The sequence below is a fragment of the Pogoniulus pusillus genome, chromosome 21, assembly GCF_015220805.1.
Source record: "Pogoniulus pusillus isolate bPogPus1 chromosome 21, bPogPus1.pri, whole genome shotgun sequence".
In the NCBI taxonomy this organism is placed as follows: Eukaryota; Metazoa; Chordata; class Aves; order Piciformes; family Lybiidae; genus Pogoniulus; species Pogoniulus pusillus.
In genome coordinates, this window is record NC_087284.1 from 21,278,002 (window position 1) to 21,349,495 (window position 71,494).

Consider the following 71,494-nt stretch of genomic DNA (forward strand, 5'->3'; position numbering starts at 1 on the left):
TGTCTCCAGAGAGGGAGTCTCCACAACCCCCCTGGGTAGCCTCTTCCAGGGTTCTGTCACCCTCGCAGGGGATAAATATTTTCATCATGGTTCCATGGAACTTCCTATGCCTCAGCTTCCACCCATTGCCCCTTGTCCTATCACTGGGCATCACCCAGCAGAGCCTGGCTCCAGCCTCCTGGCACTTGCCCTTTATGCATTTGTAAACACTAATGAGGTCACCTCCCAATCCCCTCTTCCCCAAGCTCTGTACAGCTTTGCAAAATTAAGTTGACTTTGTGAATACCTGTGACCCACTTGGAAGAATCAGGAAGGGTGTATGAGGAACGAATTCTGCTATCTGGTCAATTCTCATATTAAAATGAATGGTATTACACCCCTTAGGTGCTAAAGACTGGCTCCATGTTTTAAAGAGTGACTGTTCTAGATTTTACTTTGCCCAAAAAAAAAAAAAGCCAAATATTGAGTCAGAAGTCTTGAGGGAGCAACGGAAGAGAAGACAGAGAGAAAAAACCTGTAGGCAAGCTTTTGACAGAGGTGATTCCCTACAGACCCAGAAAAGGTTAAAGAAACCACTGGATTATATATTGAGTGGCAGCTTGCAGAATGCAATACACCATTAGAAGAAATAATATGGAAGGAAAGAGAGAGATGTTAAATGTTTCTGTGTATGATAATTTTTGTCTAATTTGTTGTCTTCATCAGAAAGAAGTTTAGTTATTTTTTTAGTCTGTGTCTTCTAGCAAAAAAAGACTAATTTCTGGAAGGGAAATGCATGAATAGCAGAACTATTACACTTCTTGTCATACAGAATATTGCTGGGTGTCCTCTTTAGGATGATCCATCTGATGTCATGAGATAGGAGGGGGAAGTTGTTCATCGTGAGAGTGGTGAGAGCCTGGAATGGGTTGCCCAGGAGATGGTTGAGTCCCCATCCCTGGAGGTGTTTAAGGCCAGGCTGGATGAGGCTGTGGCCAGGCTAATCTAGGGTAGGGTGTCCCTGCCCATGGCAGGAGGGTTGGAACTAGACAATCCTTGTGGTCCCTTCCAACCTTGACTGATTCTATGATTAGGTTCTTTACCTTGTTGGTAACCCAAAATCAAATCATACTACCTTCTGCTTGCCTGCCTGTGTTTCAGTGTTCACTCATGACATTTGTTCTGTGGTTCCTTGGGTTCTTCTTTTGTTTCTCTTTGCTGAAGAATGTGCAATATGTTTATTGGCAGTCATACATTAGCATCAGTCACTGCAGATAGACTGTAAACCTCAGATGAGCATCTGTCACCCTTGCATGGGCCAGTTCTATTTTGGAACATGGAAAGAGACATGACTCAGACTTTCTAATTTAAGTACATTAAACTTTGAGTGGTGTGACTGTTCTGGTCTTTGGGTCTTAATAATAATGTGACAGAATGGAGAAAGTTATGCAGGAGGCTGAAGAACATGGAGAAACAAACAAGCAAACCCCCCAAACAATGCATACCCCATGCAGGTTTCAGAAACAAACTGGGCTCCTCAATTCAAGAGAGATGTTGAGGTGTGTTGAGGTACTGGAACATGTCCAGAGAAGGGCGGCAAAGCTGCTGAGGGGCCTGGAGCAGAGCCCTGTGAGGAGAGGCTGAGGGAGCTGGGGGTGTGCAGCCTGGAGAAGAGGAGGCTCAGGGCAGAGCTCATTGCTGTCTACAACTACCTGAAGGGAGGCTGTAGCCAGGTGGGAGTTGGTCTCTTCTGCCAGACAAGCAGCAACAAAACCAGCAAAAAAGGGCACACAGTCTCAAGCTGTGCCAGGGCAGGTCTAGGCTGGATGTTAGGAGGAAGTTCTTGCCAGAGAGAGTGACTGGCATTGGAATGGGCTGCCCAGGGAGGTGGTGGAGTTGTCATCCCTGGAGGTGCACAAATAAAGCCTGGATGAGGCACTTAGTGCCATGGTCTGGTTGATTAGACAGGGCTGGGTGCTAAGTTGGAGTGGGTGATCTTGGAGGCCTCTTCCAACCTGGTTGATTCTATGACTCCATGAAATGAAGATGTTGCATGTCTTCAATGTGTGAGGTGTGAAGGAGCAAGTATCTAAAGTATGCTGTGAAGAGAATATTTTGCTCAGATGTTCATAATGTCACTGTAGAGGTACACCAACAGGAGTCTTCCATCAGTGAAAAGATTGAAATGAGTCAAGTTTACTGGTTAAACTTTCCAGAAGCTGCCTAAACAGGCTACAGGTCTCTGCTTCAGGTTCATTTTTCTGTTTTATGCCTTCTGCTAGATAGCAGATGGCACTTCTGAGAAATAAACCTTTGATCCCATTGTTAAACAAGTCTAACTTGCTCCAGTTAAGCAAACTGAAAATTCTGAAGGATTAAGTAGAGGTGTGGCTGTGTTCTTCAGTAAAAGAGCAGTGTTATTCCTCTGGGACACAAGATGATTAGTTTTCCAGACAGAAAGACTGGTAAATTCCTTTAGTTCCATATATCTGCAAAGCTTCCTTTTTCCCATAAAGCTCTTTGTCTGCCTATAAAGTACAAAAGAAGCAAGGTTTTGACTTCCCTTGAGAGGCTCCTTTAACTCTTACATTTCATAAGACCTCTGACACTCTCTTCAGTCAATAGCAGTGGCAAGCCAGTAGCAGGCACAAGCGATCGAGTGAATCCTGCCAGCCTCAACAAATGAAGATACATCAGACCAAATACTGAAAAACCTGCTGAAGGTTTGTGCAGCAGTGACTAAGAAGTCACTATTAAGTCAGGCCAAATCGATAACCAGGCAAGCACTAATTTTGCAGAAGAAAGATCAGTCTTAATTACCTTTGCCTATGGAGCACTAACACTGGTAAGCAAAGATCTATCCTTACAGAACAGTTAACTGCTGAATTGGAGCATGATTCAGGATAGCCACACTGGATTCAGAATCAGGAACAGCATGGCCAGTAGGACAAGGGAGGTTATTCTGCCCCTGTACTCAGCACTGCTCAGGCCACACCTTGAGTGCTGTGTCCAGTTCTGGGCCCCTCAATTCAAGAGAGATGTTGAGGTGCTGGAAGGTGTCCAGAGAAGGGCAACAAAGCTGGTGAGGAGCCTGGAACACAAACCCTATGAGGAGAGGCTGAGGGAGCTGGGGGTGTTTAGCCTGGAGAAGAGGAGGCTCAGGGCAGAGTTCATTGCTGTCTACAACTACCTGAAGGGACATTGTAGCCAGGTGAGGGTTGGCCTCTTCTGCCAGGCAACCAGCAACAGAACAAGGGACCCAGTCTCAAGTTATGCCAGGGTAGGTGTAGGCTGGATGTTAGGAGGAAGTTGTTGCCAGAGAGTGATTGGCATTGGAATGGGCTGCCCAGGGAGCTGGTGAAGGCACTGTCCCTGGAGGTGTTCAAGCAAAGCCTGCCTGAGGCACTTGGTGCCATGGTCTAATTGACTGGATAGGGCTGGGTGCCAGGTTGGACTGGATGATCTTGGAGGTCTCTTCCAACCTGGCTGATTCTATGAATATAAGCCTACATAGCCATGAGGCATTGATCCCACAGATTTTAGGAGCTAGCTTTCTAGCACCTGAATCTTGTGAAATGGAGAGGTATAGTTAAAAATAACACAAACCTCAGCCAAATAATACCTCCTTTACTCCCAAGTAAACAGCACCTTACTCTGTTAATAAGAGGTGAATAAGGTATTACTTTTATATTCAAGTGTCCATTTAAAGTAGTTACATTTGTATCTCAAAGTGTACTTATGGTCTAGGTACAATACAAGACATGAAACTCTTCTTCCTCTCTTCCAAAAAGAAGAAAAAAAATACAGGTACTGTGTGTCAGCCTGCACTGCTATCAGCAGATTGACAGCACAGGTATTTCCTGCATCTCTGCTAGGAATTCCAGCCACTGGAAAGCAGCATTTCTACTAAAATGTTCACATATGTCAGCATTCACTTCAAGGGAAGTTATTTAGTTGATCTGTGATTCAAAATTCTTTGAATCCAGTAGCCTGTCTTTTTTCCCTCCCAGTTTTGTTACCAGACCAACACCATCCATTGCACTGCCACGAGACTGCCTGTGCAAGAGCTGATCCCATGATTTCTGATTATTTCTCTTCTGTACCATCACAGGGGAAAATAATGCCCAGTGACAGGCAGACACGTGCTTACAATAGAGATGAGAGGTGAGAACTGAGAGCCACTGAAGTCACAGTCAAAAGTCCCATGGTCTTCAGAAGTGCCAGAAAAATCTTACTTCGTATGGATGCAAACCTGGCAAGCAGGTTATGACACTGGGGTAAGCAGTGAATGGTAGGTGTGAATTTTATCAAAATCTAAAGTCACAAGACAATTGCTTACATTGTCTTCCCTCTAGCAAAAGCTTAAAGGTAAGCTTATGTTTAAGTGTTTTCTTGAGCCACTGCTTTAACAAGTATTCAAGCCAGGTGTAATGCAGTAGTTGGTGATATCCAAGCAAAATGAGCGTAAGCAAAGGCTGAACCTAGGAGATGTCATTTACCTCACATGTAGTCAAGGTCAGCTTCTATGCTGGAAATTTTTTGTTCAAAGAGTTGGTTCAAAACTTTTTTTTTTCCCTTGACACAGAACATTACAGACCCTCCAGACTACCAGAAAGAAGCAAAATCTCTAACCAGCATAAACAGAGCCTAGTGAATGGCACAGCTACTAACAGCTCTCCTACCCATAGATTAACAATGTAGAACTGCATCAGTGGAGCCTCATTTGGCTGCTCTAGCCCTTCCAAGCCACACCTCTCCACATCAGCTGTGCATCCCACAAACAATGCCATGCCTTTCCTTACCATCATTTCCACCAGCTGGGTGATGCCATATTGTTTATATTACAGCAAACAAGTTGTGATGTGCTATGTCTGAACTGAGCATCGGAAATTGATTTTGTCTGATTACATTTTTATAACAAAAGCTATGAGAAACCAATTTTGTGTTCCCCACTGCTCTAAAGTTATCTCATCTGTCAGCCACTAGATAAGCAGCAACCATGAGAAGGAGCTGACCCACCTCTACGCTAGAGAGATATTAGTGAGTGCATGTTCCCTGAAAGCATATTCTACTCCTTTTTTTTCCCCCCAAAAGCAAGAATGTCAAAGTTTTGTCCTATGCTGGATCTTCTCTGGCTCACTAAAGTGGAAGTAAACAAGCAAAACCAACAAGAGCCCCAAGAAAACCCTCACATGGTTAAACTAGAACAGAAATGTGATAGTTCAGCCACGATGCATGTAGATGAGAGGACAGACAACAACACAGTACTTTAATTTGTATTATCTATATAAAACATTTATTTTGAAGCTCTATAATAGTCTTATAGAAATACATATAGAATATTTTATAGAGTGAATTTTAGTGTACTCACTGTGAAAATAACACATTTATTAAGACAGGTATTCTTACGTCCAGATGTTTTAAATATATGCACTTCTTGGCCTTGCACTTCAATATTACCTCCAAAAAGAAAATGCCAGTATTTGATTCTTTGCTCCTCACCAGAATCTTCTCCTTCAGATATCCCTGGGTCATCTAGGCTGCTCACTGCTGTGAGATGTGTTATAAAAAGCACAAAGAGTACTTAGATTTGGGGGTTTCCTATATCTGTTTGCATTCATGTCTAGTGCACATCGCTTGCCGTTCAATTCTCCAGGTGCCTTCTTCGTAAGTACAGTGACATATAGTGCATTCGTCCGTTTTCACCTCCCGGCCTGCTGGAATGACAGTGGTTTCTGCAAAGCAGTTTGGGCCTGAAAAGAGGAAAGAGTTTATTATGGGACACTTGTAGCACACTGTAATCCAGCACAGTTCAGCTTTAGTCTCAAGCACAGAAAGCCTAACGCAGAGTAACGCTGGGCACATTAAACAACTGTGCGCATCGTGCGCTAGGCATAAAGGCAGCTGAGAGAGCAAGGACCCTGCCCTCCAACACGGCTGAATGCTTTCAGTATGGATTGTCCTGCCCTCCACAAAGGAAGGTGCAGGAAAGCTTCTCTGTGAAAGAGTGATTTCCCATTGGGATGGGCTGCCCGGGGAGGTGGCGGAGGCACCGTCCCTGGAGGTGTTGAAGCAAAGTCTGGATGAGGCACTCGGTGCCATGGTCTGGTTGACTGGCTAGGGCTGGGTGCTAGGTTGGACTGGATGAGCTTGGAGGTCTCTTCCAACCTGGTTGATTCTATGAAACATGCCACTGCAACAGAGACTCAGGCACAAACCGATGCAGATTAACACAGATTTCAGCTAGGAAATGTGCTGGTTTCAACCCAACTGGAACATTTTTACTGAGAGAAATTAAATTCTTAGCTGTGAGAAGAAAACAACATGTGCCCTATATCACCCATTCTTCTGAGAAACTCAACTAGGCAACATATGGATAAGACACTTCTCACACCCTGCTCAGCTCTCACTTCTTGGCTGTGCCTCCTTTCTGGCAGTCTGGTCTCTAGGGTTGTCTCTGCCTTAACTCTCTAATCACCCTAACCTTTTTCCTCTCCTTTCCTTCATAGTCTTTTTGACTTGTGCAAAACCTGCAAGACCACTTGAAATTTAAGCACTGTCTAAAAGTCACAAGGGAAACAAAATTGATGCCAATCCACTCTGTAGGACTTAATTCTGGTAAAGTAAATGTTGCAGGCTATACTTCTGTCTTTGTTTTAATTTCAATTTCCCAGAGACTCAAATTTAGTTGATAGAACCAATAACAATTTATAGGATGCCCTTCCCTCTTCCCCCTTCTTTCCCAAAAGGAATTAGATGGAGAGAGAGGAAAGGTAAAGCAGACCCAAATAAATCATCTCACTGCAATTTGGAAGTTAAAAGAAGAAAAGTTTAACAACAAATAAAAGGTTTACAAGGTAGGGAAGTTACAAAGGTATAGGGAAGGGGAAACAAGATACAAAACATGTAAATATACAACCAGATTTTGATGGCAATGTTTTGTCTGCCTCGTGGGTGATGGCCACGAGGTGAAACATTGAGCAGCAAGAAACAGAAACGGTGATTTCTGGTGAGCAGGAAGGCAGGGGAGAGAGAGCAAGCAGGAAGTCCCCCTGCTTTTATGGATCTGAGACAGGGAGGGGGAATGGGCTAACCACCATCACCTGGTGGTGTTCAGACCCATCCTTGGGAAGGGGTCAAGACCACCTGGGGTCAGGTTGAAGATCACCCTCCCCCCCTCCCCCCCCGAGGGTTAACCCTGTCCACCTTGGTTATAAAAAACAAAGGGAGGTGGTGGAGTCACCATCCCTGAAGGTGTTCAAGAAAAGACAGGATGAGGCACTTAGTGCCATGGTGTAGCTGACTGGCTAGGGCTGGGTGCTAGGTTGGACTGGATCATCTTGGAGGTCTCTTCCAACCTGGTTGATTCTATGAACATAGGCAATAGAATTCACTAGGACTCAGAATGCACAATTAGCAGCACCTTGATGCCATTATGACAAGTCCTCCTTCTATCAGTTATTAAATGTAAAGACACAGCAAGGTTGATTAATACAGGTGAATATTGGTAGATATAGAGAAGAGCAATAACCATCTACTTGAGACAGGGACTCTACAAAAGAAATGTCAGCAACAAATATTTTTTAGTATCATGCAACTCTTCTGCAAGAGAATTGCCTATTTCCTGTTGCTGCATTTGCACTCATCATTACTGTAGCTGCAAACCCTACAGAGTACTTAGGCTGGCAAGAATCAACTGGCATCTTTGCCTCATCTTTTTCCTTGCAATATTGCATGCCCACAATACTGTGGTTAATGTCACAGAAAAGGTCATAGATGAAAAGGCTGAACTGACTGTATTACTGCAACATCATGCACATAAATGTCAGTATAGTTCAGTGTCCAAACACAGGAAATTAATTCCACAGCTCTCCTTTTATCATTTCTCCAAACCTTCTAGCTTCACCTAAACCTCATTCAGCTTTGCAGCTGTGTGAGCTGGTGCTGCTGTTGGTGTCCTCTGGCTCCCTTCCCACCAAGCAGGCAATGCTCATCCCTTTCATAGAATCTGCCAGGTTGGAAGAGACCTCCAAGATCAGCCAGTCCAACCTAGCACCCAGCCCTAGCCAGGCAACCAGACCATGGCACTAAGTGCTTCATCCAGGCTTCTCTTGAACACCTCCAGGGATGGCGACTCCACCACCTCCCTGGGCAGCCCATTCCAATGCCAATCACTCTTTCTGACAACAACTTCCTAACAACATCCAGCCTAGACCTCTCCTGGCACAACTTGAGACTGTGTCCCCTTGTTTTGTTGCTGGTTGCCTGGCAGCAGAGACCAACTCTCACCGGGCTACAACCTCCCTTCAGGTAGTTGCAGACAGCAATGAAGCCTGCCCTGAGCCTTCTCTTCTCCAGGCTGCACACCCCCAGCTCCCTCAGCCTCTCCTCATAGGGCTCTGCTCCAGGCCCCTCACCAGATTCCTTCTCTTCTGAGAAGCAGACACAGAGAAACCAGACTTACATAGCTGGACTGGCCAGAGGCTGATGGGGTATGAGAGGTGGCAGCTGTGGGACCCTTGGTGCAGGGCTGCACCTCTAGCAGCACTTACTCAACTACTGACAATTAGACAGGCAGTGCTGATGAAGCAGTTAATGATCTGACTAGCCACCTGCCTTAAAGGACAGCAGGGAAACTGAGGAACTGAAGATCCTAAGCAGACAGTGAGGCAAGAATGGAGGACAGGCACAGAAATGCTGGTATTAGCCTCCAGCGTGCCACTTTCCTCACTCTCCCTTCACAGAGAGGGATGTACATTAGTGTCTCCTCCACAGTTAGAGTGGATAAGCTGCCCCAGGGGCATAGCATTTACTGAAACTACTGCTTTACTTAAAATGGGGCAGTTTGTACTGATTCAACAAGATTTCCAGCTTCCCCTCACAAAGGGTGAGCCATTTTCTTGCAAAATTATCTGCCTTAGCACGTGGAAGGAAAACACTTCCAAGTAAAGTGAGGCTGTCCAAGCTCCACAGCAGTGGTGGGTTCCTGCTGAAGGAGCAGTGACTTCCTTCTCTTTTGCCTACAATGCAGGCTGCCTGCTTTCCAAGCTCCTTCCTGCTTCTAACAGCATTACTTAGCCTGATGTTAGCACCTGATACTTGTACAGTGAAGCAGTGGCTTGTTTACACTTGTTTCATCTATAGCATGAACCTGCTGGACCCCAACCCCAACTGCATACACTTAAGAGAGCTCTAAGGCAGTCAGCAGTGCTGCAAAGGCTCACAGTAGATTAACTATATAGCCATAGCACTCTTAAACCCAGCAGAAAACTCTGTAGGACATAGCATCAATTCTAGGTCCAGCCTGAAATCTACCATGACATCATTTGCTTGCCTCAAGTATATGCTGGTGCTGTCAGACTCCTCCTGACCCATGCCATGTTGGCATCAGCAGAGGTTTCTTTCCTAGGGCTGAGGCACAGCTGCTGCCATCTTAGAGATGCCTTGAAGCAGCGAATTCAGTGCAAATCATAGTCAGGGTTGGAAGGGACCACAAGGATCACCTAGTTCCATCCCACCTGCCATGAGCAGGAACACCCTACCCAAGAGCAGGCTGCCCACAGCCTCAGTCAGCCTGGCCTTAAACACCTCCATGCCACCTTTGTGACCTCTGGACCTACTCCAGAGGCATCAGAACTGGACACAGTGCTGTAGGTGAGGTCTCAGCAGAGCAGAGGGGCAGAATCCCCTCCCTGTGCTGCTGCTGCTCTCCCTGCTTTTGATACACCCCAGGACACAGCTGCCTCCTGGGCTGCCAGAGACCAGTGGAATGACCATCAAACCTCTTCCTAGCTAACCGGGGGGCCACCAGGCCCCCCGGCCTTTGTCCCACTCCCAATCACCCAGTGTGCACCAGAGGGACTCACCAGTGATGACAGGAGAAGGATCCCTCTGCCCCATCAGGCATGGCTTGGGGCTGCTGCCTCTCCTGGTCTGATTAAAAAGGGACTGCAAAGTGCCCACACCTGGAGTGGGAGGAGGCTCCAGCAGAGCCCAGGTGCTCTGGGTTTAGAGGGGGAAAGGGGGCAAAATGGGTGGGTAGGGTGGAAAGGTGGCAGATATGGTGTCCCAGGGTGATCTGCTAGAGATGGTCCTGCTCTGGCAGGAGGGGCATGGACTGGATGATCTTCCAAGATCCTTTCCAGCCCTTACTATCTTGTGATTTATTCTCTGTGGTGGTTTAAAGCTAACCCTCTGGCCTGGTTTTAAACTGTAAACAAGAAATAGGAAAATCCCAGAGGAAAAACTAGTAAAAAGTAAATCAAAGAGGGGGTTGGCTGCAAGAGGAAAGCAATGAGAAGTCTCTGTCATTCCCTTCGCTTGCTAGACTGGGATAAAGTGCACTGCACAAACTCTTCCTCCTTCCTTTTCTTTCTTGCCCTGGCTCTGCTGACCATGGCTGAGCCTCTTGTTATGGCTAAGTGGAGAGCAGCAGTGAGGCCTTTCTGGTTTCTCTCTCCCTTATTGGGGGCTGAGAGAGGGGAGCAAGGGAGAGAGATATTTCACTTTTCCCTTGTCCAAGGAGGGTCAGAGAATCATAGGATCAGTCAGGGTTGGACACTAAGCACCAGACTGGCATGCAGCTCTCAGCTTCCCTTCTTCTGCAAACAGTAGATCTTAGCTTCCAAAAGCAACATTTATAGTGGGATGTTAGGAACATTTGTAGTTAATTCACTGAAAGTTTGTAACTGGTTTAAACCCACAATGTTTAACAATAGCACTGGGGTAAATGTTGCTATCCCAATGTTTCTCCAAGTGTTTATGCTGCTCCTGTGGAAAGTTTCAGATGACTCTCAAGTTCTGCTTCCATGTTGACAAATACAACAATCTAATTACAATGCAAATGTTGTTATCTCAGAAGAAAACAGCTGGTACTAATTATCAGCAGAGAATGCCCAAGCCACTCACCTCCAGAAGCAGTATCACCGGTAACCCTGACAACCTTGAGGAGGCTTTCTGAAGCTTCCGCTCCTCTTCCTCCTCCTGTGTGCTGCAGTTATGTCTACTTCCTCATCAGCCTGCCCCTGCTTTTGCATAGGTATGTGTTCCCCAAACCAACTAGATTAATTTGGTAAGCTGTATTTTAACCCACTGCTTTCATCGTGTGTTAAATCAAATTATGGACACAGAAATCCAGCCAACTGCACACAGATGTGCCTTCCTGAGGAGTAAGTCATCTCTTTCAAATCTCATCACCTGCTCCAGAGATGGCATTGGTATCTACTTTGTGCCCTTCCAATCTCTAATCTCTTCTGAAGAGCCTGTATCTCCCTGAATTTTGTTTCCCTCTCTTGTGGATATATATGTCTATCTCCTGTGAAGTGCTGGCTCAGAAGATAAAGCACAAAAAGCAGCTGGCAAAAGTAGTCTGTGACTTGGATTACAGCAGGCTCTCATTCTCTCAGAAAAATAAGTTCATTACTCCTGCTGCTGACACAATTCTGACTGCTCCCAATCCAGAGCAACCTTTTACTTGCTGTAGTACCTTTGGATGTTACTGAACCAAGTCCAAAAGAGAGTTTTCACTTACAGAAGAAGGATTCAGGTAGATTCAATTTTAAAAGCAATTTGGTACCACGAAGAACCAACCATGTGCTATTTCTCTGGTTTATCAACACCTGAAGATGCTGGCAGCCAGAGAACCATGGCAAATGTCCTGACATACTTCCAGTATTTGTGTGTGTGTATATACATACATACACATGAATGACAGGGGCAGGGAAAAAAAGCTATTTATCCACTTTGCAGTTTTACCTAGATGCCATGGAAGTGACAAGGCACAGTGCCTGCAATGCACTGCCTTTCATGAAAGCTGGATTTTGTCCATGCCAGACAGAGCCTTGGTGCTTTTAAGAACAAGAACCCCTCTTTCTCTGTTAAGATCAACTTTGGTTAGATGCACAGGGAGCTGACAGATTGGAAAAGAATCTGCCAAGGCCAAACCAAGTAAATGTAACATTTTACCACCTAATTTAGAAGGATGGGTGTAAGAGCATCTGCTACGAGTGAACAGACAGGAGAAAGCTCAGTCAAGTTGTCCTGTAACTGGGATGATCATGTTTGCAGTGGCATTGCTCTGACAGAAGTGGGTACCAAACTCCAGAATTTGCTGTAGTTTAAGTGTGCCCCCATATGTGTGCAGGTGCCTATACATGCTCTTTCATCTGGAAGATAAAGCAAGCTGTAATCTTAGGTTTTAATAGGCTGTTTAAGTGACTCATAAGCCCTGTTTACGATTAAGTTCTGTTGGTTTACTTTTTTACTTATCCTGTGTGCCAGCACTATTGATTCACATTTTGTTCCAGCCATTGGAGGAGTGGCCAAATCTCCACAGAACACAAAACAAAGCTGTGGAAGGATTTCTTGCTGACAGAGGACATGATTTGATAAACATGAGCAACCCATGCTGCAAAGAGTGTCCTTGAGCCCATCTTGGAGGCAGGAACTAAGGTGATGAAACAAAGCCCCACGTCCAGCTGCGAGGGGGCAGGATCTGCTGGCCGCAGGAGGCTGACCCTACAATGGTTTTCTTTAAGCATTAACCTACCTGTGCCTAACATGTAGCCTTGAACCTATCTGTGCCTTCCACAAGTACCAGTCTTACCTAAGCCAGCTGAATACGCCTCCCCTGGGGCTGGCAGGAAAGACGCTGTGTCACTGCAGCACTGCTGGGTGCACCCTGACTCTGGCCATGACTTTCACTGACACAAAGCCACCACAGACACTGGACTGATCCCTTTCACCACTGCTTCTTCCTGACTCCACTGTCTTATACACAACACTGGTCAGGCCACACCTTGAGCACTGTGTCCAGTTCTGGGGCCCTCAATTCCAGAGAGATGTTGAGGTGCTGGAACATGTCCAGAGAAAGGCAACAAAGCTGGTGAGGGGCCTGGAACACAAACCCTATGAGGAGAGGCTGAGGGAGCTGGGGGTGTGCAGCCTGCAGAAGATGAGGCTGAGGGGTGACCTCATTGCTGTCTACAACTACCTGAAAGGGAGGCTGTAGCCAGGTGGGGTTGGTCTCTTCTCCCAGACAACCAGCAACAGAAGATGGGGACACAGTCTCAAGTTGTTTCGAGGAAGTACAGGCTGGATGCTAGGAGGAAGTTGTTGCCAGAGAGAGTGATTGGCATTGGAATGGGCTGCCCAGAGAGGTGGTGGAGTCACATCCCTGGAGGTGTTAAAGCAAAGCCTGGATGAGGCACTTAGTGCCATGGTCTAGCTGACTGGATAAGGGCTGGGTGCTAGGTTGGACTGGATGATCTTGGAGGTCTCTTCCAACCCGGTTGATTCTATGATTCTGTGATGTGCAGTGATGTTAGCATCCCTGGAGTGACAATGCCAAATGCTACTGAAACCAGGGCTGCATGGTTACTTTCATGCAGGTAGAAACTGCTTGCACAGGAAGAGAACAGTCCATAATCCCCCCACAGACCCTGGGATTTTCCTGGGTGTTAAGAGAGCACAGTTTTATCTATCTGCTTTTTGTGTACTGAACAAAAAAACCCCGAAGGAACATCAGACACTACACAACCCAGTAGTACTTGGACCAAACAGAAAGCTTCAGAACATGAAAGGGTCCAATTAAATAGGAGGCTTCAGCACCATTAAAAATAAACTACATGGAATAACTTCCTTTATATGAGAAAACATAGAAAGGCTTAAATACTCTGCTTAAAAGTGATTTTCAGAAGCCCTACCAGTGACTTGTGAAGGGATCCTGTGTTCCATGCAGAAACAGCACCAATTACACACGAACTGAACAGTTTGTGTGTCTTACAGAAAATTACATAAACACTTAGAAGCCAGCAGGCTGTGCATCAGTTTTGCACTCATCTTGCTTGCAGCTGTCACCACCCCAGTGATTAGGAAATCAGAGACACGGGGCTTGAACGCTTCAGGGAGAGCTCACATCCGATGTCTTACACAAGAGAACCACTCAGGGGCTGGCACTTCTCACCTGCTGCCCAGCTGGCTGCCACCTCTGCCTGCTGGCACCAGGTTTCCACTGATACAGCAATCACAGAAAGCTGTCTGCCTGTGCTGCCCCAGCTCTCTGCTCCTCCCTGCACCAGCCAGGCTCGGGCTAAAGCCAGCCTACAAGAGGGGAGGGTGGTTTCAATCCAGGAATGCCCTGCAGCTCAGCATCCTGCAGAGAAGTTTGTGGTTGAGCAGAGCCCAGCAGCTGCATGGAGGCAGAGGCACTCAGCAAAAGCACTTGGAAACTATTTCTGCAGCCCAGAGAAGGCACACAAAACAAACCAACACATCCTTAAATCTTCCCTCAGTTGGAGAAACTGCAGCAGCATTGCCAGCTACTGCAGGGACATAGAGGCTGACACACTGGTGGGATGCTGTGCGGGTCACAGTGGGGCAAGCTGCTGCCTGCCCCAGCACTTGCAGCGTGGGGCCTTAAGAGCTCTGCTGCTGAGCTGAACAGGGCTAATCCTTCCCTTTCTTAAACCACCTCTGCATCCCAGTGACCCTGCAGGGCTCAGGGGAGTTACCAGGGGCCTGCTGAAAGGTCTGCTCAGCATAAAGTCATCTTCTTTGCACTGCAAAGCATGAGCTTACTCTTCAGACTAAGCAAACTGTGTGAAATGCCTCAAAGGGTTAACCTCCAAACTCTTGAGCAAATTTAACTAGACCCTGCACTTCCAAAAGCATGTGATACAGGGCAGTAATTTAATGCACCAGGGACCTGCTGCAAACACTGGAACTAAAAGCACATTTTAATTAGCTAAAACACTGCATCAGTGGTGGGCTGTAATGTTGATCAGGTAGGTTAGTAAGGTTGCTGGGAAGCATACAGTAACTCAGGCAGCAATGCACAGGATTGTGTATGTGATGAAAACCATACTAAATGCAGGATCCCAGTGAAGGAAAAGATCCTGAGAATTGTTATGAAAAAACCCTGAAGACTTCCAACTAAATTGAAAGCTAAAGTGTATTTGCCTTGTCACCATAAAACATGAGGTAGCTTTTTAGGATATGAGGGAGTGACAGGACTGGGGAAATGGAGCAAAGCTGGAGATGGGTAGGTTCAGAGTGGAGGTGAGGAGGAAGCTCTTCAGCATGGGAGTGGTGAGAGCCTGCAATGGGTTGCCCAGGGAGGTGGTTGAGCCCCATGGCTGGAGATGTTTAAGGCCAAGCTGGATGAGGCTCTGGCCAGGCTGATCCAGGGTAGGGTGTCCCTGCCCATGGCAGGGAGGTTAGAACTGTCTGATCCTTGTGGTCTCTTCCAACCTTGACATCCACTATGTAACATTTAGATTCAAACCCAGGTATTACATAAAAAGCTATAAAAAAAAGGACTGACAAACATTAGGAAGGGTAAAATGGACACGAGGAAACCAACCCTGACTGATTCTACTATTTGATGATTCTAAGAACATGGTATACAAGAACATGGCATTCAATCAAATCAACAAAGCATTATCAGCCAAGCATCAGCTGTTTTTTTTTTTTTCTTCCACTCAATTTTAGAATAAATACACTGAATACTGCCAAATCAGGAGTTATCTTTCTTACTGAGAATTATTTATATCAGCTCACTTAGCACAGCTTCATTCAATTCCAGACAGACTGTCCCATCAGGCAGTGACAGCTCTCCCAATTAAGCAGTCCCCTTGCAAAATTTGTCTCCCAGCTTGGTTTAGCTTTTCTGCTAGTTTGGATTTTGTTAGTGTGACTGAAGCTTTGGTGGTTTGTTTTTAGTTACAACCCTTCCTGCCCCTGGTACCCTGAGCAGCTCTGATCCCATGGTAGGTCAGGATGTGACTCAGGGCAAGTCTGGCATCAATCCCTGCCCCAGCACACTCCTCTCTTGGACAACCAAATGAGGTTCAATAAGGACAAGTGCAGAGTCCTGCACCTGGGAAGGAATAATCGACTGCAGCAGCACAGGCTGGGAGATGATCTGCTGGAGAGCAGCCCTGTGGAGAGGGACCTGGGAGTGGAGAACATCCATGGCACAGCAATGTGCCCTTGTGGCCAGGAAGGCCAATGGGATCCTGGGGTGTATTAAGAAGAGTGTGTCCAGCAGATCAAGGGAGGTTCTCCTGCCCCTCTACTCTGCCCTGCTGAGACCTCATCTTGAACACTGCACTCAGTTTCGGGCTCCCCAGTTGAAGAGGGACAGGGATCTGCTGGAGAGGGTCCAGCAGAGTGATTAGAAGACTGGAGCACTGCCTGATGAGGAGAGGCTGAGGGCCCTGGGGGCTGTTTAATGTGGAGAAGAGAAGACTGAGAGGGGATTTAATAAATGTTTATAAACAAACAGCTGAGGGCTGGGGGTCAGGAGTGGGGGGGACAAGGAGCAATGGGTGTAAGCTGCAGCACAGGAGGTTCCACCTCAACACAAGGGGAAACTTCTTTACTGTAAGGGTTCCAGAGCACTGGAGCAGGCTGCTTAGAGAGGCTGTGGAGTCTCCTTCTCTGGAGACTTTCAAGGCCTGTCTGGTTGTGTTCCTCTGTGATCTGTGCTAGATTGTGTGGTCCTGCTCTGGCAGGGGGATTGGCCTCGATGATGTCCTTGTGTCTCTTCCAACCCCTAATATCCTGTGATCCTGTGATACAACACATCAAATAATAGCTTTTATGCTGTTCATCAGAAACTGTCAACAAGTCAGCTGCAAATTTAAGACCTCATTCCTGAACAGACTTCATATATTCAGCTTAGGACCATGTCTAAAGATAGTAATTTAGAAATGCAACCAGGAACTAATTAAATCTAAATATAAGTGGAACATGGAAATTGCTGACTGTGAGAAGCTAATTCCCTCTTGCTTACATATGCATCACCCTTACACAACTCTTGAATCAACAACCAACTTACAGAGATGCTTTGGGATACCATAGGATGGAAGGGACATCCATTTTAAGGAATCATCATAGAATCATCATCACAGAATCAAGCAGGTTGGAAGAGACCTCCAAGATCATCCAGTCCAACCTAGCACCCAGCCCTAGCCAGTCATCTACACCATGGCACTAAGTGCCTCAGCCAATCTTTTCTTGAACACCTCCAGGGATGCTGACTCCACCACCTCCCTGGGCAGCCCATTCCAATGCCAATCACTCTCTCTGACAACAACTTCCTCCTAACATCCAGCCTAGACCTTTTCCAGCACAACTTGAGACTGTGTCCCCTTGTTCTGTTGCTGGTTGCCTGGCAGAAGAGCCCAACTCCCACCTGGCTACAGCCCCCCTTCAGGTAGTTGTAGACAGCAGTTCACCTCAGTAGGAACATCAGGATACAGAGACACCTTGAAAACAAGTCAGGGCTCATTTAGAGGCAACACGAGCTTGCAATGTAAGCAACCAAAATTCACACAAAGGTAGTTGCAAAGATGCCTGCTCCTCTAAGAAGACAGAGACAAGCTATTTGCAGTCAGCAACAAAACTATTTACATGTCCTACCTCCAAGCTAAAAGCACACAAGGTTGCAGACACTACCAACACTACCGAAGCTCCTGTTCACGTAAGTCACCAAGCTCCATCAGTAGTACTCTGGGAAAACTTATAAATCAGATCAGACCTTCCATGAAATTAACAGTACAGAAACCTGACTTGGCAAAAATCAAACTGGTTTCCAGGCAACAGACCCCAGGATGGCCAAGATGGAATTAAGAGGCTGGGCTTCTTCCTAGATCTCTTTTCCCCAACAGATCAGGCCCCTGTGAAGGAGTCACTGAGGCATGAAACGCAGTCTACATATTTACAGTAAGAGAATTATTGTAAATCTACTCATAAATATTTCCACACATTATATGCTGCTGCTTATAAACTACCTCCAAAGGCAAGTCTTATGGAAATAAAAATTCTGGGGGGAAAGCAGCTATGGCTTTTATGTTTATCTGAAAGCTTTATTTGTTTTCTCCTAGGCAAAACCAGAGGCTAACGAAATTGTAAATGATTCCCAAGACACTCTGAACTGATTTTTTTAACTCTCAGATCAGTGCAACAGAAAAAGGGTAGTAAATAAAGTGATAGAAGCAAAAAAAAGATTGTATTTCACTTTTCCAATGAAGTTATTACTACAAAATATCTTGCAACCAACCAGTAAGTGCTTGATTTACGATTACAATGTTAACTGCTTCATTTGTCTTTGGGATGTTCTTCCACTTTATGGCAAGAAAAGTGATCACTGCTCACCTGCCACAGAATTAGCACAAGGAAGCTTGTCTCTAGGCTTCCAGCACACCCCATGGCCCCATATCACTTCAACCTGGGGCTCCTTTCTGGGACCAAACACATTCTGCTGGGGTGGGCAGGAGCTTTCCTCTGCCAAGATGCAGCCCCTGGGCTTGCTGCAGTGAGATCAGCCTTGCTGGAACCCCATGGCTGGCTCCTGTGAAGCTCCCTAGCTGGGGAGAATTGGGGGAGGGGGAGCAAAGCTGTTCTTCCTTGCCCCATCCCAGCAGGTTTCTTTATCTCACAGCTAGGAATTTACTCTGCAGTTCTTTATTCTCTCCCTTGATGAGCACCAACCAACCAATCTGTCATGTGCAAAAAAACCACCTACATGACTTTGCTTGCTTCAAGGCTTCACCTAGTGTTTTCATTGATCTAAACTAGTTCTTTTAATGTGAGACACTGCAGAGTTGTTTTTCAGAGGATGAACAGCTTTAGTTCCTGATACTAAGGATTTTCTCCTTGACAATACCTTCCAGTCAAGGATTTCAAACCATATCATGGGACTTACATGTTGTAAGATTAGCCAGAGGTCTATAAATTTCTATTTTGAGGATCTGTTTACTTTCTTAAGCACAATAATAGCAGTAACTTTTAATACATTTTTCCTCTTTATATTTTGAAAAAGGGAAAATCACCTAAATAACTCACATCAAAGTGATATTTTTTCTTAAGAGTTGCAGTACAGAGACACTCACCAGTTTCTAACAACCATTAAACACACTTTTGCTTTCTAAAATGCACGTGGAAATAATGGTTCCAGCACTGCTATTTATGGCCTGTCAAGAGATGATTTTATTTCTCAAAAGAAATTAAAAACAAAACAAACCAAGCAACAAACAAAACCCCCAAACAGAATCATTTTAAAGGCAAATCTGCATCATAATTGCTGTGAATAAGATCACTAAAATGCATTAAAATGACTAAAGCACTCTGGAATGGAAATTTATATACAGACTTTGTATTATTCCAGGCAAATTACATCAAATAATGAAATAAATCAAGGCATCCCCTCCCTCAATATGAGTCTCAATTGATTCCTATCGTACTAGGAACAGTGCTCCAGGTAAAAAAATCATGATTAGGACTATACTGGTTTCTGGGAGGGCTGTTGTGTTTCTGTATTACCTTTAACTTGTATATTTCTGTCTCTAGCTGTATCTGTTGTAACTATCTGCTTGTATATTGTGCTAAGCTGTAAATATAAAGCTTCATTTCTTAATTTCCAGCTGGCTGAGTCTAGTCTGGGTGACAGGGCTGGGTGCTAGGTTGGACTGGATGATCTTGGAGGTCTCTTCCAACCTGGTTGATTCTATTCTATTCTGGTGGGGTGGGTAACACCCAAACTGTCACAATGGGTGCCACCATTAAGAATGTACTCATCACTCCTAGTCTACTACCATGAGGTGGTCATCAAGGGCAAACCAGAACCAACAAACAGGCAGAACCCAAAAAACAACCCAAAAGTTTGCCACCTCAGGCTGTAACAACTTGGTATTTCTGATTACAGCTCAATCATTTAAGCAGATTCAGGACATTTAGAAGCATGGACTGAAATATAAATGTATTATGGTAGCCTTTCAGTGGCATTTTGTGCTCAGGAAAGCTAGGAGCTAGAGCAATTAAAGCAATTACAGAACATGAATAAGGGAACATTACTAATGGGACTAAGCTGTGATCCTGCCATTACCTCGGTAAATGTAGATGATTTTATGGAGAAATTATATCCTGTCCTTGTCAATGAGCTACTGAAATTACTGGGACAGGCTGCCCAGGGAGGTGGTGGAGTTGCCATCCCAGGAGGTGTTTCAAAGGAGAGTGGATGTGGCACTTGAGGCTATGGTCTAGTGATGCAGGATGCTGGGATGAAGGTTGGACTGGATGATCCTGGTGGTTCTTTCCAACCACAGCAATTCCTTGTGATGAGATGTTGTGCTGAGGGGTTTGGCTTAGTCAAAGACTTGTCAGTGTGAAACCAATGATTGGACTCAAGGAGCTTGAAGGTCTTTTCCAATCTAAGCAACTCTGTGATTCTGTGTTTCTGTAATAGTTCTATTTTTCAAACACCACAATGCCTTCACTGACTACAGATTTTTTCTTCAATAAACATTTAGCTGTGCCAACCTCCTCCTTTGTTTCATACATTTGAAATACAATTCTCTTGCCAAAGCAACAGAACCATGCTGTGATGAAAGTCACTGTCAGATGCATAGAAAATCTCAATAAGCTCATCAATAAAATGGCTGCTTAACTCTTGTCCTAGGAGGAAAGATTTAAGATGCTGATGGATGACTTTGTTGAGGATGATTAAAACAATGAAATAAATCTGGTGCTCACTGGAATGCAGGAAAGACTTGGAGAAGGCAGAGTTTACTCCTCTCTGCATTGGGGGTTATAGCCAGCCAAGCAGCTGCAGGGGTTGTGCAGAATATATGGCCACAATGGCTATGTTTTCCATGCCTCACACTCCCTAATTCTTAACTTGCAAACACTTGAAATCCATCCTGTGGCCAGGTATATTCTTCTCCCCCACACACAAATAACAACACACATCAGACTGCAAGTAACAGCAGCTCTTTTCTACCTCACTACAGCTGTGCAACCTTTTGCTTCAATGTCCCATAGTCTAATTCACCCTTTCCCACGTTCCTTGACTTCCTCTCCAACCCTTCCTTCTCTTCATGCTTCTCATTTTCAATTTGTTCTCATACCTTCCATCTCCTCTCCTTAAATCACTAACTGAACCAAGATGTTGTAAAATTAAAGACCAGCTTAGATGATCTACCCTGTCCTGGTGAGGCCGCATCTGGAGTACTGTGTTCAGTTCTGGGCCGCCTTAGTTCAAGAAGAATATAGAACTGCTTGAGAGAGTCCAATGCAGAGCCACAAAAATGACTGAGAAAGTTGAACATCTTCCTTATGAGGAGAGCCTGAGGGAGCTGGGGCTGTGCTGCTCGGAGGAGACTGAGAGGTGACCTCATCAGTGGTTATAAAGATGTAAAGGTGAGTGCCAGGAGGCTGAAGCCAGGCTCTGCTGGGTGATGCCCAGTGACAGGACAGGACAAGTCCACCTAACATTGAATTAGTACCTAAATAATGAAAACAAACTTCACAAATTTTGAAAATAAACTCTGAAGCAATGCACAGCTTTTAACTTTGAAGTTCTCCCCTTCCAAGGTGGAGATGTGAACTCCGGAGTGATGTTTCCCAGAGCGACTTTTAAGGCCACCCTGAGCGACACAGCAGCCCACAGATACCCTTCCCTTCAAGTGAGGAGTCAAAGCTGAATGAATGATGATGTGCTAACCACATTGTTTCTTTGTACACACGAACTGCAGCAACTTGTGTGCCTCAAGCACACCTGCCAGATGCAATAATTAGGCTTAGGCAGATCTCTGACCTTCCTCAGAAACACCCCCAAGAAAATGAAGCTAACTGAATAAATCTGTGTTGTGTTATCAAACACCCCAAGAATCCACAGAATCTTATCTGTATTGACTCATCCAGCAGTTTGCTCTTCCTCTGGGTGAATGTTGTGAGGCATTGAATCATTGATGTTTGCCCACTTCTTGGATTTTCCTTAGGGAAATAAGGCACTGATTGTTCACTGCTGGAACTACTCAGCTGTCTTTCTATCAAATGATGAGAGCACATGTATATGTGTTTATGCTAAGCTATTCTCTGCCCCAAGCAGCGCTACAGGCTGGGGACAGAGTGGCTGGAGAGCAGCCAGAAAAAGGGACCTGGGGGTACTGGTAGATAATAGGCTGAAGATGAGCCAGCAGTGTGCACAGGTGGCCAAGAGAGCCAATGGCATCCTGGCCTGCATCAGGAACAGTGTGGCCAGTAAGATGAGGGAGGTTATTCTTCCCCTGTACTCAGCACTGCTCAGGCCACAGCTTGAGTGCTGTGTCCAGTTCTAGGCTCCTCAGTTCAAGAGAGATGTTGAGGTGCTGGAACATGTCCAGAGAAGGGCAACAAAGCTGGTGAGGGGCCTGGAGCACAAATCCTATGAGGAGAGGCTGAGGGAGCTGGGGGTGTGCAGCCTGCAGCAGAGGAGGCTCAGGGGTGATCATATTGCTGTCTACAACTACCTGAAAGGGCATTGTAGCCAGGTGGGGGGTGGCCTCTTCTCCCAGGTAACCAGCAATAGAACAAGGGGACACAGTCTCAAGTTGTGCCAGGGGAAGTATAGGCTGGATATTAGGAAGAAGTTCTTCAGAGAGAGAGTGATTGGCATTGGAATGGGCTGCCCAGGGAGGTGGTGGAGGCACCGTCCCTGGGGGTCTTCAAGAAAAGACTGGATGAGGCACTTAGTGCCATGGTCTGGTTGACTGGCTAGGGCTGGGTGCTAGGTTGGACTGGATGATCTTGGAGGTCTCTTCCAACCTGGTTGATTCTATGATTCTATGATTCTATGTAGTTCCACACCCCTGCAATGAGCAAGGGACATCAACCTGTTCTCACATTTTACCACCCTCACTGGAGAAGAATTTCTTTCTTAGATCTAATCTCCACCTACCCTTTTTCACTTCAAAACCATTGCCTCTTGCCCTATCCACAACTAAAAAGTTTGTCCCAAATGTCTGGAGGTGAAGAGAGCATGACCATGGCCCACTGCAGGGAAACAGTTTGGGAAGGTGTTTTGGAAGTAGGTTATGTTTTCACCAAGCATGGTGACAACTCCAGTAGCATAGAATCAGAATGTCAGGGGCTGGAAGGGACCTTGAAAAATCATCTGGTCCAACCTCCCTGCCAGAGCAGGATCACCCAGAGCAGATCACACTGGAATGCATCCAGATGGTTCTTGTGGAGAGGGAGACTCCACAGCCCCCCTGGGCAGCCTGCTCCAGTGCTCTGTCACCCCCACGGGGAAAAAAATCCTCCTCAGCTTCCCATGGAAGATGCCTTCACATACAGAGAGGCCTTAAACTCCCAGCTGGTTAGCAAGTAGTTGTTTTTAAAACTGTTTTAATATGGAAGACCCCTGGAAGCTCTACATGAAAGGGAGATCAGCCAAAAAGGGAAACTATTAAACAGTCATTTTGGAGACAAGTGCTTGATTGCTCTGAAAAGCCTCTCCTGTTAGAAAGAGAAACACCTTGCATCTTCCAAAAGGAGGATAGCTACACTTTACTCTTTAGATACAAAGCAAGAAGAGCTGCACTGAGTACCACACCATTCCTTAAGCCTTAAGGATACAAGTCTGCCAACTGGATCCCAAAGGGTGAGAACTCCCTTTTTGGAGCTGATCCTAGCTTGGGGTAAATAAAGGTAGGTTTTACTTGGTCTGAATTTTGTAAAGTTCCCTTTTGCACCTCTCTTTTTGTCCAGATGTCACAGTTCAGGTATTTCATTTACACTAACACGACTCAAATCAGAGAAGCTTTTCACTTTCTGCCTGAATATTTGTGTCTGGTAGAAGTCCTCAAAACCAGAATCCAGACACTTTTGCCCTCCCCAACGCTTGGTTCAAGAACTGTAAAGGATCCCAGACTGCTTCTCCACTTAGCTGACGACCACAGGGATTTCCACAGAAGCATCCTCTGGTACACAGCTGTAGCCAGGTGACTACACAGACAGCAGCAGAGTCACAGGGAGGGCGCATGGCCCTGAAGAAGCATGCATCAAAACAGACACCACAGTCAAAGCCTAATCAGTCATACCTCTGCACAAACACAGACTCATGTATATCAAGATAACTGACCTGACTCACCAGTCATTTTGACTGTAAAGAATCAGCTGTCAGAACAAACTTAACCAAGACTGAAGATTAAACACTCCTTTGATGTGAAATTAGGAAGTCCTCTCTCACTGACAAATACATTGTCACGAAAACTGTGCAGCAGACAAAACTACTTTGCTGAATAAGCTTCCAGCAAGAAAAAAAACCCATGGAATTGGCTATTTTTCAGCACCACAGGCATATAAAGAGCATATAAACTCATTACACAAACGCTTGCCAGCAAACCAGGCAGCTTTTGCCAACACACCCAGACTTTGCTTCCCCCAAGCTCAGACCTGAGGATTCTTTCATGTTTTATCAGCTCACCCAATCACAGCAAAACAGGACAGCCATGGGAGAACATACCTCCTTTAAACATACTGAAATCAAACTCCAGCTTGCAGATTTAATGTCTAGGCTACAAACTAGCTCATCACAGACTCAGAGAATATAGAGTGAGACTTGCTCACTTATTTCAGTTATGAGTGCTCAGGGATGTATATGTATTATTAGATTTAAGTATCTATGGAAAAAGAGAGAGGGACACTAAATAATGGATGCAGCATTGCCTCTGAGTTGTCATAATCATTACTTGGCTTGGACCTCAGTATTAACTGGTCTTGAAACACCATTAATTTGCTCGTGTTAGTGGCTGCCAAAGCTCCAGCTAATCTGTTCATTAGCAACATATCAGGTCAGCAAGCTGCCATGGCAGGAAAATAATTATCTTTCCATTGTGGGGTGGCACAATCTCTATCACACTGACATAACAAATAACTCCACAAACTGCTATGATTTATTTGCTTCTGAGCCTGTTATTTTTTTCTTAATTAGCTCATCAGCAGATTGTATTAAACACACATAAAACTACAGAAGGTCCTTCAATCAGTCTCAGGAGTCTTAGTATGAATAGCTATTACACAAGCAATTTATCAGTGACCTACCTTTAGGTCACTTAAATAAACCTGGGTAGACTAGCTGAGAGCAGATCATGCCTAAAGGCATCTTCCTTAGGTCTCTTCTCCATCACCTCTATTACTGAGCAACGTGTTAGTGTCCCAGCACACACCACAGTGATTGGGCAGGAAAAGAATTGCTGCTGCTTTAAAAATCTCTTAATTGGGTATGCCTTAATGAGCAGGTACATTGTACTTCCAGTGTGGGCTTGGCTGGGCTAAGGTCAAGACAATATAACCATTTTTCTGCAAAAGTCTTTAAAAAGAGGCAGCTAAAAAAGGCAATTTTAAGATGTGGACAGCAGGACAAAGTAGTGTTGCATTTCTGCACACAGCAGTGTTGTATTTCTGCTCATATGATAACCAACTCCTGTAAGCAGAATTCTACCAGGCTTCACAGCAGGTCATCCCAAGCAGTTTCACTGAAGCTAGACTAAGATGTTTTATTCTTTCTACTAAAGGCATGATCTTTATGTTCATCATAGGAAACAATATCAGCACTCTCTTCTGCACTGTGCTCATGGGTTCATTACATGGTGTGTGTTAAAGACCTTACCATGTACAATGTCTCTTGATTTTCTTGCTTCACTCTTGACTTTGCATTGTGAGCACAAAGAAGCCTTCCACTGGTCCTACCCCTCTCCCTCAGTTAGCACACTTTGCCATGCAATTTTTAATTCATGTGCTATCACTACTGGAGGCTTCATTTATTCTCACAGGGGAATATTCAGCTTTTTTGTTGCTCTGCTCTGTACTTCTGCAATCTCTTCTTGCTATTAGCGATTATCCCCTCCTGGGGAGCAGTCTGAATCTGACCCCAGGTCCTCCTGACTCCTTCTGGGGATGGTCTGAACATAGAATCATAGAATCAACCAGGTTGGAAGAGACCTCCAAGATCATCCAGTCCAACCTAGCACCCAGCCCTAGCCAATCAACCAGACCATGGCACTAAGTGCCTCAGCCAGGCTTGGCTTCGACACCTCCAGGGACGGTGACTTCACCACCTCCCTGGGCAGCCCATTCCAATGCCAATCACTCTCTCTGCCAACAACTTCCTCCTAACATCCAGCCTATACTTCCCCCAGCACAACTTGAGACTGTGTCCCCTTGTTCTGTTGCTGGTTGCCTGGCAGAAGAGACCAACCTCACCTGGCTACAACCTCCCTTCAGGTAGTTGTAGACAGTAATAAGATCACCCCTGAGCCTCCTCTTCTGCAGGCTGCACACCCCCAGCTCCCTCAGCCTCTCCTCGTAGGGTTTGTGCTCCAGGCCCCTCACCAGCTTTGTTGCCCTTCTCTGGACATGTTCCAGCACCTCAACATCTTTCTTGAATTGAGGGGCCCAGAACTGGACACAGCACTCAAGGTGTGGCCTGAGCAGTGCTGAGTACAGGGGAAGAATAATCTCCCTCGTCCTACTGGCCACACTGTTCCTGATACAGGTGGGGATGCCATTGGCTCTCCTGGCCACCTGGGCACACTGCCATTCAGGCACACTTAAACAGGCTGGAGAGGAGCTGGGCAGGGAGAAATGTAATGAAATTCAACAAGGAGAAGGACAGAGTCTTGCACCTGGGAAAGAACAAGTCCATGCACCAGTATAGACCTGGGGACTGATCTGCTGGAGAGCAGTGAAAAGGACCTGGGGGTCCTAGTGGATGGGAAGTTGACCATGAACCAGCAATATGCCCTTGTGGCCAAGAAGGCCAAACCCATTCTGGAGTGTATTAGAAGGAGTGCGGTTAGTAGGCAGAGAGAGGTTCTCCTGCTCCTCTACTCTGGTGAAGCCACATCTGGGATATTGTGTCCAGTTCTGGGCCCTCCAGTTCAAGAGGGACACAGAACTGCTTGAGTGAGTCCAGCACAGAGCCACAAAGATGATTAAGGGAGTGGAACATCTTCCTTATGAGGAGAGCCTGGGGGAGCTGGAGCTCTATAGCTTGGCAAAGAGGAGACTGAGAGGTGACCTCATTAGTGTTCATAAACATGTAAAGAGTGAGTGCCAAGAGGCTGGAGCCAGGCTCTCCTCAGTGATGCCTAATGACAGAACAAGCAGCAATGGGTGGAAGTTGAGGGACAGGAAGTTCCATGGAAAGGTAAGGAGGATTTTTTTCCCTGTGAGGGTGACAGAACATTGGAACAGGCTGTCATGGTGGGTTGTGGAGCCTCCCTCTCAGGAGATATTCATTACCTCTCAGGATGCATTTATGTGTGATATGGTATAGGTGATCCTGCTGCAGCAGGGGTTTGGACTGGATGAGCTTTCCAGGTCCCTTCCAGCCCCTAACATTCTGTGATTAAGACTCCCTACTTCTTCCTTCTGTCTTTAAATAGAGTTCACTAACTGCATGCCTCCCTGAAAACTGCCCAGTTTAATCAGTGATGTCCCTTTAGAAGTCAACATTCTGAAGAGGGTTTGAGACCATGCTATGATAAAGGAATGGGAGCCAGAGAAAGCAATTAACTCTTGTTATTCCATGAGAGTTAATTCAACTCTTGTGGAACTACTTTTGAGAAAGCAGAGCTAACAACATGAACAAGTGTTTCAAACACAGGAGGCCCAAAAGTAATTGCTTGGATACAGATTTTCTTTATTCAGTGCTGTTCACCAAAGAGTAATTTGTGTTTTTTCTGTTCTTCTGCTCCATCTGATCAATTCCATCGGAAGGTACAGTTCTAACTTCTGCAGGCAATAAACAGGGTGTGATTTGCTGCTTGCAGGAACTTCAAAGAAGGGTCATCAGTAGTCAGTGAGCAATAGCACTACATCCCAGCTTAGGGTGGATCCCTCCCCTGGTAGAATTAAACTCACCACAACAGGGATTTTTTGGGGGAAAATGAAATTGTAGTTCTTATAGTTTAAATCTAACAGTATAAGGAGAAATAAATTATTAGAGAGATACAATAACCTTAGCAAAGATGGGGAAGAGGTCAAGCAGAGGCAAAGCAGCAAAAGCAGCAGCAGCCAAAACAGCAGCAGGGGCAGACAGCAGTGGGTGTAGCTGAAGTGGCAGAAGCATCAAGAGGAAGGTCCAAGCTGTGCTTCCAGACATAAAGCTCTTGATGCTCCAATGAAATGATATTAACTTATCCATTGTAGCCATTCTATGGCCTATCCTTAGAATGTTCACCTCTTCACCATGTCTGAGCTAGGAACCTAGCTCAAATAGCCATGCATGAGAAGAAATGATGCAGGAGGAAAGCACTCATGATCTACTGTGCTACTTTGAAGCTAACTAGAATGTTTTGGTGAGAAGAACTAGATTACAGGCTGTGAAAGGGAAATAGAATGATGTCTACTTCACTCATAGGCTTACTGAGAGATACAAGAAGAAGAATCAAAACATGGATAACCACTTCTGCTGCTGGCCAGCTTCGACCTGCATCTCTGTCTCCTAACCACAGCCTCCATTTCTTTGGCTAATCCACTTTGCTTCCTAACCCCCTGGCCGAACCTCCATTCTTCCTTGGCACTGGGGTAAGGTTGAGAGGGGTAGGGGGAAGGTGAAGGGGTGGTTGAGAGCCCCTCCTGGGGACTCAAGTTTCTGGGAGGGCTGTTGTGTTTCTGTATTACCTTTTACCTTGTATATTTCTGTCTATAACTGTATATACTGTAAATATCTGCTTGTATATTCTGCTAAGCTGTAAATAATAAGCTTCATTCAATTTCCAGAGCTGGCTGAGTCTAGCCTGGGTGATTTCCAAAAGCAGGGGGGAGGAGGGCAGGGAACACCCAAACCATCACATCTACACCATCATGGGGTAAGATGGATTTATGTGTGCAACTTTCTCAACAGGCACCCTCATCCAAGGGCTATCAGCAGAGCTGAAGAATCAGCAAAAGCACAGGGCATTTAGAACAAAGCAGTGTTTTCCAGCAGGAAGTCACTCTTCTCACTGAAATTTAACTAGCACCAGTGTAGGCAGAGAGAAGAAGAAATTAGAGGGCTTTCCTAAATGAAAATGGCAATCAAGAGTTTTGGTTGCTGAGTGTACAGGGTTAACCCTCCTGGGGGAGCGGTCTTGATCCTGACTCCAGGTGGTCTTGGCCCCTCCCCAGGGGGAGTCTGAACACTACCTGGTGATGGGGTTAGCCCACTCCCCCTTCCCAAGATCCATAAAAGCAGGAGGACTTCCTGTTTGTCTCTCTCTCTCTCCCCTGCCTTCCTGCTCACCAGAAATCACCATTCCTATTTCCTGCTGCTATTTGTTTCACCTGGTGGCCAGCAGCCACGAGGTAGACAAACCCATTGCCATCAACTCTGGTTTTATATTTACCTGTTTTGTTTTCCCTTCCCTATACCTTTGTAACTTCCCTACTCATATACCTTTTATTTATTGTTAAGCTTTTCTTCTTGTAACTTCCAAATGGCAGTGAGATGATTTATTTGGGTCTGCTTTACCTTTCCTCTCTCTCCATCTAATTCCTTTTCTTTTGGGAAAGAAAGGGGAAGAGGGAAGGGCATCCTATAAATTGTCATTGGTTCTATATTTGAGTCTCTGGGAAATTGAAGTTAGAACTGAGACACAAAGCAGATTTGGGATGCTAATGATGACACTAACTGAAGTGAAGGTAAGAAATGACTACTTTTTTCCTTTTCTTTTTTTTATCAGTGCTTTACAGCTAACACGTTCAGGAAAGAAGAACTGCATGGATCATTATCCCCATGGAAGCAATCCAAAGGTTCATGAAGTAAGAGCTGCTTCCAACTTAAAGATCAATGTTTTAAATTAGGAAAGTAATTGTGTCTCCAGCTGATAAAGATGTTTGACCTGCTGGGCAAAGGTAATTGTCAGGGACTTAATTCAGGATTCTCACAGCACATGGGGAGTTCCCCAGTGTGACAGTTTGAAACAGTAAGACATCACTATTCAGAGCAACAAGAAAATCAAGCACTGCAGTTGTACAAATACAAATAATAAGTACTAAAAGCCTTTAGCCTCTCCCTTAAGTACCTGTCATAACTCTGCCTTCAGAACCCTTTTCCAAACACAGGCAGAGGTGTATAAGGCAGCCCCTAGTCAAACTGACACCAGGAAATGGAACAGGTTTCACTGCTCTCCATCATGTCCCTACTTCATTTACAAACATAGTTCAGTCAGGACTGGAAAGAAACTTCTAAGATTGCTGTCATGCTCATGTAAGACCTGAGGCATAGCCTAGAGAACAGGGAGCTATGATCATAGAGGCATTTAGTGCTGTGGTCTAGATGACTGGCTAGGGCTGGGTGCTAGGTTGGACTGGATGATGTTGCAGGTCTCTTCCAACCTGGCTGGTTCTACGATTCTAAGATCCCACAGATATGATTTGATTCTCTACCTAAAGCAGATTAAGGATCACTCTCAGGCATTAAAACTGCTGGGTGTTCTTTGCTATATATAAATTAGCTGCCAAAGCATGACTGAAACAGGCATTTAAAACTAATTTTGAGAGAGGAACAGATGACAGTACAAGGCAATGTTTACTTAAATTTCACAGAAACTAAATCCCTGATGTTTGTGATAGTCCTGCCTTGACATCTACCTGGGCAGCACTATGACACAGCAAGGCATATATGGTTGATGGCACATCATATTTTATTTAAACCCACTGCAGAGGGACATTACATTTTACAGGTCAGATTTGCCACGGTGCTTGAACAAAGATGAGGCTGCAGGGAAGTGCAAACAGCCAGACCACAAGAGAGATGCTAAGGTGTAGCTCTCCCTTTGTCCTCCCAAAATAAGCATCCTTAGCCTTGTTAAAGCTTAACAGGTCCCTCAGCCCAAACACCTTCTAGTCACATGGATTTTAGAGGGCCAACAGCTTACATGGGCTATGGTGCCCCTTGACCTGCACCATTTTTAGTAGTGTTGAGTCCCACAGTGAATCTCAAAACGAGACAGCAGCTCTGTCAGCTTTTATCAGGTGTTTGCCCCACCTGCCATTCTGCAGCACTCTCAAGTCACCTCATGTCTTGATGTTGTCATTGTATACAAAGGGACTAAAGCAAGTTTCAGTGAGCCAGAGTCAACCATATTGGTATATAAACCCATGACCATTTGCACTCCCTGGTCACATCATGCTAGACCTCAACCTTCCTAGAGACAACGATTTCAACCACATGACACATGTATTTCAGCCATAACTGTGAGCCCACATATGAAACTAGGTCTTGAGTCATCCCACCTAAGGCACCTGCGTCCAGAGGAAAGCCTCTCTACTGCACATTCAGGGGAGACAGATGAGACACCTCCTGTTGATGTTACATCCCTGAGAACGTGACCCCTGGGCATCAGTACCTGCATTTTCAGCACCTGTGCAGCTATGAGCCTTCACTTGCAGAAGCTCAGCTGTCTTTGCTGTAGGCAGAGAAACAACACTGATGGACACACAGACAGACAAATGCTAGGAAGGCACTAGGACTGGTTTCATCTTATCTTGGGAAACCTTTCAGCCATATAATGAAATACAAAATCTCTTGGGGATCTTAGAGAAAAATGCTTTTTGGTTGAGCAACCACATCTTCCCCTCCAGGCTCCATGTGGGCTGCAAGCTTAATCTCATCCTTCTGCAAGGACACTGGCACAAGCAGGGCCACCCTTAACTCTACTGACTGCTCCATGCCTCATGCAAAGCAGCGTTCAGCTGTGTATAAGGCTTTAATACTGGAGACAGAAGTGGAAGACACAGCCTAGGTAATTTAATCTAACAAGATAATTCATTTTCTCCATTACCCTTCACCCCCTCCCACTGCCCCAAATGAATCAGTGACAAGTGCCCAGTCTTCTTCTAACGGAAAGGGAATTGTATGCCCATTACCTTTACCCTTTACTCCACAGGAACTGTAAAAATGTCTCTACCTGTTTCTGAGCTTATTGATGTATCTGTGCACAGGGAGGGCTTCCACAGAAGTAAACACCTTGCTACTACTCTAAAGCAGGGCAGAGATCTGATCTGGGCACCTGATACTTAATGCAACTCTGAAATGTGATTTCACTTTCCAGATTTTTTTGTTGTTGTTACTGCTGCTGCTGGTTACCAAAATCATGAAGCCTGCACGAGAAGAAAGCCTCTGCTCTCCACTTCCCTCTGTCCCCACTTTGCTTCCTTGCAGGGTACATATATAAGATAAATGAAAACCAGCTTCCTTAGCTGTAGTGACTTAAAACACATAAAGCAGGAAGATTTCCCTCACCCCAAGTTTTTTCCCATCGAGATGTCACCTTTTATCCCTTCTATGCACTACTTTTCAGAGCAGACACTATTCCCAGTCCTTGACCACAAAGAAGAGAGTACTGTCTTCAGCTATGAAAGCATCTGTACTCCAGCCTTGACAGCTGTAGAGCAACATTATTGAATCATACACCTAACACTGTTTTTCTCTCTGCAGGAACACTCCATCCAAAATAAGTCTGTATTTATACATGCACTCAGTTGATCAAGCCTCATATGCAGCTACCCATCTGTCCCTCATCTGAAGGCTTGCCAGCACTTCTGTAGAATCAGGTTGGGCAAGTCAACTACACCCCCTCCCTCCCACAAAGGATAACACACAGTGTCTCATTATCTGTCAAGAGACTGAATTCATTCATTTCTAATAATCACAGGCTTTCACTGGATCTCCTCCATAATTCTTAATCAGGCATTTGTATGTGGTCTTCCCAGTGACAGATGTATTTTCTCAGCTCTCACTTTGCTGGTTCACTGCCAGTAATCATCAGGCCAGGCAAGTTGGGGAAGTGTTTATGAAGTGAAAGGAATGGGAGGGAAAACAAAGTTGGATTGTGTGCATTTTTGACACACAAACATTAGTAAATGTAAAGAACTCAAACTTCATTCCTCACTCTTATTGCCCCTACCAAGGGTGGGACGTGGATTATGACAGTGGTCACCTTCCTTGTACACTTTGCATAGCTCCACCTGTCCCACCACTCAGATTATGTAGCTGAGTTCTTTGTACATCACCCAGGCTCTTTCAGGTCACTAACGTGATGCTGTTGATGTCACTGCTGAAATGATCAACCCTGAAGCACAAGGCGATGATTGTTTCCTTGACTCACATTCACAGCACATTTGTTCCAGTAGGCTTGAAAAGGAGGGGGTGAGGCAGGCTAGGTTTTGACTCCAATCTAATCAAAAATATTCAGCAATTCGCTTGAAGTCCCTTGCAAAATGTACGTGTTCTGTGCTTTAAAGCAAGCTCTGGAAGCAAATAGCCTGTTTTGGTTTGGTTTTTTTTTAAATGCATGCCCCAGATGAAGAGGATTCCTCAAATTCTTTTTGGTGCTGTACTAAAACTGCTCAACCAGAAAAGCTGAGCTTCTTCTCAGCTGGCTTGGGGTTTGTTGTAATTGTTAACAGCTTTTTTACCTCCTCTAAAAGCTAACAAGGAAAGCCACTCTTGGTTCTCTGACATGCAGAGAAAGTGACAGTACAGCCCACTGGAAACAGGCAGCTCTGGTCACCTTGGTCTGAAACTGGGTCAGGGATGCCAGCTCGTGGTTATACCCAAAGAACATTCGAGTAATATTTGGGATTCAAATGATGAGGGTAAGATGGCTCTTCTCTTGTAGGCAGGCTCAAGTAGTTCAGCTTCAGCGCCGTGAGAGAAGGCAGCCTGCTCACAGTTGAGGCATGCTTTGTGTTCCCTTTTCAAAGGGACTCATTTCTGGGAAATGCCATGGGGGATCCATAGGAATAGGGAAGTCACAAACTGCACTGCTGTACCACCTTACTCCATAGGCAAGCCACCACTGGGAGATGGCTACCACACTGCACTATGTCGGTGCTTATGGGAGAATGTACACAAATGGAGAGCCAGCCCAGCTCCAAAGAGTGTTAAAGCTGCTGGAGAAATTCAGTGGGAAAGACTACACAGACATTAAGCCTTACACTTAACGTGTAACTCACTACCAGCTGGGAAGCTGCAGCAGAGTGTGGTGCACACAAGAAGTTTGTGAGCACATCAGGAAAGCTCTTGCCATTAGGTGTGTGCTGCAGGATCCTCCAGACCACCTAGCTATACTATCACCAGTCCCCAAATGGAGCCTTTCTCAAGAAATGCCTGGCCTCATCTCCAAAAGAAGAGTGCCCTCAACCCATACAGCAAAGAATAAATCCCTTAGGGATTGTAGCAACCAATTAAGGTATGTGAAGCAATTACTTTCACACCCATACAAATCAAACTCCTCCAATGCAATTAACTGTCCCTCATCATCTATTGTTGAACTTGTAGAAAGCATATGCTGTATGCCCTCCCCTCTCCTGCCTTTTCCACAATCTTAACCAGTTTGTTTGGACTAATGTAATGAAATCTACCTATTCTGGAGAAATAATATATGGCTGCAAATTATCTGAGTATTTTTCAATTACTTTTTTTCCTTTTTAAATATAATTTCATTTGAGATTTTGCAGCTTTCATTTCTATTAATAAATGATCATTTTCCTTTATAAGTGATGAGCTAGGCTGTCCTGTAATTTTTTTTCCTCTAAATAGACCAAGACTTTGATCTAATGTAAGCCATTAATGGGAGTAGAGAGACTTTCTGTCTAATTTTGTTACCAAAAAATATTCAATTAAACTTGGGAGCTTAATTCATCTAGTTATGAAAATTAAATGAACTCAATAAGGTACATTTGATTTGCCTCAGGAAAGGGGGGGGGGGGAAAGAGAAGAATCTCTGAAAGGGGAACAAATAAGAAGAGAGCACAAAAGTAACTTTTCCTCTTCAAGTTGAAGAGTCTGAGTTTCATTTTGGGTGCCTATGTACAACTTATCCACACTGAGTTCATGCAAAAATTGTATCCAGAAGCCACAGGAATATCTTGTATTAACACCCTAATTATCTCCCAGGTAACAAAAATTCACATAGGTCACAACCAAGTCCACCCTAGGCAAGGGAAAATCTGACTCTTCATGCAAGAGAGATCCCACACACAACTCCTCTCAATCTTCATTTGGCAAGAAACCCAGAAAAATGTTGGAATTCTTTTTCAAACTGAGAGCAGAGCAATATGGATCTCTGCAAAAGAAGCCCCCTTCTAGTTCTGCAGCCATCACTTACCATTCTTGCAGATAGGACAGCACTGATCGGGCTCATACACTGGATCCACACACTCAGTCTGGGGACAAGCTGAGACAGTGCACAGCACTTCACCATTGGCCTCACAGCGACACTTCTCACATGGAGAAACCTGAAACACAAATCCAGTCACTTTTGAACTCTTTCACTCAATGGCCTCCTTAAGTGTGTAATGCCTACTTTTGCATCTGCATTAATAGAATCACAGAATCAAGCAGGTTGGAAGAGACCTGCAACATCACCAGTCCAACCTAGCACCCAGCCCTAGTCAATCAACCAGACCATGGCACTAATTGCCTCATCCAGTCTTTTCTTGAACACCTCCAGGGATGGCAACTCCACCACTTCCCTGGACAGCCCACTCCAATGGCAAAAAATGTAGATTGTTTACTGGAACTCCAAACTTGACAGAAGCTTAAAACTCTCAGAGCAAGAAACCATTTAATGAAGCACTGAAGATGCTACTGAGTAAGAAAAAGAGTTGGTCTAACTTTTCATAAGGGTGATTCAGAAGAACACATTTCCATCCCATACAGCACACACACTTGAAGACAACAATTTTCATGGATGGAGTACACTGCTAATGTGATATTGCAGTCATGAATACCTTTCCTGCATAACAGATCATTGGGTTTCAAGGGAGTGCCTGCAGTACACCTTTAATAAGTACTGTCAGCTCTACTGCCCACCGCTATGAGTAATGGTAGCCAACTTAAGGCATGTCTACATATGCTTCTTTCTACAAAGCTTGTAAGTGAAACACAGCAGCTACTAAAATGGTACTAGTGGTAACATTTACCTCTTTGTCTTTAGACTAAACAGTTGTTTATTGTTTTTTACGTATCAACAGGTTGTGGCAGATTTCATTTGCAATTGTTGACTTTCAGATTTCTAAATATCTTACTCACAAATAAATACAATTTTTGGTAGCAGAGAAATTCTAAAAATGACACATGAAGCAAGAACTTCAAAACTTTAGGTCTTTCCCAAACATAAAGCACTGGCCAGACATAAGGGCCCAGAGAGTGGTAGTCAATGGAGTTAAATCCAGTTGGTGGCCGGTCGTGAGTGGTGTTCCTCAGGGATCTGTGTTGGGACCACTCCTTTTTAACATCTCTATTGATGACCTTGATTCAGGCACAGTGAGTGTCATCAGTGAGTTTGCAGATGACACCAAGTTAGGTGGCAGTGTTGATCTGAATGAAAGTAGGGAGACTTTTCAGAGGGAATAGATACGCTGGACCAACGGGTCAACATTAATGGGATGAGTTTCAACAAGGCCAAGTGCCAGGTCCTGTACCTGGGTCACAACAATCCCAAGCAATGCTACAAGCTTGGGGCAGTGTGGCTGGAAAGCTGTCTGGCAGAAAGGGTTGTAATAGACAGGAGATGAATATGAGCCAGCAAGGTGCACAGGGAGCCAAGAAGGCAAATGGTATCCTGGCTTGTGTTAAAAATGCTGTGTCCAGCAGGAGCAGGGAGGTGATTGTCCCCTTGGACTCGGCTTTGGTGAGGCCACACCTCAAGTGTTCAGTTTTGGGCACCACAATACAGGAGAGATATGGAGGTACTGAAGCAGGTGCAGAAAAAGAGGAGGCTGAGGGGAGACCTCATTGCTGTCAACAACTACCTGAAGGGACATTGCAGAGAGGCTGCTGCTGGGCTCTTCTCACAGGCAACTGGAGACAGAACAAGGGGGAATGGCCTCAAGCTGAGACTGGGGAGGTTTAGATGGACACTAGGAAAAAGTTTTTCACTGAGAGAGTGGTCAAACACTGGAATGAGCTGCCCATGGAGGTGGTGGAATCACCCACCCTGGATGTGTTTAAGGGTCATTTGGACGTCATACTTAGGGCTATGGTTTAAGGTGAATCTTGTAGAGCAGGGTTATAGGTTGAACTTGGTGGTCCTGAGGGGCTTTTGCCAACCTGCATATTCCTGTGATTCTGAAGATAATTTATGGTCCTTGTAATGTTGTAACTCCAAAAGTCAGCCTGCATTTTCAATGATTACTGTAATATTGAACCCCCCCTAGTGGGGCAGGTACTCAGCAACCTCCAGCTCCAGCACAGAATTTTATTCTCACAGGATTTCACTAACCAAGGCTTTTGCTTCCTGTTCCACTCATAATGATGCTATGATCCTTGTGTCATCCTGCCTCATTAAACCCACAGGAACTGGTGCTGAAGAGCTTTATAAGGACCTCACCCTTCTTCCACACCTATGCTGTGTTTTGTGTCAACATCCATGTCTATTTTGAAAACAGAAACACGTGCATACACACACACCAGCAAAGCTCACAGGAAGGACTGTGAATCAAAGAAGAAATGTATCCAATCTCCCATTTCCTGGCACACTCAGCATCTCAGTTAGCACTGGCTCCAATTAGGGCAATTCTTTGCCATGTCAAGCCATATATAAATTTTATATATGGAAACTCTCAAACTTGCATGCATATGTGCACATCCACACATGAAGGTTTGTGCAGATAACATCACTTAGATGTTAGAAGGTGACTTTTTTCTTCTTTTAGTGATGTCTGGTACTCTGTCACAAACCATGGGTGCACTGGAAATCTTATCACTCTCAATTTACAACTCCTTTCCTGATCTTAATCAAGAGGTAGCATAGTAGTAGTCTCTCAAGACCACCAACCTTAAACTTGTAAAGTGCCCTTTGAAACCACGTCCAATTACTTGCATTTGCAATAGCTTCCACTCAGATGTAGCAATCTGACTACAGATGTACCTCAACAGACCTCTCCAGTGATTGCAGCAGCATGGGCAAACAGCTGCATTTATAGTTTTCTGCTTACAGTACTGGAACCAACATTGATGCTCAATGAAAACCCAAGGTCCACACGCCAAAAGAAACAGTTCCACTTTCTAAGTGCATTAGCAACTTTCCTAGCACATCCTGAGGTGTCCCTTCTCACTTGCGCTCTGAAGCTGGCTTACCCAAGTTAGTAACACAAGGGCTGAAGGCCGAATGGGGTTAAAAAGAAAGCTGAATGACAGAGTCTTTTCAGAATATTTCTGTAAAGGTTCAGCACTCCCTTTCCACCAATGCTGCCAACCATGTTCAAATGGAATTGGGAGCCCTACAGTTTTGTTTTCTCATTACACACCTAACACAACAAGGTACTTAGGCTTACAGCTATCACTGTGATACCACTATACAAAAAGTCAAAGAAATGTAAGTTGTTCTAAGAGTGGGAATGAGGAGTGAGGAGCTTTCAAAACTCTGACCTAGAGAGAATGGGTGCAGAAGCACTAGCAGTTTGTCTCTCTCTCTCTCTCAGAATTAACTTTGCTGGAAAAGAAAGGATCTCACAATCCAGATCTGAAAATGTCACATCCACTAGTCGCTGTTAAAAATATCTTCTCCTTCTTAAAGTAGAAAACTGCCACCCTAAAGATGAATGCAATCCCTGAGGGAGACAGGGAAAAAGCAAGGATGAAGAACAGGTTGCCCAAAGAGGCCGCAGATGTCCCATCTCTGGAAACATTTAAGGTCAGGTTAGATGTGGCTCTGAGCAACCAGATAGAGCCAAATATATCCCTGCTCACTACAGAGCAGCTGGACAGGATAACCTTTAAAGGTCCTGTCTAACCCAAAGCATTGTATGGTTCTATGATACGATGCTGTCCACCACACTCAGCAGTCCACCAGTGCTCTGCGCGTTAGTGTCAAAAGACAACAAGAGTAACTCTGTGATTTAATCCCTAGAGAGGAATTCTGGTCAGTTCTTTACTTATTTTCCATTGGGTTGAAGAAAATGGAAAGACCTTATGAATCAAAGTTGTTTCCAAGAAGATGTAAATACCACAGAGAATAGCAGTGGCAACTTATTTACAGCCTTCACTAATGTATCTTTTTCCACCATCCCGAGAGGGGCTCAACCTTCTGGAACCCCGAACTCGACTTTGTACTCCCTTCACCATATTCAGCTCAAAAATCCCTCATGTGTTCAGAAATGTGTTTTGGATCAGTGCTGCATCCAGCAATCATTTGCAAGTAAATGCTTCTATCCTGCTCGCAGGAGTCCAAGACTCCTCAGTGAGCTGTAGTAAGTTGCATTTTCAGTGATAATGAGCTTGCACAATGATGCTAAAAGGCCTTAGTTTTAAAAGGACTTCACTAAACATCAAGCTCTTCAAATCCTTTTTTTTAGGTATCACTGTAATACAGACTGCACACCATGCTTTTGTTAACAAGAAGGCCCACAGTAATTTTCAGGTAGCAAACATTACACAGACTTGGCAGTGCAGTCCAAATGGTTAAAAAGCAAATGATGTTACAAATGGCTGTTACAAAAAGGCAGCTTCACAGACTGATTACTAGGAATAGAATTCAGTCCATGAAATCCTGCTCAGTCACTGCAAAGTGGACATTTCTCAGTTAATAGGTAAATAAGGAAACAAACACATTGCTGAGGATTTTCCTAACCCCCACACCACCACTGAGTAGCATCTTTTCAAGTAGCATGTTACACTGTAAATACCAAAGGAATTAATAACGATCACCCCCCTCATTTACATATGTTACAGTATCACCGAGCAAGAAAGATCATGTTTAAGGGGAATATTTTACAGCACTGCAGAATTAGTATTAACACAAAAATGAAAATGGGAAGGAGGGACCCGAAGACCCTCTGAGAAAGCACTTGAAGAACACAGTGCCACTTGAAACAAGACAAGAACCCACAAAACTACTTTTGGCTTCAGCCCTTACCATGAACTCCTCTAGGGTCTGGTAGGTTTTCCCTCGAAACTCGCAGTAGTTCTTCCTCTCCTTGCACTGCGGGCAGCACTGCGTGGTGTCCACATGGATGCATCGAGGGTGGAGCCTAGGGCACTCGGGTTGGATGCACAGAGGGCCCTCTTCAGTGCAGAGGCAGGGGCAGGCAGAGGGACCTGGCGCGAACTTCTCCCCGATGGCATAGACAAAGCCGCTCTCGTCCACGCAGCCTTTCCCACGGTAGTCTGGATAGGCGTACTCCTCCGGTGGCTCAGGAGTGGCGCTTGCAACAGCTTCTGGGAGAGAGTCTTCAGCTATCTGAGGTTCCTCGGGAGCGGCATCCCTTTGCTCCTGCACTTGAATGCTCCCAGATTTACTGCTCGTCCCCTGGCTGTTCCAAGACTGCTTTTGCTTAGTCCAAGACTCCTTGTTCGAGTAGTTCCTGTTTCCTTTGCTCTTCCAGTCCCTGTTCCCCTCTTCCCGCCCACTCCTGCCAATCTCATTCATTTTCCCTGGGCCTGCATGGCTGTCCCTCGCAGATGTGTGATCCCTCTTTTCCTGGCTTGCCTTTAACTCCTGTTTGTCTTGAGCCTTGGCCAGTTTTTGTAGAGGTATGGTGGAGCTACAGAGGGCAACCATGAGGCAGCAGGTTACGAGAAGAGAACTAGAGAGAGCTCCAATTGCCATTGCAGTAGAGCTGGGCATCCCCTACTGCATCCCACAGGGGACACTGCATTCACATTGGAGGGTAGCGCTTCACAGATCCAGAGTCCCTAGGAAGAGAAGCATTAGGAACACTTTAGCTTCGGCACTTCTCGCCCCCCCTCCTTGCTTCCACTGATGCAACATCTCAAACAATATGCAACCTGCCTCGGTAGTTTATGCAAAAGGCAAACAACAGCCTGGTGCTGCATCCCTCCTCCTTCTCCCCCGCTCAGCCAAGTCTTATAAATAGCAGAGCTCTGGACACAGACCGGGCATCTTCAGCTCCGTGACAGCACCACGCAGAACTCTGGGGAGTTGGGATTTGCAAGGACAGATGCATGCAAAAAAACCAGAAGGTTTGGGGGGTTATTCTTCCTTCCGAACGACAACACGTGAAGAGGACAGACGCACACTGAATTAAATGGAGCTCCCCAAAACACAGCAGAGTCTGGAACAGAAATCACTCAATTGAGTCCTATTCACCGACTGCATGCACGTTGATTTTCATCTACCTCTCATTTAATATGTCGTCGGGTCTTTTTGTTGCTTTTGGAATCATTTGTGTGTGTTTGCTGTTTTGGGGCGGTTTTGTTGCTGTTTCTTTTTTTTTTTTTTTCCCTTTCCTCTGAAAAACATCTACTGGTGAGCAGATTTCTGTTAAAGACCTCTAAAAACAGGCACGTAAATGCGAGCAGAGGCAAACCACCTCTCCTCCGAACTACCTCAAGCACGCACCGCCTTTCCTCCCGTGCTTTAAAGGCAAAACCCAAGCGTTAAGAGTTTGCGCAGCAGGGGGGCAAATTTAACCCACATCTCTCAGGAGTTCAGCAACATCCCCGGCTCCCCTCAAGGCGCTGCACATCAAATGGGTTAAAAAAAATAAACAAGTAAGGGGAAAATAAAAAACAAGGAAACCACCAGAAAACCAACCAAACAAACAGCAAACCAAAATACGTACACTGCTCCGGCCGGCATAAGCGAAAGGAGCTCCAGCCTCTCACACGGCCCCAGCTCCGAGACACCGCTCCTCAAACCCATTGAAAAGCCTCTCTCTGCGCCCGCCCGCCCTCCCGGCCCGCAGCGGCGGCGGAACGGCGGGCAGCGCGCTCCGCCCGCCGCGGGAACGCCGCCGAGCCACCGCGCCGCCCGCCCAAACTTTCCGGCGGGCCGTGCAGCGCCGCCCGACACCCTCCCGGTGGGATCGAGGATGTGCCGGGTCCAGCCCCTTCCTCAGCCAGGCAGCCCTCCTGGTGGTCCGGCCTGCCTCCTCCCTACCTGTGCTGGAGTCAGGCTCAGCCACGCCGGTGGCTCGGGGCGGCGAGCCTCGCCCGACGCTTGGCTTCCATGGCGGGGCCGCGGGCGGTCGGTCGGCGTCGGCTTGTTGCTGCCCGCCCGCCGCCGCCTGCGCGGACCTGGAAAGCCTGCAGCGCAGCGCGGCGGCCAGCGGATCCGGCCTCGCCGCCCCGGGGGCGGGCTCCGCCGTGGCCCCCCGTTTTCTTCACATGGCGGCCGTGCGGCTTCGTCCTCGGAGGCGGCGGCAGTGGGGCAGGACCGCGCACCCCCTGTAGCTCCGCCGCCGGGCCGGGCGTAGGGTGCAGCTAGTCGACGCTCGCCTGGGGCTAGTGGTGTCTGGTGCGGCCGCGCAGCGCCCCTGCCCGCCCCTCCTGCCGCCGGTAGAGATGTACGGAGGGGAAGAAGGGAGCAGACCCACGAGTGTCGCCGGGCTCCGCGGCTGCCACTCTGCGGGCCTCGCCGGGGCTGAAAGCAGCCTGGCGCAGCCAGGTGCAAAGCGGCTGTCGGGAGAAAAAGCGGCGCAAAGTGGGGCTTCGGGGCCAGCCCCACACACCAGAGGCGGAAAGTTTTGCCGAGATAAGGGCGTCAGTTTGCGGCGTGAGTTTCGTTCTGTGCCCGCGGAATGCCTGCGGCTCAATGCAGCGGGGATGGGCGCGCTCCTCTCCGTGCCAGGCGCGTCCCCGCCGCACCGCCGCCGAGGCTGTCCGCCGGAGATGGGCGCAGATCGCCGGGGGCAAGGTGCCACCCGATGGCCGGGGCCAGCTGCGAACCCGCGCTGTAGCCTGTTCAGCACTGGTTAACTGGGGCAGCGCTCTGGCGGTGCCTGCAGTAGCAGCAGCAGCTTACTCTGCGTTACCTCTCTCCTGCCAGCCTTTTCTACCGTTGAGGTGGGTTTACCCGGTGAAATGCTTACTTGTGCTTTTGAATGGCCGGTGGACGCTCTTGTACTTAAATATAGCTACGTGTGCCTCTTTTGTGCTTTTTGATAGACGGGATAGACTTTGTGAGGATGGTGGCTGAAACAGGTGATGCGTTGGGACAGAAATGCGAAAGAAAGGCTAGAGTTGCTTTGGTTCTGGAGCCGAGGGAGGAGCTGAACCCCAAATGTTATTTAATCATGTATTTATTTTAAAGCTGCATTAGATAACTTAGCAGTGTAATCTTCTGTAAGCTTTACAGATGCTCCAGAGCAGTCCCAGCTGCCCCAGCTCTCCAGCCTGCTGTACCCTACTTGTGGCTAGGGCTGGATTTCCTGAAGTACTTGGCACTGTAAGTCAAACTTTTAGGCTAGGTCAATTTTTTGGATTGGGTTTTTTTTTCCATTAAAATGGTAGCACTGCAATATCAGTACTCAGGGGAGCAATGAAATTCTGCTGAATACCAGGGTTTGTGCTAAGTACCTTCATGAGAGCTCGTTCTTAGTGGAACCCCAGACAGTTGAGACTCCTCCACAGGAGGATGCAGGTGCTCTTTTGGCTGTTGGCTTTGTGCTATAAGCATCTATGAGCCCTGTCTAGTTTACCAAATTATTTCTACTGACACCGTCTCATATCCCTCAGTCAAATGTTCATCAGCTAAATAATGGTTTCATCTTCTGAATCTTTAACATACAAGACTAAAGGTTGGAATGACATGAAGAAGTCATGTCCCCCATAGGGACCTGGGGGTCCTGGTGGATAACAAGTTAACCATGGCACAGCAATGTGCCCTTATGGCTAAGAAGGCCAGTGGGATCCTGGGGTGTATTAGGAAGAGTGTGTCCAGCAGATCAAGGGAGCTTCTCCTGCCCCTTTACTCTGCCCTGCTGAGAACTCATCTTGAATACTGCCTTCAGCTTTGGGCTCCCCAGTTGAAGAGGGACAGGGATCTGTTGGAGAGGGTTCAGTGGAGGGCTTTGAGGATGATTAGGGGACTGGAGGGCATGGCTGATGAGGTTAGGCTGAGGGACCTGGGGCTTTTTAGTCTGGAGAAAAGAAGACTTAGAGGGGATTTGATAAATGTTTATAAACATCTGAGGGCTGGGGGTCAGGAGAGGGGAGCAGGCTCTGATCACTGCTCCCTATGATAGGACAAGGAGCAATGGGTGTAAGTTGCAGCAAAAGAGGTTCCTCCTCAACACAAGGGATAATGTTTTTACTGTGAGGGTCCCAGAGCACTGGAACAGGCTGCCCAGGGGAGGTTGTGGAGTCTCCTCCGAAGACTTTCAAGGCCTGCTAGATTGTGTGGTCCTGTTCTGGCAGAGGAGTTGGACTTGATGATCATCTTGGGTCCCTTCCAACCTCTGACATCCTGTGAGCCTGTGAACAGCATGAGTTTATAGGAGAGAAAAAAGTCCCCAAAGTATAATTCCTCTGGTAAAACAGATAGTCATGCCTTTTTATTTTGCTTCATTTCATTACTCCTCCAGAAAGGAAAAGAGTTGTTATATGAAAGATATTTTTTATTGTGGTGCTAAAGTGGCAGTTCTACAGGCAGGTTCACACCACAGCCTTCGAAAGGCAGCAATTTGTGCCACAGTATTAGTCCAGCCATATAAAGTAATGCTCTCAAATAGCAGTGCAAGGATTTAAAGAGAGAGAAAAAGCCAAGGTACATATTACTCTAACAAATCATCTGTAACTGAAAGGCTTAATTGTAAATAAGTGGTAAAAAAGCAAAAAATGATAAAAAAACCAACCAAACCCAAACAACACCCCCCCCCAGCCTTTCATAACTTTGTAAACTAGGTTACCTTTTATCTTTTCAGGTTTGTTTCATCTGTTTTCTTTATGCCACTTGTCAAGGGGCACTGAACACACACTCCTCCAGGTCTCCCTTTTTTCCACCAGCCTGTCTCTTGAGTTGAGTTGTAAGTAGTTATTGAGGCAGTATTAGACAAGCTGCCTCTACAATTGTTTTCATTAATTCTATTCAAATGATTCAATTTTTCACAGGTAATGACACGTTGCAGTGTTATTTATTCTGCTTTGCTTCTGTGGAAACAAAACTCTTTATCATCTGGAGTTTAGGATCGTCAAGACGAGGACGCTCTTTACACTTCACTAAATCACAGTTTGCATCCTGGCAACTTAGTCATTTTTTTTAATTTTAGATTTTGCTTATTACCTGTAATACAAATAATAAAAAAAAACCTCTATTCCAGTGGGAAATCTAAACCTTGGAAGTCATAAGTTTATGAAGCGTCTGTTGGAGGATATGTGTTTTGCTGCTACTAGTTGACTTTTGAAGAACTCTGCCTTTAGCTTACAATTTCTCTCATTATTATGAAAAACATAAATGCAGTGGTGTGATGGTGTTGGCTGGGGTAGAGTCATAGAATCAACCAGGTTGGAAGAGACCTCCAAGATCAGCCAGTCCAACCTAGCACCCAGCCCTAGCCAGTCAACTAAACCATGGCACTAAGTGCCTCAGCCAGGCTTTCCTTGAACACCTCCAGGGACGGTGACTCCACCACCTCCCTGGGCAGCCCATTCTAATGCCAATCACTCTCTCTGCCAACAACTTCCTCTTAACATCCAGCCTAGACCTCCCCTGGCACAACTTGAGACTGTGTCTCCTTCTTCTGTTGCTGGTTGCCTGGCAGAAGAGCCCAACCCCACCTGACTACAGCCTCCCTTCAGGTAGTTGTAGACAGCAATGAGCTCTGCCCTGAGCCTCTCTTCTGCAGACTGCACACCCCCAGCTCCCTCAGTCTCTCCTCACAGGGTTTGTGTTCCAGGCTCCTCACCAGCTTTGTTGCCCTTCTCTGGATACATTCCAGTATCTCAACATCTCTCTTGAATTGAGAGGCCCAGAACTGGACACAGCACTCGAGGTGTGGCCTGAGCAGTGCTGAGTACAGGAGCACAATAACCTCCCTTGTCCTACTGGCCACACTGTTTCTGCTACTGCCACTGGCTCTCCTGGGCACCTGGGCACACTGCCCGCTCATGTTCAGAGTAGAGTTATTCTTCTTCACAGTAGGTTGTGTGGGGCTCTGTTTTGATTTGTGCTGGAGCCAGTGTTGATAACACAGGAGTATTTAGTTACTTTGAGCAGTGCTTGAACTGAGTCAAGGATTCTTCTGCTGCTCATACCACCCCACCAGCAAGTGGGCTGGAGATGCATAAGAAATTGGGAGGGAACACAACTGGGACAGCTGACCTCAACTGACCAAAGGGATATTCCATACTGTATGATGTCATGCTCAGACTATAGGAGGGGTAATAGGGGAAGTTTGGAGTGGTGAGGTTTGTCTTCACAAGTTAGTGTTAGTGTGATGGAGTCCTGCTTCCCTGGAGATGGCTGAACGCTTGCCTGCTGATGACAAGTGGTGGGTAAATTTGTTTGCTTTGTGTACAAAGCTTCTGCTTTACCCATCAAACTGTCTTCACCTCAACTCACAAGTTTTCTCACTTGTGCTTTACCAGTTCTGTTCTTCATCCCCATGAGGGGGAGTAAGTGAGCAGCTGTGAGGGGCTTTAGTTGCTGGCTGGAGTTAAACCACGAGAAAATGAAATAAAATACTCAGTTCTGGGCCTCCCAGTTCAAGAGGGACACAGAACTGCTTGAGAGAGTCCAGTGCAGGGCCACAAAGATGACTGAGGCAGTGGAACATCTTCCTTACCTGGGGAGCCTGAGGGAGCTGGGGCTGTGCTGTTTGGAGAAGAGAAGACTGGGAGGTGACCTTATCAATAGTTCTAAAGATGAAAAGGTGAATTCCAGGAGGCTGGAGCCAGGCTCTGCTGGGTGATGCCCAGTGACAGGACAAGGGGCAGTGGGTGGAAGCTGAGGCATAGGAAGTGTCATTTAAAGATGAGCAGAATTTTTTCCCTGTGAGGGTGACAGAACCCTGGCACAGGCTGCCCAGGGGGGTTGTGGAGTCTCCCTCTCTGGAGATATTAAAAACCTGCCTGGATGTGTTTTTGTGTGATCTGGTGTAGGAGACCCTGCTCTGGCAGGGGGTTTGGACTGGATGAGCTTTCAAGGTCCCTTCCAGCCCCTGACATTCTCTGATTCTGTGAAGATTTTGTGAAATTTAAAATAATCTAATTAAAAATATTAATAGCAAGGCTTGTTAAAAAGGTGGGAAAGAAAAGTGGCTTTGTTTAAAACAACTCAGGAAAGCTCTTTCTGTAATGGGATCAGTTTCTGTAGGATTTCTACAGTTCTACTGCTTTAAATCACTTTACTGTTCTTCCCTGCCCATTGTGTTTCTAATGGAACTTTTGACAGTGGTGTGCTAGTTTGAAGCTAGCTGAAGTATTTTGGTAAGAAGAATTAGATGATAGGCTGTGAAAAGGAAATAATGGTGATGTCTGCTTTACTCATAGGCTTGCTGAGATGTATAAAAAGAAGAACATAAATACAGATCACAGAGTTGCTTTGTGGCTCTGGCTGCCTGTACTTTTCTCCCTAACCTGCTGTCTAACTAATGCTTCTGCTTTCTAACCCACTGATTCGCCAAACTCACCTTGAATGTAAGGCAAAGTCTGGGATAAGGTAGAGGGGTGGAAAAGAGGTGGAAGGGTGGTTGGGAGCCCCTCCTGGGGACTCTGGTTTCTGGGAGGGCTGTTGTGTTTCTGTATTACTTCTTTAACTTGTACATTTCTGTATATAACTGTATATATTGCAAATCTCTGCTTGTATATTGTGCTAAGCTGTAAATATAAAGCTTCATTCTAATTTTCAGCTTGCCTGAGTCTAATCTGGATGATTTCATAAGAGCGAGGGGTGGGTAACACCCAAACCATCACAATACTGCTACAGGAGTGGCTCCAGGTTTTGAGCATTCTCTTTGGTAGAACTCTGTATGAGCCTAAGTTCAGTGTAACAGCAACAGTCTTCAACCCCAGAGTGCAACATACTGTGTATATTGTGCTAAGCTGTACATATAAAGCTTCATTCTAATTTCCAGCTCTCTTGAGTCTAGCCTGGGTGATTTCATAAGAGTGGAGGCAGGTAACACCCAAACCACCACAGGAGAGATCCCTACATGGCAGCTTGCAACCACCCTCAGCAGTCACATTTTCTTTTTAAAGTCTCATTTTATCTTGAGGCTGAATTTCTGTTACAGTAAATTCTGATCTGCAGAGATGTCTGCTTCCCACTGAAGTTGATCAGAGCTGCAGGTGCTCAGTGTCTCTATAGCTCAGACCCCTAGGCTGCATTTCTTCCAGACTAGGAATATGTTATTAATACAAGTTAGGTGTCTGTGGCTAAAAGCCTACTGGAAAACACTCCTGTGCTTTTCACAGATGGTTGATTATGGCACAGTCTCCCAACTCTCCTTTCTCAAAGTCTTTTGCCTGAAGTTTATTTTAAAACTTGGATTTTTTTTTTCCCTTAGTAAAGACTTAAGTAAAGGGCAAACTTTTAAGAACATGCTCTTAAAACTTTTCTGCTTTTCCAGTTAATCATGATTCGAGGAGATGGAGTCAGGAGAGGTTTGGGGGAACCCTTCTTCCTACTTCAATGCTTTTTTTCTCAGCTGGGATTAATTTTTCTTTAGAAAAATAGACTGCTTCCAGAAAAAGAAAATACCAAGCACACCTGAGGTTATAAACAAACAGTTCCTGCTGTTAAACAAATCCGTGGTGAATTGTAGATGGAAGAAAAATCCTTGAGGCAGAGGCATTACAAATCCAGTAGTAGTTCACAGGGTCTGTTATCTAGGCTCTTTCTTGGTGCTAATGGGATTTCCTTGATAGCTTGACTCAGGTTTTTGATAGAAGAAAGATTTAATGAGAATGTGTTTGCAGCATATGCTCACATGCTTGCTTTCCAGGGTTGCTGTTACAGGTTTCTTTGTATTGCATGAAACACAACTGTAATTGGATTTCTCTGCTCTTTTTCCTTGCAATGATCTCTGTTTTTATGCATAAATGAGAGAGATTAATTTGCAAGGATTCAAACTAAAAACAGAGATTTTCTTGGAACTGTAGAATCAACCAGGTTGGAAGAGACCTCCAAGATCATCCAGTCCAACCTAGCACCCAGCCCTAGCCAACTAGACCAGGGGTCCTCAAACTATGGCCCACTGGACAGATATGGCCCCCCAGGGGCCTCAGTCTGGCCTGCCTGTATTTACAGAACCCCCCTGCCCCTCCCCACCACCGGGGGTTGGGGGAAACCAAGCAGCTACTTCCTGCCACTTAATCTGCTCGCCAGCCTGCGCAGCCCCCAAGCACCCACCGGGGCTGGACTGCAACCAAACTGTAGTCCAGCCCCCAACAAACTATAGTCTGGCCCCCAACAGTGCCTGAGGGACAGTGACCTGGGCTCCTGTTTAAAATGTTTGAGTACCTCTGAACCAGACCATGGCACTAAGTGCCTCATCCAGGCTTTGCTTGAACACCTCCAGGGATGGTGACTCCACCACCTCCCTGGGCAGCCCATTCCAATGCCAATCACTCTCTCTGCCAACAACTTCCTCCTAACATCCAGCCTAGACCTGCCCTGGCACAGCTTGAGACTGTGTCCCCTTCTTCTGTTGCTGGTTGCCTGGCAGAAGAGACCAACCCCACCTGGCTACAACCTCCCTTCAGGTAGTTGTAGACAGCAATGAGCTCTGCCCTGAGCCTTCTCTTCTCCAGGCTGCACACCCCCAGCTCCCTCAGCCTCTCCTCACCCTAATGTTTGTGCTCCAGGCTCCTCACCAGCTTTGTTGCCCTGCTCTGGACACCTTCCAGCACCTCAACATCTCTCTTGAATTGAGGGGCCCAGAACTGGACACAGTACTCAAGGTGTGGCCTGAGCAGTGCTGAGTACAGGGGCAAAATAACCTCCCTTGTCCTGCTGGCCACACTCTTCCTGATGCAGGCCAGGATGCCACTGATTCTCCTGGCTACCTGGGCACACTGCTGGCTCATCTTCAGCTACTCTCTACCAGCACCCCCAGCTCCCTCTCTGCCTGGCTGCTCTCAGCCACTCTGTCCCCAGCCTGTAGCGCTGCTTGGGGTTGTTGTGGCCAAAGTGCAGAACCCTGCACTTGGCCTTGTTAAATCTCATCCCACTGGCCTCTGCCCACCCATGCAGCCTGGCCAGGTCCCTCTGCAGGGCTCTCCTACCTTCCAACAGCTCCACAGCTGCTCCTAGCTTGGTGTCATCTGCAAACTTACTGATGCTGGACACAATCCCCTGCTCCAGATCATCAATAAAGACATTGCACAGGACTGTGCCCAGCACTGATCCCTGGGGCACAACACCAGTGCCAGCTGCCAGCTGGATGTGGCACCATTCACCACCACTCTCTGGGCCCAGCCCTTCAGCCCATTCTTGACCCATATCAGAGTGAATCTGTCCTAGCCATGAGCTGCCAGCTGTGTCAGGAGCTTGTTGTGGCAGACAGTGTCAAAGGCTTTGCTGAAGTCCAGGCAGACTCCATCCACAGCCTGCCCCACACTCACCAGGCAGGTAACCTGATCATAAAAGGTTGGTGAGACAGGACCTGCCCTTCCTGAACTCCTGCTGGCTGGGCCTGATCCCTTGGCCATCCTGTAGGTGCTTTGTGATGGCTCTCAAGATGACCTGTTCCATCACCTTGCCTGGCACTGAGGTCAGGCTGACAGGTCAGTAATTTCCCGGTTCCTGCCGTCTTGTGGATGGGCATCACACTGGCCAGCTAATTTGTAGCAAAGTATAGTTAGAAAGTTTCCTGAACTAGCCCAATCTTCTATTTTACTGTCTCCAAAGCTTTTTGTTTTGATTTGGTTTGGTTTTGTTATTTTTTTTTGAGGTCATCATGCCACGAAAGGCAGATTATGAAAGGATGTGTTCAGGAGGGAGAATGTATCTGAGAGAGACCTCTACAGTGTTTCTGGATCACTAACATATAATAACTGAATTGATTTCCCATTCTTTTTAAGAAGTAGAACGTTAGCTTACAGTCAAATAATTCATAGTAAATTGTATTGGGTGGTGAAGGGCTGAATGGCATCCCAGAATACCTAATTTTCATTCTCAAAAGCCACAATTACTTCAGTAACACTCTGAGTGCTGCATCTCTGTATTTTTTCAGCCCTGCATCTATGATTTATAGATCTCAACATCTCTCTCCAAACCAAGGATTATTTACATAAGAGTGGAGAAAGAAATAATTGCATCAAAGATCAGCCAAAGGGACTGCCTCCCTCCCAACTTGCAAGGGCAGTGAAACAGAAACCTGAAGGTTTCCTGCATCCTATAACAGCAACACTTCTTCTGTGGCCACCCAAATACTTCCTGATAAAAATACCAGTGAGGCAGCTACACTTCCATGGTTGCCTTCCACCTGACTCAATCAATCAGGATTGTTTGACAAAAACTTCTCCTTACAAAGTTTCCTCCCTGCAGAAGGCAGAAGTCTGTGGTCCTGCCTTTTCTTTGCAATAGAACCAAATTGCTTCTCTTTCTTGTTCGACATCTTTCTTGATGCCATGGACAGTGGCACTGAGTGCACCCTCAGCAAGTTTGCTGATAACACCAAGCTGTGTGGTGCAGCAGACACACTGGGAAGAAGGGATGCTATGCAGAGGGACATGGACAGACTGCAGAGGTGGGCACAAGCCAATCTCATGAGGTTCAACAATACCAAGTGCAAGGTCCTGCATCTGGGTTGAGGTAATCCCAAGCACAAATCCAGGCTGGGCAGTGAGTGGCTGGAGAGCAGCCCTGAGGAGAGTGACTTGGGGATGCTGCTGGATGAGAAGCTCAACGTGAGCCAGCAGTGTGCACTTGCAGTCCAGAAAGCCAAGCAGAGCCTGGGCTGCAGCAGAAGTGTGGCCAGCAGGTGGAGGGAGGTGACTCTCCCCCTCTGCTCTGCTCTGCTGAGACCCCTCCTGGAATACTGCATCCTGTTCTGGAGCCCCCATTGCAAGAAGGATGTGGAGATGCTGGAGTGTGTCCAGAGCAGGGCCATGAGGATGCTCAGAGGGCTGCAGCAGCTCTGCTGTGAGCACAGACTGAAAGACTTGGGGCTGTTCAGTCTGGAGAAGAGGAGGCTCCCAGGTGACCTTCTTGTGGCCTTGCAGTGTCTGAAGGGGGCTACAAAAAAGCTGGGGAGGGAGTTTCAAGGATATCAGGGAGTGCCAGGGCTGGGGGGAATGGAGCAAAGCAAAACCTGGTTGCTGGCCCAGGCTAAAGCAAGATTGCCTACGAAGAAGAAATTACTAAAACAACAGGAAAATGTGGCATGGTTTTAGTAGCAAAGCATAGTGGGCTGAAGTTACCCCCAAAGTAAACTCAGCAGACTGGCTCAGAAGGTTTGGAAGGAAGCTGAAATCTAAAAGCATAAATTTACAGTGATATGTAGAAAAAGTAGTTACAATTATGTACAGTTCAGATGATCCTCATGGCCCCTTCCAACCCTGACTGATCCTATGATTTTATGACCCTCCCTGGGCAAGGGAAAAGTGAAATATCTCTCTCCCTTGCTCCCCTCTCCCAGCCCCCAATAAAGGAGAGAGAAACCAGAAAGGCCTCACTGCTGCTCTCCACTTAGCCATAACAAGAGGCTCAGCCATGGTCAGCAGAGCCAGGGCAAGAAAGAAAAGGAAGGAGCAAGAGTTTGTGCAGTGCACTTTATCCCAGTCTAGCAAGCGAAGGGAATGACAGAGACTTCTCATTGCTTTCCTCTTGCAGCCAACCCCTCTTTGATTTACTTTTTACTAGTTTTTCCTCTGGGATTTTCCTATTTCTTGTTTACAGTTTAAAACCAGGCCAGAGGGTTAGCTTTAAACCACCACAGAGAATAAATCACAGGATAGTAAGGGCTGGAAAGGATCTTGGAAGATCATCCAGTCCATGCCCCTCCTGCCAGAGCAGGACCATCTCTAGCAGATCACCCTGGGACACCATATCTGCCTCCTTTCCACCCTACCCACCCATTTTGCTCCCTTTCCCCCTCTAAACCCAGAGCACCTGGGCTCTGCTGGAGCCTCCTCCCGCTCCAGGTGTGGGCACTTTGCAGTCCCTTTTTAATCAGACCAGGAGAGGCAGCAGCCCCAAGCCATGCCTGATGGGGCAGAGGGATCCTTCTCCTGTCATCACTGGTGAGTCCCTCTGGTGCACACTGGGTGATTGGGAGTGGGACAAAGGCCGGGGGGCCTGGTGGCCCCCCGGTTAGCTAGGAAGAGGTTTGATGGTCATTCCACTGGTCTCTGGCAGCCCAGGAGGCAGCTGTGACCTGGGCTGTATCAAAAGCAGTGAGAGCAGCAGCAGCATGGGGAGGGGATTCTGCTCTGCTGAGACCTCACCTGCAGCACTGTGTCCAGTTCTGATGCCTCTGGAGTAGGTCCAGAGGCCACAAAGGTGGCATGAAGGCTGCAGCACCTCCCTCGTGGGGACAGGCTGGGATAGTTGAGGCTCCTTAGCCTAGAGAGGAGAAGGCTTCAGGGAGAACTCAGGTGGTTAACAGAATGATTGGACAACTTCAGAGTTGGGAATTGTGTTCAAAGGAAGGAAATACAAAACTAGTGGTAGGGGTTCAATAGAACAGATTGCTGTGGTGATTCTGGGAAACCTGTAAGAATTTAAATAGGGATTTGGTAATAGTTAAGTGCAGGGTGCAAGCTACTGCTTACATTTGTCATGCTGGCAGAGAATCAGAAGGTCATAGAATGTTTTGTGTTGAAAGGCACCTGAAAGATCTCTTCTTTCCAGCCTCCCTGTGCGAGCAGAGATGCTTTCCACTAGACCAGGCTGCTCAAACTCCTTTCAACCTGGTCCAGGGCTGTGGCATCAGCAGTTGCTCTGGGCAAGATATTTGCAGCAGAGATATTTTTATAGTGCAGGTTGTTGTATTATTTTAAAAGGCATCCCAAGGTCTGTATAGATTGTCAGTTTTGATTTGTCTGACGTGCTAATTATGAGGCCATAACACATACATGAATATGTAAACAGATGGCAAGTGTGTTATAATGAGGAGGGAATGGTGCCTCACAAATGCTTTTAAATTCTCTGACAGAAAGGCTGTGGAAGTATGGCAAAGAATGATTACAGGTTTGCAGGATGCCAGGGGTTGGAAGGCACCCAACAAGATCAAGTCCAACTCCCCTGCTAGAGCAGGACCATACAATCTAGCTCGGGTCACACAGGAACACATCCAGAGAGACCTTGAAAGGCTCCAGAGAAGGAGACTCCACAACCTCTCTGGGGAACCTGTTCCAATGCTCTGGGACTGTTACTGTAAAGAAGCTCTCCCTGGTGTTGAGGTGGAATCTCTTTTGCTGCAACTTACACCTGTTGCTCCTTGTCCTATCCCAGGGAGCAGTGAGCAGATCCTGTCCCACCACCCCAACCCTCAGTTAAAAACATCTGTTAAATCCCCTCCCAGACTTCTCCAGACTAAGCAGTCCCAGGTCCCTCAGCCTCTCCTCATCAGGCAGTGTTCCAGTCTCCTAATTATCCTTGCAGCCCTCCATTGGACCTTGTCCAGCAGATCCCTGTCCCTCTTCAACTGGGGAGCCCAAAACTGAACACAATAAGTGAAGTGGGCTTAATTGGCAGTTTTCTGTAAAACCTTAGGCAAAGTTCTTCAGCAGAAAATGCTCTTAAAATATTAAGTAGTGTGCTACAGCAGGAAGATTTGCTTGTGTTCAGAAAACTGGGTAAAAGGCAGGAAACAGCATGGCCAGAGAGGTGTGGCAGCATGCCCCAGGGCCAGCTCTTTTGGGTTTTAGCTGTAATAAGAAGGGTGAGGAAAAAGCAGTGATAAAGTTGCCTATAATGTGGCAACTGACATTGAAACAAAGGGCAAACAGCTGATGGACTTGGCATCAGGTATATTATCACTTGGAAAAGGCTCCTGAGGCACTGTTGGTAGATTTATCTACTGTACAAACTCAGCTGGCAGTCACAAAGAAAAATGAGCTATTGGGAACTATTACAAAGAAGCAGAAAACACATGGGAGGAGTCCCTGGAGGTCACAGGATGTTAGGGGTTGGAAGGGACCAAAGGAGGTTGAGTCCAACCCCCCTGCCAGAGCAGGTGTTTAAGGCCAGGCTGGATGAGGCTCTGGACAGCCTGCTCTAGTGTGAGATGTCCCTGCCCATGTCAGGGGGGTTGGAACTGGGTGGTGCTTGTAGTCCCTTCCAACCCTGACTGATTCTAAGATTACTGCACTGCATGTTGGAAATGTTCTGTACAGTATCAAAGGTGCTTAAACAGAAGAGCAAAATTTTAAGTATTGACTGATTTATATTTCAGAGAAAACAAATACCAGCAACTGCAAGAGGAAAGAAGTTACTTTTGGGCACAGGAAGTGAGAAGAAACAGAACTTTGTTGGATAACGATGAAGCCATGTGAGGAATTAAAGTAGTAATTTTGCAGCATGCATCATGCTATAGGAAGTAGAACCATAGAATCAACCAGGCTGGAGGAGAGCTCCAAGATCATCCAGTCTGACCTAGCACCCAGCCCTGGCCAATCAACTAGACCATGGCACTAAGTGCCTCAGCCAGGCTTTGCTTGAACACCTCCAGGGACTGGAGCAACCCATTCCAATGCCAATCACTCTGTCTGAGAAGAACTTCCTCCTAATATCAAGCTTGTACCTCCCCTGGCACAACTTGAGGCTGTGTCCCCTTGTTCTGTTGCTGGTTGACAGACAGAAGAGACTGACCCCCACCTGGTGAGACCCTAATGAGAAGTAAATGAGTCTAAAGCAAATCAAACTCAGTTTGGTTTTTTTATTACCTTGCACCTTTATACAGCTGGATTTATTTTGGTAGAATGTTGTCTTCTGTTGGATATAGTAATGTTGGATGTAGTGATTCTGTGGGAATGTCTGAATTTGGTATGCTGAAACACAAGCCCTGGGCTTGAAAGCAGGCCACTGAGCTGGGTGAAAGTGTAGGGTCAAAGTGCTTCTGAAAGAAATGTGGAATGTGTAAAACAAGAGGCCTCAAGCTTTATCTAATTGCTTTATGGTTTTACAGCTTGGTGCCTGTGTTTTCTTACCTAGATGCCATGACTGTCTCCTTAGAGATAGTCTTTGAAGGACTAGATAATACAGCTTTGTTAAGAAAAGTTATTGTGTGTCCTGTTAGAAGATAAGAAGTATGTGATTAATGTATCCTAGCAATTAGTGTGTAATCCCAGCATAGTCCTAACACAAATGCATGTAACCAATTAGAGTCTAACATGATTTGTAACCTGATGGCAAGTATATAAGCCCATGCTTGGGGTGCAATAAACTGCAACATGCTTATGTTAAGCGTGCCCTGTCTCTTCTTATACCCATGGGATTCAGCCTGTGGCAGTCTTCAAAGAGTAGTTAAATGTTATCAAAGTAATGTCAAATGCTGCGTGGTAGGATGGTCCTGATGCAAGCTCTGCTTCAGGACACTTCTAACCTGCAGACTGCCAAGAGATTCAAAACTAGGAGAACTCTGTTCCTTTTTTTTTTTCCCATTCTCCCCCAGCCATCTGCTGTAGGCTACTGTTGGAGACAGAAAACCAAGACTAGAAGTAGGCAGCAGTTTTGCTTTGTGTATTTGCTGCACGTGTTGATGTTCAAGTTTTATTTGTTGTCATCATCTCTGCCATTTTCACAGGCTCACTGCAACTGGCTGCCACTTTAATTTAAAACCAAAAACACAACCAGGCTCTGCTTGTTGTTATTTTCTTCTCACAGTTTTGTACTTTGGGATTTTACTCATTTTTTTGGGTTACAGAATGATAGCTCTAGAGCAGTGTGCTCTTAAAAAGGCACCAGCAGCTTATATTAAATAGTTTTAATTGCCTCTAACTATTCCCTACTGTTCAACACATTTTCTGAGATCCTAGAAAATAGCATTTCTTTCCTTATTGATTTTTTTTCTTTACTATAAAACAAAGCATTGATTTTCTTCCCTCTATCTTGTGTTTCTAATGGTACTTAAATTAAGGTGGTTCATTTGTATGCCATGTTACCAGGACTGATGCATTCCCCTTGTCAGACCAGCATTACCAATAATAGAATGTAGGCCCCTCCACTTAATCAGCAACCTGATGGATGGTGTGCCAGTTGACAAGAGAAGTGGTAGGATTTAGTCTCACTTTATGCCCTTGGGCAAGTCGCTTCATTTAGCCTGCTCTTAAAGCCTACATACAATAGGGAATCTGTTTCTCTCTCTCATGTGTGTTTGAGAATGATACATCTGTGATGGTTTGAGGAGGCTCAGGGGTGACCTTATTGCTGTCTACAACTACCTGAGGGGTGGTTGTGGCCAGGAGGAGGTTGCTCTCTTCTCTCAGGTGGCCAGCACCAGGATGAGAGGACACAGCCTCAAGCTGCACCAGGGGAAATTTAGGCTGGAGGTGAGGAGAAAGTTCTTCCCTGAGAGAGGCATTGGACACTGGAATGGGCTGCCCGGGGAGGTGGTGGAGTCGCCGTCCCTGGAGCTGTTCAAGGCAGGATTGGACGTGGCACTTGGTGCCATGGTCTGGCCTTGAGCTCTGTGGTAAAGGGTTGGACTTGATGATCTGTGAGGTCTCTTCCAACCCTGATGATACTGATACTGTGTTTGGATGTTACCTGCCCCCCACTCTTATCAAACTGCCCGGACTAGACTCAACTGACTGGAAATTGGTTGGTTGGTTTGTTTATTGGGTGGGTTTTTTTGAGACTTTAATGCTGGAAGAAGTGTTCCAGATAATCAAAGAGCTGGTTTTGTCAATATAAACTCTGCCAAAAGAAAACATCTGAAGATGTTTTCATCTCCAGCAGAGCTGGATACCTCCAGGTAGTGCTTGGATTCTGGAAGACCTACTTCTGCAGGATTTGTTCATTTAGTACGGTTCTCATCCACAGTGTAAGTGCATGAAGAAACAGAATTCATTGACCATGGACTTAGCAATCTTTTAAACAGACCAGAATCCTTGCTGAAGGAAGACAGGTGTAGAATTACACAGCCCAATAATAACAGCACTTGGAAGTATATCAGCAAATAGGACCTCTATCAAGCACCACTGACCTGAAAAGGTTCCTGAGCAAAATGCCAGGACCAGATTTCACAGATCATTTTCCAGTAAGTAACTCACTTTAAATTGTTTGTTCTGAGAAATGAGTGTTTCTAGAACTGCATTTTCCTTATGATAATGTACAATACTGCTGTGGGTGGTATTTTGTGATGGCTTGGGTGTTACCTGCCCCCTGCACTTAAGAAAAATCACCCAGACTAAACTCAGTCGATTTGGAAATTGAAAGAAGCTTTTTGTTTCAGCTTAGCACAATATACAAGGAGATATTTACAGTATCTACAGCTATATGCAGGTTAAAAGGTAATGTGGAAACACAGCAGCCCTCCCAGAAACCAGAGTTCCCAGCAGGGGCTCCCAACCACCCTTCCACCTTCTCCCACCCCTCTGCCTTACCTCAGACTTTGCCTTATGTTCAAGGTGAGTTTGGAGGGTTGGCCAGGGTGGTTAGGAAGCAGAAGGATTAGTCACACAGGCAGCAGGTTGGGTTAGAGAGAAGTGCAGCCCCAAAAGACAGAGAGCAAACAACTGCATTATCTATATTTATGTTCTTGTTCTTATATATCTCAGCAAGCCTGAGTGCAGCAGACATCACCATTGGTTCCTTTTCACAGCCTATAACCTAATTCTTACCAAAAGTTTGGCTCAAACTAGCACATATTTATATCTTAGAGGTGAGAAAAGAATGGTGTTCCTATGGATGAGATATGAAGAGAAAAAAATGCTTTAAGTGATAGAGGGAGGCTTGTTAATGTTTTTCTTTCATTAAATTCTGTTGATTCAGGAAGGAATAATGTGAGATTGAATATAGTGAAGAAACTCAAATTTAGAAGAAATCCATGCTAAAAGTAGACTAATCCATTAATACAAAACTGCAATATGAAGCATGTTGTGCATCCAGGTAGTATCATAGAATCATAGAATCGACCAGGTTGGAAGAGACCTCCAAGATCATCCAGTCCAACCTAGCACCCAGCCCTAGCCAGTCAACCAGACCATGGCACTAAGTGCCTCAGCCAGGCTTGGCTTCAACACCTCCAGGGATGGTGACTCCACCACCTCCCTGGGCAGCCCATTCCAATGCCAATCACTCTCTCTGGGAAGAACTTCCTCCTAACATCCAGCCTAGACCTCCCTTGGCTCTACTTGAGACTGTGTCCCCTTCTTCTGTTGCTGGTTGTCTGGCAGAAGAGACCAACCCCCACCTGGCTACAGCCTCCCTTCAGGTAGTTGTAGACAGCAATGAGCTCTGCCCTGAGCCTCCTCTTCTGCAGGCTGCACACCCCCAGCTCCCTCAGCCTCTCCTCATAGGGTTTGTGCTCCAGGCCCCTCACCTGCTTTGTCTCCCTTAGCAATAACAGTTTAGAGCTTGCTATTTACAAGTGTTTATTAAATGGCTAATTTAAAAAGGCATTCCTAGAAGTGAAAATGATCTCCAAACACACAGGCTATGGCTTAAAAGTAAAGGTATCTCCTGTGCAGTCCGGCATGGACGTGAGGCCCTGTAGCAACCATGGCAATTGTGCACAAAGACAACTTACAGAGAAGTGCTCCAGACAGCTGTGGGATCTTTAGGGGTACCTGCCATGCAGGTGGACAGCTCGTAATTAAATTCCTCCCAGGATGAGAAGCATTCCGTTGGAAAACTGTTAATTTATTTAACTCTGTAAGGCTGATACTGAACTGTGAAACCTTTGCAAAAGCAAATTCAAATGCAAGAAAAAACCTTACTGGGTTTTTAAACTGTTGTGAAACAGGCAGGTGACTCAGCTGAAGGGATTTGAAATCCCATGCTGTATAAACCACCACTAACGTAAATCAGTGCTGCCATTAACTGGCATCCTTAATTCTGGTGCTAGTGAAGACAGTGGGGATCCAAGTGTCACCAAAAGCTGAATAACCTTGTTTTGAGTGGTCTGCTTCATCCAGCCAGAAGTTCAGGGGTGAGCAGTGTAGTGACATGTTGATCTGTGATGCACATTAAAAGGGTATTTCCATATCTGTCTGAAATATTGCACCCAGACTAAATCCCTATCAATATTTAATTAAAGGCAAGCTGTATATGACAGCTCTGTTAATGGGCCATGAAGCACCTCTTACAAGTGGCTCTGGATGCTGTGATAAGCCTTAGGTTTCAGATGTTTGTTGCTGCATAGAAAGCAGTTGTGTTGATGGAAATCTCTCAGCTAAAGGGTGACATTGTTTGAAGATACACTACCTTGTGTCTGCAGTGAATGAAGAAATAACAAACAGTGCTGCAGAACCTTTAATTGTTTGCAGCAGCAAATAAACCACATCTCAGGATAGTAATATCAAAATGATAAAGGAAAAAAATGCAGATGAGGCTCTGCATATCATCAAGCTTACCTAAGGAAGTCTCAGTCCTGGGAGTGGAGACAGCTCAGGCTAAATGATCTCCTTTGATCTCTACTAAGCAAGGAGAGTTTTTTCCCTTTTGTACGGTAGGTAGACAACACAGAGTCACAAATTCAATCTGGTTAAAGTTGAAAGCAGTCAATTAGTTTAAAATGAATGAAGTCCACTTGGAACAAACTTCAGAAGCTAAAGTGAGAGATTGATGTAGCGCAGAGAAAGGATCAGATTAAAGTGGTAGAGCTTTGTGATGAAAGTGAGGAAGGCAGTGGCTGGGAAGTCAGCCTGTGGAAAAAAAAAAGGATCAACACTTCTTCATCTGGAGGGGAAAAAAGGTTACATAACACACTGCAATGAGTTAGATTCCCCTCCCCCTTCCTGGCCAGAAAGACTTGATGGGGAAAAAAATACAAACCATAGTGAGTTCATCCTCTTGTCCATAGGTAGGCAGAACTACAGGACTCTGACTCTGCAATTGGTTCACTAAAATAGGGCAAAAATACTTCCACTCTTCAGTCTGCCCTGGAGGCCTTGCAACCTACACAGCTCTGGAAGTGTTTGAACTCATCATCTGTCTCCCTGGGTTTACCTGATGTGATGTAGACTCACCTTAACACTCTGTGGGATCTTTGATACTTGTCTGTCAGTGTGGTGGTTTGTTACCCCCCTGACACACACACTTAAGAAAATCACCCAGGCTACACTCAGTGGCTGGAAATTTAAGAATGAAGCTTTATATGTACAGCTTAGCACAAAATACAAGCAGATCTTTACAATGCCTACAGCTATATCCAGAACTATACAAAAGTAATACAGAAACACAGCAGCCCTCCCAGAAACCTGAGTCCCCAGGAGAGGCTCCCAACCACCCTTCCACCTTCTTCCCACCCCTCTACCTTACCCCAGACTTTGCCTTATGTGCAAGGTGAGTTTGGAGGATTGGCCAGTGGGGTTAGGAAGCAGAAGGATTAGTTAGACAGATGGCAGGTTAGAGAGAGAAGTACAACCTAAAGCCAGAGAGCAAAACCTCTGTTATCTAAGTCTGTGTTCTTGTTGAAGGGTTGCCTTGGCTACAGTGACTGTGAAATGGTGGAGTTTAAGATCCTCACATATGGATGCCTCAAATGAAACCAAAAAGGAAACAGTAGCTGTTGACAACTTCCTGAAGGGAGGCTGTAGCCAGGTGGGGGTTGGTCTCTTCTGCCAGGCAACCAGCAACAGAACAAGGGGACACAGTCTCAAGTAGAGCCAGGGGAGGTCTAGGCTGGATGTTAGGAGGAAGTTGTTGGCAGAAAGAGTGATTTGCATTGGAATGGGCTGCCCAGGGAGGTGGTGGAGTCACCATCCCTGGAGGTCTTGAAGCAAAGCCTGGCTGAGGCACTTAGTGCCATGGTCTGGTTGACTGGCTAGGGCTGGGTGCTAGGTTGGACTGGATGATCTTGGAGGTCTCTTCCAACCTGTCTGATTCTATGATTCTTTACATATGGCAATAGTCAACAGTTGGCAGATGGAACACAGAGGAAACAAATATAGGGCAATTCAAATCCAAACTATTAACTTTCAAGGACTGTAGTATTATCAAGACTTGCAAGTGAAGGAGAAAAATTAGGTCTGACTGGTGATTTCAAAACACCATACTTTATTTATATCAGTAATCAGTTTAGAGTCTGCAAAGCTTTGTATGTAGACACCCAAAGGAAACACAACACTATGGACCAAAACAAATGATGATGAGCTGCTGCAGGATGTGTGGGCAAAATGATGTCCTTTTATATGGGCAGCATCACAGAAAAATCGTGTCTCGAAGCCCAACTCTCCTAAAGGTGGACATTTGGTTTGCTGCCAAAGACTGTTTTTGTAAGTTGAGAATTAAGAGATTGGAGGAATTGCTTGCTAACAAGGCATAAGAGATCAGCACAGCCCCTTTGAAAGCATACAGCTATGATTTCCAAAAGGACAATGGCAGTGTTTAGTGCCCCAATCTGAGGATTAGCTTTCCAAATTAAAAGTCTGACTCCTTCATCTTCCTTTAAGTGTATTCTTCCTGCACCAGATGCATATCTGCTGCTCTTCACCACATTGCAGCTGACTTAGCCCAAGCTGAAGGGGTGAACGTTCTAAAGCCATATGTTCATTTCCTTGAAAACTCAGTGGAATGGGAGGACTTTGCTATCATGTGTGTGAATCAAAACAACGTTGTTCTCTTTCCTGTGCCCAAACAAAACCCCAAGCAGCCCAGCACTTCAGGCCATATGCAACATATGAGTTGGCACCAGGCTCTTGCTTGGCAGGATTTCTATTGTTTGTACTTAAAATAAAACTGAAAAAAAAAAACCCAAAACACAACCCCAGTAGGCAAAGGCTTACAAACAGCCTGGCTGCACAATCTGCCTTCGAGGAATAGATGCCCTGAAACAGATTCTTATGCATATATTCACTTTTTGCATTTTCTAGTTCATTTTCCTCTCTGAAACAGAAAATAACCCTGTGTAATATTGCTTTCAACAGAAAAGCTGAGCTAGACTTACTTTTACATCAATAAAACTCTAGATTTGCCACACAAAACCCCCAGAAAGAGGGAAAAGGAGGCCTTGCTTTCTGGGTAACATAATTTTCCTGGTGTCTAGTCAAACGTTAGTTAAACCTTTGTTGTGGGGCACTGCAAATCTCTTCTTCCCCCTATCAGTCTCCAGAGGTTTCAATGGAGGAAGAAGATGTGAATATTCCTTTCCCCCTCACCTTGTGGGCTTGAAGGGGGAACAGCAAAGGCTCCTTTTCCACACGTGTACTGACTCCTGAGAAAGCCTGCACTGGAATCAGCTGCTGATTGTCTGGGTTCTTTGTGCCCACTGTACATGGCAAGTGGACATTTTGTCTAGGAAAATACTATAAACAGAGTGAGGAGGGGGGGAAAAAAGCACAGAGATCCTGCTTTTGGATCATTCCTGCTTTTAGAGAGTTCCCATTCTTTGCACAGCTCTTGCTTTTGCAGCCTTCTGTGCAGTCCTGCTATTGCACAGTTCGTGCTGCTCCCCCACAGGTCTGTAGCTTCAGCGAGTCTACAGAGGCACTGGAGAGAGAGCTGCCAGCAGCACCCAGACCTGGCTGCTCTGTGAGCACACCACAGCCTGACTGCCTGCTCACCACCTGCCAAGGTCCAGAGAGCAGAGACTAACAATACCTCTGTCCAGAGAAGCAAGATATTGTTCTTAAAGATTTCCATGTTGTGAAATTAAGGTGCAAGCAAGACCAGATAGCACCACAAAGCTGCTTATTAAAGCATAAACTTGAACAAAACAGAGAAAGAAAGAGAGAGAACAACGGAGAAAAAGCAAAGAAGCAGGGAAGGAAAAGAGCAGGGCTTATATTACCATCAGCTGCAGATGGGGGAAGAGAGAGAGAGAGAGGTGGGTGCCTGGCCCAGGGATGTTCTCCTGTGGAGTTTGCCAGGCATTCTTCTGGTGGAGGTGCAGCTCTGGAGGTGTGCTGGTGGAGGTGCAGCTCTGGAGGTGCAGCTCTGGAGGTGCGCTGGTGGAGGTGCAGCTCTGGAGGTGCGCTGGTGGAGGTGCAGCTCTGGAGGTGCAGCTCTGGAGGTGCGCTGGTGGAGGTGCAGCTCTGGAGGTGCGCTGGTGGAGGTGCAGCTCTGGAGGTGCAGCTCTGGAGGTGTGCTGGTGGAGGTGCAGCTCTGGAGGCGCGCTGGTGGAGGTGCAGCTCTGGAGGTGCGCTGGTGGAGGTGCAGCTCTGGAGGTGCAGCTCTGGAGGTGTGCTGGTGGAGGTGCAGCTCTGGAGGCGCGCTGGTGGAGGTGCAGCTCTGGAGGTGCGCTGGTGGAGGTGCAGCTCTGGAGGTGCAGCTCTGGAGGTGCAGCTCTGGAGGTGCAGCTCTGGAGGCGCGCTGGTGGAGGTGCAGCTCTGGAGGCGCGCTGGTGGAGGTGCAGCTCTGGAGGTGCACCCTTTGGCAGGCATTGCTCATGTCCTTTTGTACAGTGTTTTAGATTGGTGTCCAGGTGCAGCTCCCCAGGAAATCTTCCTGTGTATTTGTGCATTCACAGGGGTCCAGTGGGAGCACGGGGGAGGGCCTCCGCCCCCTCCCTGCACTGCTTACCTCTCTGTACCCCGAATACACAGAAGCCTTTTTTTCTCTTCAGGGTAGCTGACATAAGATGTGCACATCCTGGGCATTCAAGCCAGGCTGAGGTCTGGGACTTTCCCCAAAGGCACTGCCTGTTGATTTGCATCCCTGAGCTTTCAGCCAAGCACCTCATCTGAGCCCCAGAGGTTAACAAAGGCCATCTTTATCTTTGCTGATTTACAAGGGAGAGACCATATCTTTGTTGAATAGGGAGAGATGTGGCAATCTTCATCTTTTTTTGGTGAACAAGGGAGAGAGATGATCTAGACTCTCACACCACCCAGAGCCCAGGAACACTGCAGTGGTTTGGCTCTTCTCTCTGTACTGCTAAGGCAGTGCCACTCCACAGTCTTTGCCTCGTGGAAACTGCATCTACAGACACTTTGGACTTTGGCAGGTTTTATCCACCTTGGACTTAATGCTGTGTGGATGCACAGTTGGGTATGGTTGCAGTTCCAGAGGCTGCCTCAGAGAAGGTCATCAGGGGTCATTGCTAGATGCCCACCTCACCTCTGTGAGTTAAGTCTGCTGTTCCCTAGCTTCTCTGCTCAGCCTGATTGGTAAGTGGTGTAGAGCTGTCCTGCAGCTTGGCCTTTTCCATTTCCTGACTTTCCTACAATACTGAACTTGCTCATAAGCATCCTGTGAAAATTTCTTGATTGAATTAGAACCTGTAAATAAACCTTAACCAGTTCTGTATGTAGTTTGGGGGCAGGGGTTTTGAGCAGATAGAAGTCATTCTATCTTTCTAATTCCTGCCTCAGACAATTAATCCCCAGCCAAATCATCATCTTGAGTGAAGGTTTCAATGCATGATTCAGGGGGAAATCTGCTTCAGATGATTCAGCAAGCTCTTGTCTAGAGGAGAAATTTAGCAGAGAGAAGCTCCACGCTGGGACTTCCCTCACAGGGACTGCTGCATGGTGTACTCACACAGGTTTTGGTATAGAGCACACCTTCCCCTTCTTTCCTTTGCAGCCTGGCTGAAACATGTGGCAGAGGCACAAATCGTGCCTCTACTAGCATCAAGGTCAGGTTGTTAGACTTACTCTTTTAGGAAGCCCAGTTTCTCACAAGATTTTTGTTCTGTAAAAGCAAACAATCTGACCAATGCCTCTGCAGCAGCCCCTGATGAGCTGAAGGGTGCCAAGAATTCCCTACTGTGTCATGGTGTCTGAGGCTGGAGGGGCAGAGAAAAGCCTTGCTTACATCCTAATATCCAGCACAGCAAAGAGCATGCTTAATGGGATCAGAAGACATTCTTCTCTGCAAGTGGGAAAATCCCTGTATTCAGAAAACAAAAACCACCATGAGAAACCCATTTTAAAACTTCATTTGTGCAAGAAAATAGTATCTATATATTTTAAGTGTTGTAAATATATATACCTTTTCTTGCCCATTAATGTAAACTTGATCCAATCCATATCTTTTGTAGTCCAGAGAGAAGTCTTGCCCTCTTAGAAAAGAGCTCATTTATCCAGGGTAAATTAGCTACATAATTTGCATTCTCCAAGTGCTGAAATGCTTTGGCCTAGATTTTTGTCTTAAATAGAATATTCTCTCAGGTTTGGAAGACCAAATGCTATGTTTTGCTCTTGTTTGTGCTTTCATATTTAATAGGCTCATGCTATTTGAATTGCAACCCCTGTGCCACTCCTAAATTTCCATGTTTAAAATATGCACATATAATATGGTTATATACATAACCATATATATATGTTATATATACATATATATATGTTATATATACAACCACACACATATATATGCCAGATCCTGCATTTGAGTCACAGTAACCCCACGCAGTGCTGCAGGCCTGGGGAAGAGTGGCTAGAAAGCTGCCAGGTGGGAAAGGTCCTGAGGCTGTTGGCGAATAGGCGGCTGAGTATGAGCCAGCAGTGTGCCCAGGTAGCCAAGTAGGCTAAGGACATCCTTGCCTGTATCAGAAACAGTGTGGCCAGCAAGACTAAAGAGGTGATTGTCCCCCTGTACTCAGTACTGGTGAGGCTGCACCTTGAATACTGTATTCAGTTCTGGGTCCCTTGTTATGAGAAAGATATTGAGGTGCTGAAGTATGTCCAAAGTAGGGCAATGAAGCCCTACACAGGGGGAGAACAGGTCTTACGAGGAGCAGCTAAAGAAACTGCACGTTTAGACTGGAGAAGATAAGAGTCAGTGGAGACCTTACTCCTCTATGATTCTATGATTCTTTACATGTGGCAATAGTCAACAGTTGGCAGATGGAACACAGAGGAAACAAGTATAGGGCAATTCAAATCCAAACTATTAACTTTCAAGGACTGTAGTATTATCAAGACTTGCAAGTGAAGGAGAAAAATTAGGTCTGACTGGTGACTTCAAAACACCATACTTTATTTATATCAGTAATCAGTTTAGAGTCTGCAAAGCTTTGTATGTAGACACCCAAAGCAAACACAACACTATGGACCAAAACAAAGGATGAGCTGCTGCAGGATGTGTGGGCATAAGGCTGCCAGGGCTGGATAACTCTCATCTTTATGCACAAGCCTCAGCTGTTGGGATGTTCAGCTCGAATGCTCTGAGCTGCATGAACTCTTGCTCTACCATCTCATGGCTGGATGTCCTTGCTCACTGACCCGTACCTTGTCTCATCCCCTCTCTTGTTATTCCTCCTGACCTAGACTTCAGGAGCGGCATTACATGGTGCCATCATCATAGCACAGACTGAGCCCTTCACCTGGGCCTGGTCTCCAAGGAACAAGCAAAGAAAAGAGATTTATTCAACCCATCCTGATGACGCTGCAGACCAGGGAAGCAAGCCAAGGTTTAAAGCAACGGCTGTGGTGACTGACCTGCCACCATCTGTGACTGACCAGCTGCCACATGCTTGGAGAGCTTGAACGCAAACAGAACCCTTACTAGAAGCAACTTTAGCAGCAATTAACTCCTCCTTCTTCCTTTGCAGTTTGACTTTCAGTAAGTACATGTCTCCTTGCCATATAATTTCTTTCTTCCCTTGCTTGATGATATCTTCTGGCAGGTAATTGCCATCAACAGGTAATCCTTGCACAGCTACCCAGAGAAGAAGAGTTATTCTAGCAAGTTTGATGCATTAGTATAAAGGAGTTGCAGAAATTTTGTATGACCTAGCTATGGGTAGGAAAGGCAGTAACTCAATTACAGACAGAGTAATCCGTAGGGGATTACTGAAAGGGCAGAGCAGAGACCTTTTGGCTGATTTCTTAAACTCTAAGCAACTAAGCAGTTCATGCCACTAGCTTCTGCCAGTACTCAAGGACCACAGTAGTCTGTTCTTCATATCTCATTTGCCTTCAGGCAAGAGTGTGCCCAGCCCCTTGGGAAGAGTCTAGTCCACTCTCATGATTCAAACTGTCTTTAGCATGTGAGGAAGATTGATCCTGAATGTTAGGACAAGAAGAGAGTGGTATTGCATGTTATCACATAGAGGCCAGAGCTTCATATCATAACTGCCTTATTAATAGAAGATTAAAGCTGGAGTGCAGAAGGTGCTGCTGCCAAAAATGGGATCCCTGTTTTATGCATCGTGTACATTTACATCTCCTATCCATCTGTCAGGAGAGGAGTTCTGGGTAGAAACTTCAGGCAAATTAAGCTCATTAATTTTGTTAAGCTTAACATTTCTATTTCAGCAGAGAATGCAGTCTTTTCCTTTTCTTTGGAAAAACAGTTTATCTGAAGTTTTAGGTGAATGGTTCAAGTCATGAGGAGTGGCCTGATTAATGTTCATAAAGATGTAAAGGGCGAGTGCCAGGAGCATGGAGCCAGGCTGGGCTGGGTGATGCCCAATGACAGCACAAGAGGCAATGGGTGGAAGCTGAGACATAGGAAGTTTCATGTAAATATGAGGGAAAAGTTTTTCCCTGTGAGGGTGACAGAACCCTGGAACAGGCTGCCCAGGGGCATTGTGGAGCCTCCCTCTCTGGAGGTATTCAAAACCTGCCAGGACACATTGCTATGTGATCCTACCCTGCAGGGGAGTTAGACTGGATGAGCTTTGGAGGTCCCTTCCAGCCCCTGATATTCTGTAATTAAATCACCTCTGTGCTTTCCCTTCCCTTGTTGACTAGCATCACACAGCAACAAGCCCCAACTCCTTCTCCTTCTCCTTCTCCTTCTCCTTCTCCTTCTCCTTCTCCTTCTCCTTCTCCTTCTCCTTCTCCTTCTCCATCTCCTTCCCCTTCCCCTTCCCCTTCCCCTTCCATTTCCCCTTTCCTCTTTCCCCTTTCCTCTCTCCCCTTTATCCTTCCCCTTCTGCTTCCCCTCCCCTTGAATTTTATTCTTTCCTAACACTGTACCTTCTCATCTGGCAAGCCTTAGCAAAGACAGTCTGTAATCTGTGCTATAGATTAAGTCCTTCCTATCCAGACTCATTTTCAAGCTCTATGCATGTGGAGAGAGAGTGAATTCAAGCAAAAAACCCAACAATTTAACAAAGACATAATAAAAAGCTGAGAGAAGTGAAAAAAATGAGAGCTGTTAGAAATCAATTAGTAGCGTAGTAGCTGAAAAGTCAGTCAGCTGGTGTGTGGGGCACGTGATTTCATACACCTTCTTATTTCATTTTCTCTGTGGCTGCACATATTAAAGCAGTAATAGAAATGGCACTAGGTCTTGTCCCTGGAGATGTTAAAAAAAAGACTGGGTGAGGCACTTAGTGCCATGGTCTAGTTGGTTGGACAGGGCTGCGTGATAGGTTGAACTGGATGAACTTGGAGGTCTTTTCCAACCTGGTTGATTCTATGATTCTATGATAAGAAGAAGAAAATCCTTTCCAATAACGGTAGCTACTGATCTTGGAGGTCTCTTCCAGCCTGGTTGCTTCTATGATTCTGTGATAAGAAGAAGAAAATCTTGTTAGTGCATTCCCACAGAGGAGAACAGTATGCTTTGCAATAAGAGTAGCTACTGAGCTTGGAGGTCTCTTCCAGCCTGGTTGCTTCTATGATTCTGTGATAAGAAGAAGAAAATCCTTTGCAGTAGCAGTAGCTACTGAGCTTGGAGGTCCCTTCCAACCTGGTTGCTTCTACGATTCTATGATAAGAAGAAGAAAATCCTTTGCAATAGCAGTAGCTACTGAGCTTGGAGATCTCTTCCAACCTGGTTGCTTCTAGGATTCTATGATAAGAAGAAGAAAATCCTTTGCAGTAGCAGTAGCTACTGAGCTTGGAGATCTCTTCCAACCTGGTTGCTTCTAGGATTCTATGATAAGAAGAAGAAAATCCTTTGCAATAACTAGCTACTGAGCTTGGAGATCTCTTCCAACCTGGTTGATTCTATGATTCTATGATAAGAAGAAAATCCTGTTAGTGCATTCCCACAGAGGAGAACAGTATGATTTGCAATAACAGCAGCTACTGAGCTTGGAGGTCTCTTCCAGCCTGTCTGATTCTGTGGTTCTATGGTTCTAGGTAGCTTTAGTGCTAACCAACAACTTAGTTATTTGGGGATCACCTAAGACTCTCACAGAACTTCTAACATAGGTTACAAGTGTACACCCATGCAGGTAACAGGCTCCCAGTGTTTTGAATGACAAGAGAGGGCAGGAACTCCCCTTCAGCTCCCTCTTTACAAAATGTGAATGGTGGTTATTTTTCATTGTACACCTTAAAAGCAAATCCTTTCAACAGTAAGATGTCCTAGAAACTGCAGTTTTAATTCTTAGCTCTGTGGGAACATAGGAATAAGTAGCCTACAGCTATCTCCTTCCTCAAAGGGGTGTGTGAGCACTTGCACACTTCATCATACACGTTTTAAACGCTTACGACCGCTTTTGGCCTCGTGTCCCTGGCAGTTCCACCTGTGCAGAAGTGCCACAGCCAATTTGTTCCCTTTGATAGTTTTGAAAAGAAATTTAAACATTTTAAAGGGTCTGTGAAGTCTGGGGATAAAAAGACAGGATGGGAGGTGCAAAGTAATTGCACTGTAAGCGTTCGTGGAAAATCGGAGAGTTCAGCACATCGCCGAGGTAGAAGGTGCAGGGGAAAATAGAACCATAATCATCTAGATAAGGGAAGAAATATATTCTCACAAGAGACATGCCCTCATGATGTTGGACGTGGTGGAAAGAGCAGCTAAACAGTCACCCAGCTGAAGCCATGTGCATACCTTCTGAATACAAATGATCCAAACCTTCTAAGATGGTGATAGAAACATGCCCAGAAATGTAGGAGGGTTTAGAGCATTCGGTCAAGCTCTAAGCCTTTAACTGAGAAGATTTCTTTACAACCACACTGCAGAATACTCCTAAGTATTATGTAAGGCTTACAATACTTGCTCAAATATTATATCCTACATATGTTGTCTTCAAGGCCTTCAGTAGCTGCTGTTATTCCAAAGGATACTATTCTCCTCTGTGGGAATGCACTAACAGGATTTTCTTCTTCTTATCATAGAATCACAGAACTACAGAATCACCCAGGTTGGAAGAGACTTCCAAGATCATCCAGTCCAACCTAGCACCCAGCCCTGTCCAATCAACCAGACCATGGCACTAAGTGCCTCATCCAGGCTTTGCTTGAACACCTCCAGGGATGGCGACTCCACCACCTCCCTGGGCAGCCCATTCCAATGCCAATCACTCTCTCTGACAACAACTTCCTCCTAACATCCAGCCTAGACCTCCCCTGCCACAACAGTCCCCTGGACTGTGTACCCTTCTTCTGTTGCTGCTTGCCTGGCAGAAGAGACCAACCTCACCTGGCTACAGCCTCCCTTCAGGTAGTTGTAGACAGCAATGAGGTCTGCCCTGAGCCTCCTCTTCTGCAGGCTGCACATCCCCAGCTCCCTCAGCCTCTCCTCACAGGGCTGTGCTCCAGGCCCCTCCCCAGCCTTGCTGCCCTACTCTGGACACCTTCCAGCACCTCAACATCTCTCTTGAATTGAGGAGTCCGGAACTGGACACAGCACTCAAGGTGTGGCCTGAGCAGTGCTGAGTACAGGGGCAGAATAACCTCCCTTGTCCTGCTGGCCACAGTGTTCCTGATGCAGCCCAGGATGCCTTTTGCTCTCCTGCCCACCTGGCACACTGCTGGCTCATGTCCAGCCACTCTCTACCAGCACCCCCAAGTCCCTCTCTGCCTGGCTGCTCTCAGCCACTCTGGCCCCAACCTGCAGTGCTGCTTGGGGTTGTTGTGGCCAAAGTGCAGAACCTGCACTTGGCCTTGTTCAATCTCATCCCATTGGCCTCTGCCCACCCATGCAGCCTGGTCAGGTCCCTCTGCAGGGCTCTCCTACCCTCCAACAGCTCCACAGCTGCTCCTAGCTTGGTGTCATCTGCAACCTTTCTGATGCTGGACTCAGGCCCCTGCTCCTGATTATCAATAAAGATATTGAACAGGACTGTGCCCAGCACTGATTCTTTCCTGAGTCACAGTCATAGCACTGGTGAT

At 46.0% G+C, this 71,494-nt stretch overlaps 1 protein-coding gene across 4 annotated transcripts; it reads right to left on the minus strand.

Annotated features, from left to right (window-relative positions):
• Window positions 1-5,247: 5,247 nt before the first annotated feature.
• Window positions 5,248-42,170, minus strand: VWC2 (von Willebrand factor C domain containing 2). 4 transcript variants are annotated; one of them, XM_064161213.1, is made up of 4 exons: window positions 41,643-42,170; window positions 39,657-40,435; window positions 34,905-35,034; window positions 5,248-5,732 (listed from the first exon to the last, which is right to left on the minus strand). In XM_064161213.1, the coding sequence occupies exons 2-4, from the start codon at window positions 40,365-40,367 to the stop codon at window positions 5,581-5,583; spliced, it is 993 nt and encodes a 330-aa protein (XP_064017283.1). In that variant the 5' UTR covers window positions 40,368-40,435; window positions 41,643-42,170; the 3' UTR covers window positions 5,248-5,580. The 4 variants fall into 4 exon arrangements, 3 of the variants coding, with proteins under 3 accessions (XP_064017283.1, XP_064017285.1, XP_064017284.1); XM_064161215.1 differs by lacking the exon at window positions 41,643-42,170 and adding an exon at window positions 41,326-41,343; XM_064161214.1 differs by lacking the exon at window positions 41,643-42,170 and adding an exon at window positions 40,533-40,597.
• Between the last annotated feature and the right edge of the window lie 29,324 nt (window positions 42,171-71,494).

Coding starts and splice junctions, on each gene's coding strand:
- VWC2 (XM_064161213.1), bottom strand. CDS start 40,367: ATGCCCAGCTCTACTGCAATGGCAATTGGAGCTCTCTCTAGTTCTCTT. Junction 35,035..39,656: donor AGACCCTAGAGGAGTTCATG/GTAAGGGCTGAA, acceptor TTTGTGTTTCAG/GTTTCTCCATGTGAGAAGTG. Junction 5,733..34,904: donor CTGTCCTATCTGCAAGAATG/GTAAGTGATGGC, acceptor TCCTCTTTTCAG/GCCCAAACTGCTTTGCAGAA.